Below are 72,089 nucleotides of genomic sequence, written 5' to 3' on the forward strand. Positions count from 1 at the left end.
AGGTTGAGACGAAGAGAGAGGAGAGAGAGAGAATTGATCTTGGAGGGAATGAGCTTTGGGAGATGGATTCTAGGATTTCGGTTTCATTATAATGCTAGGAGATATTACATAGATTGCTTAGTTTCTACCCTCTATGTCCATGCTCTTGCAGGAAGTTAAATTGGTCAATACCCCTAAGTATCGAATAGAGATGATTCTTGTGAAATCCTATAACAGTTAACCCCTGTCACGAAGACGCCTCGGTATATCACAAGAATACATGTCTAGTAAATAACAATAAGGATAAAGGTAGAGATTTGGTATGATTTCATACTTCCTTATGGAGGAATTGCCTTTCCTTTCAAAAGAATGCCCTAAACGTCAGTAAATGGGTTACCCTTGTCACTAGGGCCCCTCAGGTATACGATTTAGAGCATTCTTTATACGAGAGCAGCAATTTCTAAGGGATTGTTTCTCCTTTTGAGGGAACGTCCTAGACATCCGGAAAGGGTTACCCCTATCACTAGGGCACCTTGGTCAATACACTCTATGACATACCCTTTGCGTGATTAACAATCCTCCACATCAATCAACAAAGCATGCAAAGAAATATAAATTCATCAAGCATGAGCAAGGTATTAACAAGTCATTGAATAGAAATATGGCGAATCTACATAGTTCTACATCTCCATCACATTAGAAATACTTCCTAATCCCAGAAGAGGATATCTACTCCATTGTGAGGGAAGAATAACCCCAAAACATAAAATAAAGCATACTTACAACCCTTGATGTGAGAAGAAGGGGAGGAAGAGATGCTTGCCGAGGTTTCCGATGTCTTGGGGATGCCTCCTCGCTCTGGAGATGGACGGAACGTCAAGGGATGGTGGTGGATGAATCTCCAGGGTTTCCCCCAAAGGGGAGAATCCTTTCCCAAGGAGAGGAACGAAGTCCAGAACCAAAGATGCCCTCAAGAATAGGGTTCCTAACTCTTTTATAAGCTAGGGCACGGGTGGCGCACGACCCGTGTCACGACCATGCGAGATCTGCACTGCCAACTGCCTTCTCCCTTCGGGTTAAGTGGTACGGTCGTGTGAGATCTGCATGGTCGTGCCTTCTTTTGTCTCTGGCCGTGCTGCACGGCCGTGCCAATTGGCACGGTCGTGTGGATCTGGGGCTCAACTCTTGGGACACGACCGTGCAGGATTGCATGATCGTGCATTGCTTGGTTGCGGTCGTGGGGGGCACGGCCGTGCAGGTTTGCACGACCATGCAAAGATCCACCTTTGTTTGGCCGCACGTACGTGCAAGAGTTGCACGGTCGTGCCATGTTCTTCCTCTGTTTGGCCGCACGGCCGTGCAAGAGTTGCACGGATGTGCCATGTTCTTCCTCTGTTTGGCCACACGGCCATGCAAGGTTGCACGACCATGTTCTCTACCTCGTTCCAGTGTGTCGACAATCGCTGTTTTTGCTCAGAAAGTTGTCTCTGTCAACACAAAACCAAACAAAGAGCATATTTCCGAATAAAAGAGTATTTATGCTGAATATATGAGAAGAGAGGTGAACATGCATAGAATATACGTGAATAAAGTAAGTGAATGTGCGTCAAAATATGTATAAATGATCATAAGATCTACGCACATCACCTGTATAGGCAAGGAATTTAGATATTCCTTGAGTTCTTCCAATGCTCGGTCGCACTCGGCGTCCCACTGGAATTTTGTGGCTCGGCGAAATACCTTGAAGAATGGTAGGCTCCGATCGGACAACTTGGATATGAATCTCGATTGCGCCGTGATCCGACCGATCAACCGTTGAGCTTCCTTCAAGTTCCGAGGCGGCGGCATGTCTTGCAAAGGTTTGACCTTACTCGGGTTAGCTTCAATGCCCCTCTCAGTCACTATGTAGCCTAGGAAGCGGCTACTCTTTGCGCCAAACAAACACTTGCTCGGGTTCAACTTTATTCCATATGTCCTCAGCGTCCGGTAAGTCTCGTTGATATCTACGCATAGGTCAGCCGCTCGGAGGGATTTAATCAGTATGTCATCGACGTATACCTCCATATTATGGTCGATCTGCCATCGAACACCTTGTTCATCAACTTCTGATAAGTGGCTCCGGCGTTATTGAGCCCGAACGGCATAATGTTATAGCAGTATGTTTCATCAGTCGTAATGAAGCTGACCTTCTCTTGGTCCTCGCGGGCAAGCGACACTTGATGGTACCCTTTATATGCGTCAAGCATGCAGATCAGCTCGTAGCCCACCATCGAGTCCGCCATCTGGTCTATACTAGGCAGGGGATAGAAGTCCTTTGGGCACGCCTTGTTTAAATTGTGAAAGTCGATGCAAACCCGCCATTTGTTTCTCGGCTTGGAGACCAGTACGATGTTGATGAGCCATCTCGGGAATTGAACTTCTCGTAAATGGCTAACCTCCAGTAGCTTTTCTATCTCCGCTCAGATAATCAGGTTCTGCTCAGCGCTAAAATTCCTCTTTCTTTGTTTCACCGGCCGAGCGTCCGGTTGGACATGAAGCTTTTGCAGCGTCACACTCGGGGAGATACCGGGAAGCTCATGGGTCGACCAGGCGAATATGTCATGATTTTATTTAAGGCAGGCGACCAGCTCTGCCTTCTTCTCCTCCTTCAGGTTGGTGACGATGAAGGTTATTGCCTCCGCTCTGCTGGGGTGTATCTGAACCTCCTCCTTTTTCTTCGTATACTAGAGTGAGAGGCTTTTCAGTGACAGCGTTTACCTCTAGTCATGGAGTCTTTTGAGCGACTTTTGCCTCGATCTTAACCATCTCAACATAGCAGCGTCGAGCGACAGTTGGTCACCTTTGACCTCACCCACCTTATCGTCCACTGAGAACTTGATCTTTTGCAGTAAGTTGATACCACCGTCCGGAACTCGTTAAGGGCCGATCGACCCAAGATGACATTGTAAGTCGACGGTGCGTCCACCACTATGAAGTTGGTGGTCCGGGTCCTCCTCAACAACTCTTCTCCGAGCGAGATGGCCAACCTTGCTTAGTCGATCAGCAAAACTTCGTTGCCTGTGAATCCGTAAAGTGGGGTCGCCATGGGCAGCAGCTCACTTCAATCAATCTGCAGCTGATCGAATGTCTCTTGAAGATGATGTTCACCGAACTTCCCATGTCGACAAAAGTCCGGTGAATGGTGTAGTTGGCGATCACCGCTCGGATGATCAGAGTATCATCATGAGGGATCTATACTCCCTCCAAGTCTTTAGGACCGAAGTTGATCTTCGGTCTCTCGGCCCTTTCCCTGCCGCACCCAACAACGTGGATCTCGAGTCGTTGAGCATTTGATTTTCTAGCTCGGTTGGATTCATAGCCGATCGGCCCACCGACGATCATGTCAATTTCTCCTCGAGCGGCATTGCTTCTGTTTTCTTCCTCCCGGGCGGAAGACCTGTTTCGCTCTGTCGGGATCCTGGAGGGGTCAGCGTTATCCCTCTGCTATTGTTGATGGTGCCGCTCGGCCGACCTTCTTTCATCGTCTCGCCGCCCGATGGATCGGTGTCGATCTCGCCAATCAGGAGATGGGGAACGGTGGCGATATCCTCTGGGTGTCGGTCAGCTCACAATTGACGTTAGACCGCGGCAGTCTCGCATGTTGTGCGCCGCCGACTGATGAAAGGAACAAAACATTGACGTCCATACCTTGCCTCTTGACGCCTTGTGTCGAGCAACAGATACATGTTGCATAGTATGCATCCGGGCCTCCTGGTGTGGCCATGCTGCCTCCGCTTTTGGCCCCCTGGGCGGTTGGTGCCTGTTGGTCGGACACCGCTCGGGTGCTAATGTAGGCTCGGCTGACGCTTCCTTCTTCCTTGTCACTTGGGCTTCTTCCACATTTATGTACTCGTTAGCCTTTCTGAGCAGGTGGTCAAAGTCCTTAGCCAGCTTCTTGTTGACCGATCGGAAAAATTGTCCCTCGATGAGCCCTTGGGTGAAGGCGTTCATCATGGTCTCGGATGAGACCGATGGGATGTCCATGGCCACCTTATTGAAACATTGGATGTAGGCTCGGAGTATTTCCTTCGATCCTTACTTCGTGGAGAAGAGGCTGACGCTCGTCTTCTGATAGCGTCGCCTGCTGGCGAACTGATGTAAGAAGGTAGCCCGGAAGTCTTTGGAGTTGCGTATATATCCGTCTAGCAGTCTTCGGAACCATCTCTGCGCCGACTTGGAGAGGGTTGTGAATAAGACTCGACATTTCACCCCATCTGTGTACTGGTGAAGTGTGGTCGCATTGCCAAAATAATCCATATGATCGTCTGGATCAGTTAACCCGTTGTACTCTCCGATCGCCAATGGAGTACAATACCTCGGCAGGGGGTCTTGCAAGATTTCCTCGGAGAACTGTCGGTTGATCTGTTCGGGCGACGCGATGCCTCGGGGCGCCTTGCCTTTTTATGCGTCCCGAACGGGAGCGTCATCTGAGGATGATCCCCTCTCTTGGTTTGCTTGGGTTATCTATGAGGGGGTTTAGAATAAAGCACGATGGAAGGGGATTGGCACGGGCGGCGCTTCCTCTGGCGTGTCGATCGACCTTCTATTCTGTCCCCATACAGAGAGATGTTTCGCTCGGTCTTCATTCCCCGCTCGTCCAGCTGTCGATGTCGCGGTCTGCGGCGCTAGCCGATCCGCTAACACTTGTTGTTGTTGTTGTTACTCGATCATTTTTGACACTCGGGCTTGCATGAGCATGTCGAGCTCTTCTTGGGTGAGCGTCACGGTGGTTAGTCGTCCAGCGTCCTCCATCTTCTCGACTCGGATGCAAGCTGTGTTCCCACAGACGACTCCCAATATTATCCTGTCCAAAAGTCGATGAGATGGATGCTGGGGATGTGACGCTCTAACTAACCTCCTATGGACTTTGCTCCGACCTGCAACACAAGTGGTGTCAGTGCCAAGTCAGGGAAGGGGTCCTCGGCGATGACCCTTCGATGTTCAAGTCAGTCTCCGGCGAAGAAGAAGAAGAAGCAAAGAGCGGAGCAACAAGAAGACTGTAGCACAACAGTAAAATATCGCATACCTCCGCCGATGCTTGGACTCCTCTTTTCTCCTGTAGCGCACGTGCACACTTCCTAAGGTGGGCACGTGCCCCCAAGTTTTTCCTGAAAAGACTCATCAGTAAAGTGTCCCTGACATAATACCTTAATAGGCCAAGCATATATCTGAATTTACAGTGGAAGCTTCCGCCGCACGATCCTCTATCTGACCATGTCGTCTGTCAGCAACACTAGCTCCCAAAAGGATGTCAAAAGATAGCCTGCTGTGTCTGTTGTTAGGCCGAGTGGGATAGCCGTTCGACTAGAATTCCACTATCCCCGTGTTCTATTGCTGGACCGAGCGGGATAGCCGATCGGTCGGAGGTCCACTGTCCGCGTGCTCTATTGCTGGACCGAGTAGGATAGTCGCTCAGCCGGAAGTCTACCGTCCGCGTGCTCTATTGATGGGCCGAGCGAGATAGCCGCTCGGCTGGAAGTCCACTGTCCGCGTGCTCGGCTGATGTCGAATCTACTGCTAGGCCGACTAGAAGAGCCGCTCGACCCGATTTTTGCATACTTCTCCCTTGAGCGTCGGTTGTTTGAATGTTCCTCGTGTCGAGAGCGACGGTGGATCAAATCCTTCTCCCCAATCGTGTCGAAGGCGATGGTGGATCAAATCCTTCTCCCCGATCGGGGCATGCTTCGCCCGATCGGTCGATGCCCTATACGCGTTGACCGTCTTAATTTTGACCTCCATCGTGACAACAGGATAGGATCCCTCATCATCACCGCATCAATAATGATCCGATAGAAAGGATCATTAGGAAATTAATTTGGGATTTGATGGTCAAACCTAATTGATCGTGTAGAAAAAGCTTCAATCTATTATTTATTTAAGAAAAATAATAGGAAATATTTTAGATATTTTTTAAATTTACATATATTATATTTTCTTTATTTTTTATAAGTATATTAGTAGAATTTTGGGTTTTTACTTCGCCACTCATTACTTTGCCAATTAGAAATTATGAAGTAATATATAATAATAAACTTCGGTAATAACACCAGTGAAATAAAATATCATTATTTACTTCAGATTTTAAAAAACACGGGCTTCACTATTAATTTATAGTAATATTTTACTTTGATACAATAATTTTAATGAAGTAAAAAGTAAAAAAAAATTGTAATTTATATGTGTGAAGTAAAAGATGAATCGGTTCAACTTTCTTATATACAATATAATTCTCACTTCATATGTTACTTTATAATATACAATATAATTCTCATTACTTTATAATATACAATATAAAACTATAACACGTAAATGTGTTTTGCATCTCCCCATTACAACTCATCCCTTCAACGATTCGCCCGCCCTTCACTGCTCAAACCCTAGAGGCGACCGATTTGCATCTCCAGCCTTCCACCGCCGCCGGAAACTACTTGTCAACTTCTTAATTCAAAAGCTTAATATCAATCGATGTTTAAACTCAATCGCTCCAACCCTATAAACTTCTTCTTTGACCCACAAGTTTCCATGTCTATTGTCTCTTCAAAAATAATGTTTCCATTATGATGTTGTTTTCTAGTCTATGTTCCTTCATGAAAATTTGACCATACCTATTCTTTTTGTTACATGCTCATGCAATTTAGGTTTTTTTACTTATGTATTTGCTATTGGGCAATTGGTTGGTTAACCTTCTTCTTTCTAATTATCCTACACATCTGAAATGACTTGGAATGTAGTGTTAGATTTAAAACCCTTTTTATGTGTCTATTCATGGTAAATTGCTCTTGAGAAGCTCCTTATAGGGCACCAAACACACTAAAATCCAGTAAACCATGTGGTTATGAGATGAGCACCAAACACAAATCAACAATCTTATTGCAACATATGCAGCCATCAATCAGTTTGTCGTTAATCTATTTGTATCCCTTTGCTTTATAGTTATCAGTTTGATCATTAGAAAGATACTTTGATTGTAAACACCCAATGACAAAATACAAGGATGGACAAATTCACGTGTTTGTCATTTGTGAAGATTTATACCCATGAAAGGATGAAAACATATTTTGAAAGGAAATAAAAGCTTTGCTCTCTTCAAAACTAGGTAAGTCAATTATTGGTCAATCCACAAATGAGGTGGGAAGGGTAATCGGTTCTAGTGGAGGGTTGAATATGACTATTGGTGGCAATGTTTTAAAAGGCGATATAGAAGAGCTTGAAAATTAGTGTAATTCAGTATGCTTGTATTGCATTTGGTATTAGTGTTTATTAATAGAGTGAGTCTGCTCTTTCCTTATATTGCTAGCTTGCATGTGTGTTTTATTTTGTGCCATTAATATTCTTCCTATGGATATCTCTTCTTTTTATTTTGTTTGTTTGTTGAAAAAATAATGATTCACCCAATCACAACTCCTATCTTCTTCAACCTTGTCATTCTACTCTTGGTCTCGATTAACCTTAGAATGAATGAATTTGAGCAGGCAAGTCTTTGTCACTGACCTTGCAATCAATCACTCACAACTTGTCTTGATTAATTATTTACCGTTGCTATTATTCTCAATTTTTCACTGGCTAGACCAAGTGCCACAAAACCATCATCATACTGTACCATTCAATATGATCAATATTGACATGTTTTGACTATCTAATTTCAGTATCAATCTTAATTTTTACAATTATGATCCCAACTATTTGGCAATTTTAGGATGAATTGTGTCATTTGTATTGTTCAACTCTGGCTTTTATTTCTTGATCTGACAAATTCAGAATCCCAACTTTTATTTTTTGATCCCAACTATTTTTATGATCCCAACTTTTATTTGTATTGTTCAACTCTGGCCACAAAGTCAGAATTGACGTATTCAGAATTTGTATTGTTCAACTATCTAATTTCAGTATCAATCTTAATTTTTACAATTATGATCCCAACTATTTGGCAATTTTAGGATGAATTGTGTCATTTGTATTGTTCAACTCTGGCTTTTATTTCTTGATCTGACAAATTCAGAATCCCAACTTTTATTTTTTGATCCCAACTATTTTTATGATCCCAACTTTTATTTGTATTGTTCAACTCTGGCCACAAAGTCAGAATTGATCTGACAATTCTGTCTTTTATTTTTTGATTTGTCAATTTGACTAGCAACCAGCCCTTTGTATCTATGGCATTTGATCTGTCATTTGTATTGATCTGACAATTCTGACTTTTTCACTCTTGTATCTATGGTTTATTAGATTAAAATGGACTTAACCAGCCCTTTTTTAAGACAAAAAATGTATTAATCTTTATGGTAATTGACTAGCAACTTGTATCAATTCTGTCTTGTGTTTATGGTAATTGACCAACCCTTAAAAATGGACTTCCACCGTGATACCTACACTTGGTTTATGGTAATTGACCAGCAACTTATATTTATGGTGTCTTAGATAAAATATGAATTGTAGATTCCTCTCCATATGATTGAAATACAAGAAATGAAGGCCTATTTCTCACTTTCTATTAACGTAAGAGTTGGAATCTTAATTATAAGAACCCATTTTTTGGAAAAACATAAATTAGCCCTATATATAGTGATAAAAATTCTTTTTTTTTTGGTAATTAGTTTCAGCCAACCTCTATGTAAGATATAGGAGTTTAGGTCACCTCTACTTTGTATAACTTGAAGCAACACATAACACTCTTGTATTGTCATCCGACTGGACAACCCCCGCTGGCTAAAAGCTTCATTACAAATCATTATATGATTATTCTAACACTTGTACAATTTATGAATTAAGTATCATGATTGTTTATCCATTAGAGAAATGTTATGCAATGTAGGTTGACCATTTTATAGCTCTCTCTACAATGCAATTATGTATTTATAAATCTATATTGTTATTTACAATGCAATTATGAAACTATTGATTACTCTTTTGTTAACCAACACATATTATAAACAACTTAATACTATTAGAGACTAGTATGTTAATTTTAATAAATTTTTCTTCATACCACACACCAACCTCTTTGGTCTGTCTCTTCTTACTTGTATTAGATTTCACAAATTGAAGTTCCATGCATTTTACATTTTGAGTTGCGTGTAGTCTTTTTTAACTTTTATTTATTCACTTTAGTACTTTAATAATTGGTATTTGAAAAAAATCTTAATTATCATTTGAATACTCATATCAATATTTTAAATTATTGTAGAAGAATGTGCAACCACAATCATTTGCTCTATTGGATGTTCATGGTCATCAGGATAAGTACAAGGAAATTGAAAAAACATTACCGATGACATGCAAGTATATCTATTCATATGTTGTCAAATTGATGCCGGAAGATGAGAGTATACACATAGAATTTGATGAAGCTATGTTTGGATGTCCTAAAAGTGTATGGTTGCTAAGAGAAGATATCTTGTGCTTTATGGAGATGAAAGAGATAGGTGCTAGGCAAATTTTGGTTTACATGGGGTATGTTATGTCTTAAATACAATATTTGTTCAAATGCTATGCTTCGTTTGCAATATTTATTCACATACTTTTGTTTGGTTTACATGGGGTATATTTAGATTTGTCATTACTTTATCATTACCTTGCAATTATCTTGTAGTTACCTTTACAAATACTTGAAGAAAGAAAATAGAGCTGAGTATGTTTCATTTGTGGATCCTGGTCACATACCAACATGTGGTGTGGGCGAAGAAGGCAGTAAATTGTCACAACATATTGCTGAGCAGTTGAGAGCATCAAACAGAGATAGTATTTGTTTCATTCCATACAATACTACGTAAGATTTTAATTATTTATCAATTCCTACTACATACTAGTCAATGTTATATTTTCATTTGTCCAGGTACCATTGGATTCTGACTATAATTAATGAAGATAAGAATATGATATATTTATTGGACTCTTTGAGTAATAGGAATCAAGATCATGCTTGGCAAACTATTGTGACCAAGTAAGTAGTAGATTATGTTGATTGTGAATATATACATTAAATTCATTAGAGGTTGAAAAAATAACTTTCTATTTTTTACAATGTAGTGGGGTCAAGTTATATAATGCATCAAGGGGTATTTCAAAAGGACCTGGTTTTAAACAATTGACGGTATGTATTGTGACTATGTATTTAGACATCAGTTAATAATTCTTATTATTTGGATTATAACTTATTAATGACATTTTCAATTTAATTAGGGTAATCTAAAACAAAAAGATGGTGTTGAATGTGGATATTGTATAATGCGATACATGAAAGAGATAGTCTTGAATGAATATCTCCAATTGGAGATGAAGGTGAATATCTTCTTTATAAAATATCTTCTTTATGAAATATTGAATCATTTTACATTGACTCTTAAACTTCTGTTTATGTTTCAGTTTGCAACATCAAAAAATAAACAGTTTTACGATCAATCTCAGTATGATGAAGTCAGAAGTGAATGGAGCGAATTCGTCTACTTCTATATAAGTGCTTAAGTGTAGGCTGCGATATAAATTTTGGATTGTATTTAGAGATTTTTTGATACAAAAACTTTTAAGTTATGGTTATACGTGTCTTTTATGAATACACTTTTGGATTGTATGTGATACATATTTATGATATATTTGTTTAATTTTGATGGTGAAAAATATTGTGTGTATACTCTTTTGGCCAATTAAAATTATATTATAGTAAAATATTATCAATTACTTCAACGGTAAGAATAAATGATGGAGTAATACAACATAAAAGACTTCTATAAATTTAAATAGTGGTGTAGTTAAATAAACTATTTACTTCACTACTGATCAAATTTGGGAAGTAGTTTGTATCAATTACTTCGCTACATTTGAATTTTTTTGTTGTAGTAAAATATGCTCTATTACTTCTATACTATAATGAAGTAGTATGATAATAAATACTTCGACTAAGTCAAATTATGCAGAAGTAAAATAAAACATTTACTATACCAAAATTTAAAAAATGTGAAGTTGTATACATATTTTACTTCGTCAAATAACGTAACTTATGAAGTAATATAACGATTTTACTTCGGTATTTTTAAAGGTCTTGATGAAGTAATATAACTTTTTTACTTCAAAAACGGTTCGATTTTGAACCGGTGATAGACTTCGGTAATGTGTGGTGAAGTAAAAAATTTACCCTTTTACTTCACGTGCGTCTACTTCGGTAATTAATTACCTATTACTTCGGATAATATCCGAAGTCTATTAACAATTTTCCCATAGTGACGTAACTGGACTTAGTTTGGCACGTGGGTTGTGCTACACGACCTGAGTACTGACTTGTTTCATGGATCAAGCCGTGTTCACCCAATCCATCTATATCATAGGTTGTGAGCCCGACATGGCACAATTGTTACCACGTCTTACTCGGTGCAACCCAAGTTGCGCCATGTTAGGACGGGCTGAACACAAACCACTTTGATTGAGGTTATGATCGAGTTTTGATTTGATGCAGTTCTTAATTCGGCACAATTTGAATGATCTTGATCGACACAGTATAGGTTCGTCTGCTACTATAATATCCATAGTCGTGGGAGCTCTTGGAGTAGGCTTAACCATGGTTCGGAACCGACGATTCGACGATTCAGAATCGTCGATTCGACGGTTCCAGGCAGGTCGACCCTTAACCTTAACCGCCCAAGACGGTTATGGTTCATGGTTCGGAACTGCCGGTTCACGGTTCGTCACGGTTCAAGATTATTATGTTAAAAAAATAAAAAATTAAAAATTAAACATTACAAATTAAAATTTATTGGAAAAAAAGACTTGCACTTATTTAAGTTGCCTACGTATCCTCTTAGGGGAATCAAAACCCACGTAGTTCTTTTGCATTTTTATTCTTTTACATTTTCACTCACTTACATTTCCCGTTCCTGTCGTATTCGTTCCTTCAGTATCAAAATCTTCAACTTCGTCATCTGAAAGTTACATTCCTTGGATTCTTTTCTCCGCTCTGGTCCAATCGTCCAGTAATGCTTAGGCTTCCAATGAGTCGGGAGACAAAGTTTATCGTCATTCATCTAATATGTTGCCGTCGGCACTGAACGTCTATTCCACAACAACAGTTGACACTAGACAAGCTAAAATTTTTTTGGCGATCACAGAGACGACGAGAAAGCTTTGAGCCTTCTGTGATCACCACTTTAAGATATCAAAATTTTCGCTATCTGCTTTATTAAAATCAAAAGAAGTCGTAAAATAATTCTCAAGTTCCTGTGTGGAACTTGAGGATCCTCGTGGACGTTTTATCCGTTCTTTTAATAAAAGTTGTGTTTTTGTAAGTTTTAAATTACTACTAGTAGTTTGTTGTATTTCATAAATATTAATTTGTGTTTCATATTTTGCATAATATTGCTTATAAATATCATATAAATAATTTCTAATATTATATATAATATTAACTGGATTAGGAGAAGAAGAATTTTTAATTGGAATTAAAGCGTCGTAATATACAAGGAATAAAATAAAATTATTTTTCCCATTTAGTTTTCATAGCTAAGATGCAAGGAGATAAATATTCATTATTAATATGTTCATTTAAAACTAATACTATATTAGAAAAAAATTTTAAAACTAATTGAGCAGTGGGATAATAAACACCGGAAAGTTGTTTGGTTGCATCATTAAATACTTTTAAAATTTCACAAATACTATTACAAATATTTCATTGTTGTGAAAATAAATATATATTAGTATTAGTATTTTGTGCAAAAAAATGAACATAATAATTCTTTATATTCAAATGAATTTTGTAATAATTGGTATGTTGAATTCCAACATATTGGTACATCACGTGGAAATTTTTTAAGTCTCATTCCATTAGTTTTACAAAACCTACTATATTGTTTCATTATAGATGGATGAGACCATAAATAAGAAATTGCAATTCTAATTGGTTTAATAATTTTCTAAAATTTTTAAATCATCTTGAACACATAAATTTAAAACATGGCATACACAACAAATATGAAAAAATAAACCGTCAATAATAGGTTGACAAATAAATTTTAGATCATCTATACAAGCAGTATTGAAACTAACATTATCTAATGATATTGAAAATATTTTATGAGTTAAGCCATATTTTTCTAAAATTAAACATAATAATTGTGCGATGTTATGAGAATTATGTGATTCATCAAAAACTCTATAAGCTAACAATTTTTTTTAGAGGTTCCAAGAGTTATCGATCTAATGACAAGTCACACCCATATACGAATGTATTTGCCAATGATGACTTCAAATATCGGAATATAAAGAAACTTTATTATCTAATTTACTAAATTCATCAATTAAATTTTTTTTCCTTGCTTTACTAATTTTTTAATTGTACGAATAAGTGTAGTTCTAGGAACATGTTTAATACATGGATTAAGAGATTTTTTACAAAAATCTTCAAATATGCATTTAGATCCAAAACTAAAAGAAATATATTCTACGAATTTAGCTAACAATTCTCTTAATTTATTATCCGAATATAAAAATAAACTGAAATCGGTACTACCACTAGTTGAAGAAAATCTTGATAATTGTGTTTGAGAGCGGTCGAGTCCAAATTTTATCGGGTGCTTCGTTTCTATATGTCATCTCAATGACCCATAGCTGCTGCTGACTTGGAATTTGTAGGAAGCATTATAGTGCTTACATTTTGTACGCATTTCTCCCGATAGAAAAGTGACATTCTCAAAATGTTTAGTAAAAATATAAGACTTTAGAGGAGGAAGTTTCCGAACCTTAAAAGTAATTGCATCGGTACTTCCTTGTATTTCGGGTGCCGGATTTGGAAGATGCTCAATCTCATCATCGGTGGATTGAATGTTGGGGTCCTCCTCCTGCAAATTCATTATTTCCTTTCCCTTCCGAGCTCGAGATGACGCATCTCCGCGGTCTCCTTCTATTGTAATTGAAAATTGGAAACGAAAGCGTGTAAAGAATCAGCAGGGATCTCCTGGTCCGCAAATTGCGGACCAGGGGATGGTCCACTGATCTGGACCTTTGATTTGAATGGACTCCATCTTTAAATAAGTGGGGTTTATTTAAATGAAAGGTCCACATGTAGTGGACCATCCCCTGATCCGCAATTTGTGGACCAGGAGATCTGCTCCCGTAAAGAATACGAAATTGAGATTAAAAGTAGAGAAGATGTGTCTGAAAATAATGAAATAAGTTCTATATTTATAGAGTTTTGATAGTAACAGACACTAAATCATAGTCATTGATAAAAAAAATGATCAAATGATCCTAACCGTTGAAAAAAATACCCAAAAAAATTCCCACCCTCTCCCAACGGCTATGAACCGGCGGTTAACCGACGGTTCAAGTCGGTAAAAAAAAAATTAGAAAAAAATCAAATATTAAATCGGCGGTCCGTCGGTTTTGCACCAATGGAATCGGAACCGGCCCGGCAACTTGCCGGGCTAGTTCCGGTTCGACTCGACGATCCAGGTCAATGGGCAACCGGCCCGTTGACTCGGTTATGGGCCCGGGCCGAGTCCGAGCTAGACCCACCCCGGGATTGGGTCTATCTTAGAGAGCTTCCTCATTGCTACATTCCTGCAATATTAAAGATAAAAAATTTCACACATTTATCTATTATAAAAAAATCTCTCAACAAATTTTTTTTTTTTTTTTTAAGTCTCTTACATTTTTATTATAATTTCTTATCTATTTTACATTATATATATAAAAATTTTTTAATTAAAAACAACATGTTTTTTTAAAATAAAAAATTTAAAACAGCATGTTTTTTAAGTAGAAAAATAAAAAATATATATGATAAAAATTTTCAATAAAATAACATGTTTTTTTTTAAAAATTTTTAAAAAATATTTTAATAAAAAAAATTGAAGGACACGGAGCCACTCCTTGAGAAAAACGGAGGGGAGAGAGCTCCCCCTCTTTGCCACGTTGACATCCACTGTGGATGCCCTAAATAGTTTTTCTTCTGGATCAAATTCCTTGGCGGCGCGATGGCGGAGGAGGCTGCAACGAGTTCCATGGCAGGAGAGTTAGCGGTGCCGGAAGGCGCGAAAAAGATTCAGATATACTCCACGTCGTTGTCCTCTTCTTCAGCTAGACAAGTCACCCCCTTTTGGAAAGGTAAAACCCTGTTTTGGCTGCAAAACCATTATAGATAAAGCAGGCATCGCTGAGAAAGACGTTTCGTTGATCTCGCCAGATTGTTATAAGGTTGAGAATGTTCCTTGTAGCTATATTGCATTAGTTTTTTTTCCCTTGAATTCTGCAAAAGAGGGGTAGGCGTTGATCGTTTATCAAATCCCTTTACGAAAAGTTTCACATAGGGCTTTCTCCCATGAAACAATTGTTCTTTCATCCTCTTCATGTCAATGTGCCCTTTTGCCAAAACCAAAACACAGCTAAGCGTGGCAGCGGGGATAGGGTACTGACGAGTTCTCCACCGCCCATGCCCATATCCATACCCATACCCATACCCATACCCATACCCAGTGCCAGATTAAGCCATAGGAAACTAAGGCCAATGCTCAGGGTCGTCTCAACCATAATTAAGGCTCTAATATTAGTTTTTTAAAAATAGTTTTTTTTATATAAAATTTAGTTTTCTAGCTTTTAAGATGCAAAGTTACTAATTAAATTTTCATATTTAAGATTTGATAATGATTTTTTTAATTGATAATATTGTTATTTTTTTTGAGACATTGTTGAGCGTAAATAAGATTTTATTAATTTTAATTTTGAAAAACTTTTTTGAAACTATACTCACAGGTATTGTCAGTAGTATTCTATTCATGCATTATGAAAAAAATTATTTAATTTTATAAGGTTTAGTATCTCAAATGTAGTTTTTAATTATGATTTATTATTTCTTTTAAAACTTTTATTTTTGAAAATAAATTTAAACCATCAATATAAGATGATATGCCATTTAAATATTTTTCTTTCAGAAAATCATCACCAAACAATTTTAATTTTTTTACACCATATGAAAATTCCAAATTATTGTCATGTTTCCTAAACTATTCAAATCTATTTTGAAAGGAAGAAATGACATGATCATTAATATAATTGACATAATTAATTTTAAAAGATTCTTAAAATCTCACCTTATTAGTTTCATTCTCATCAAATTGTTTGCTTCTTCTAATTACACATTTTTTCATGAAATTTTGGTTCTACATTCATTTCATTTGCAATCTCTTTAGAAGAAATCATAGCCGATGTGAACCCATTTCTTTATAGTTAACAAAAGAAACAAGACCTTTTAACTAATCTAATGTAATAGCAATGTTCATATCTCTATAGTATAAACATTTATTAACAATATTAAATGCAAATAATATATCATACTAAATAATCATAATTAATAAAAATTCAAAATTTTCAATCTTATATGTTGTTAAATAGATTGCTTCTCCTTTTGTTTTAAGATCATCACCAGTTTCTGTAAGTTGATATAAAACATCTCTTATTTCTAGAGTTTGATATTTTGTTGCTTTAACACTTTCAAAACGACTTTCCCAATGTGTTTGTGACAATGAGTTAAGAGTTAAACTAGAAACATTCTATTTTTTTTTGTAGAAGAAGAAAATAATGAGTATATACATTGTGTTACACTAAAAAAATATTATAGCACTAGGACAAGAATTAGCTATATCACAAAGTACTAAATTAAAACTATGACAACCACATGACTTAGGTAGGGCCGGTTTAAGCCATATGCCCTAAGACCTATGCCTAGGGTCTCTATTTTATTAGAGCCCCAAAAAAATATGGTTGTCATAGTCTTAATTCTAGATATAAATTTAGATATAAATTCTACTAAATTGGAGGTTGTTAATGAGTTCTAGAGCTTTTTATACATTATGTGGTTGTCATAGTCTTAATTTAGCATTTGATGATATGACTAATTCTTGTCCTAGTGCTATAATATTTTTTGATGTAACACAACGTATACACTCGTTATTTTCTTCTTCTATGAAATGATAGAAAATTTTGCAAGACCATGTTTCTTAACTCTTAAGTCATTGCCATAAACACGTTGAGAAAGTCATCTTAAAAGTTTTAAAACAATAAAATATCAAGTTCCACAAATAAAAGATGTTTTATATCAACTTGCTGAAACTAGTGTTGATCCTAAAACAAAAAGTGAAGCAATTTCTATAGCAACATATTCAATTAAATTTTGTGAATTTTCATTAGGTATGTTATTTGATATGATATATTGTTTGGAGTTAATAAATTTTCACAATATAGTGATATGAATATTGTTATTGCATTAGATCAGTTAAAAGGTCTTGTTTTTTTTAATGACTATAGAGGAAATAAGTTCACATCTACTATGATTTCTGCTAAAGAGATTGCAAATAAAATGTGTAGAATCAAAATTTTATGAAAAATGTATAATTAAAAAAACAAATAATTTGACGAGAATGAAACTTTCAGTTGAAGAATCTTTTAAAATTAATTATTTCAATTGTATTATTGATCATGTCATTTTTCACTTCAAAGTAGGTTTGAATAATTTAAGATATATAAAGATAATTTTGATTTTTTGTCTGATATAGAAAAATTAAAAATTGTTAGGTAATGCTTTTCTAAAAGAAAAATGTTTGAATCCTGAAGGCTTTTTAAAACACAACATGTTATTTGATATTGATGATTTAGGTTTATTTTTGGAATTTAAAGTTTAAAAAAATAATAAATTCAAAATTAAATACAACACTTAGATACTAAATCTTATAAAACAATTAAATTCTTTTCCCAATGCATGGATAACTTATAAAATACTAATGACAATATTGGTTAGAATAGCTTCAGCAAAAAAAAGTTTTTTTAAATTGAAATTAATAAAATGTATTTACGCTCAACAATGACTCTTTATCAATTGAAAAAGATTTATTATCAAAGTTTGAATATAAAAATTTACTAATAATTTTGCATCTAAAAAAACCAGAAAACTAAATTTTATATAAAAAATATATTTTTTAAAAAATAATATTTATTATTTTTAAAAAAATATGGAGGTCTTAAATATTTTTTCGGCCTAGAGTCTCAAAAATGGTTGAGACGGCCCTATCCGTCCTATGGTTGGATCCTATTCCCATCATAGGACTCAACCTTTCTCTTAAATTAAAAATTAAAAAAGTCATAAAAATAAAAAATAAATTGGTTATCACTATAGATGAGGGATGATGGGGGTATTTTTTTAGTGTTTGAGGTTATTTTGTAACTTTAGATCAAAAGACCATAATGACTGTATTTTTTTTTATTATTTTAGGGAAAAAGGTCTTCTTTCCCCTTCTGAAAGAGGTATGGGTGGGAATTTTCAATTGGTTGTGTTTAGGTTTGTGGGTCACAGAGACTGCACCCAAGTTAGGCTTGGGCTCACCCCATTTTGACCCCACTAATGGAATGTGTTTGAACCTAACCCATTTGACACTACTCGTGGGTACCTGATAAGCCCAGATTGAGTGTCACGAATGGACTTCAAATTGATTTAGTATTGAAAACCCTCAACTCACAAAAAAAAAAAAAGGTAGATCCGCTACCTTAGCGGCCCCCCTAGTGCCGGCCCCACGGATATGGAGGGAGGTTCATGCAGGTACACAGGCCATAGGTGCATGGCGGGGTAAACCCCAGGTCGTCAGTTCCTGAGAATCTACCCCTGACCATTACGCCAGAGATACCATGCGCCCACCGTCTGCGCTACGCCCTGGGGGCAACCCTCAACTCACAAAAGAAATTATGAAGTACAGGTCCCAAGTCGAATCTCTTGAGGAAAACTAGTAAGTGGATGTTCGCCTTAGATTTAAAACTCTTTTGGGGTTTTCTGATTGAAAAGGGGGGGGGGTTGTTTTCGGTTCAACTTTTAAAATGAAGTAATGTAAATCTAATTGAGCTTAATCCTAACCTGGAATTAAATCCTACTCATGAAGAGAGATTACAACTAATTAAAGGAAACTAAAATTACGAAACCACAACAACTACAACTTGAAATCACAAGCTAAATCAGTGGAATACATGCAGAAATAAAACCCGTGGAATAAATGCAGAAATAAAACCCAATCTTCAACTTAACCAAGTAGCAAATATCATCTAACTTTAACACCTCCTTACCATCCCTAAACTAATGGCCCTCAAAAAGTAAATTGCAACTCCACAAAACAAACTTAATCTACTCAAGCTAAGCTGGAAATGACGTGAGCTATCCATGCAACTAGGCTTCCTAGAATTTAAGTAGCAAAACTTTTGTGCTGAAATTCAAAGTGCTGAAAACTCTTTCCTTAAACAGAATTATGCTAAACAAATGAGCAGTGACAAAATGGAACACTAAATTGCAGAAATTAAGCTATCTAAAACAAGATCAAGAGCCTAATCGCAGAATTGAAAACGTGTAACCATTAAATTGCAAAATCTTAAATGTTGAAACCAAAGCAGAGTTCCTAATTGCAATTAATGAAAGTGCAGAATTCGAAAACAGGAAGAAAATTGCAAGAGCCGAAACTTAAACACAATCTAACCAACTCAAATTTCAAAACTGAAAGAGTAAAACATCCCTAATCCCTAATTGCTCTTTCAACTTTCCTTCTCTTTGCCGTCACACAAAGAAGCTTAATGAAACCTCACTTCAACAATTGGAGAAGAAGATCTCAGCATCAAACTCAGCCCAGAGGTAGCTAAGCACTCCAGAGAAGACTCTCCGGTTAACTTTGCACAATCTGAAACTGTCACATGTGTAAATCAGGATTTCTGTGAGGCTGGAATCTCTGAATCTGGAAGCTGCTGCTTGATGGTCGAAATGAAGATGGAATGAGCTCGGAAAAGCCGGAGGAATGCTGCTGACGTACTCCGATGGAAGATGTACCCCCAGATCGGAGCAACGCCTCCAATCTGTGGCATAAACGGAGAAAACGCAGGATGAAGAAACACGCCGGAGGAACGCTGCCAACGTGCTACTGATGCTTGGACTTCGAATGCCGGATGCTAGAAACCTCATCGCCAATGAAGGAAGGTTGATTCGCAGATCTGAGATGAGGATGGGCCTTGCGTCGCGCAGAACAGCACGATGAACATGAGGCAAGCCACTGTTCACCGTGCCAAATTCTGGGTTTTATCCCCTTGGTTCAACTGGTTCACCACATGGCTGGTTCGGGTCAATCAATTCCCAACTCTCGAGATGACTGGACTTGGATTGAACCCAAGTAGAGATTTGATTACTTCACTTGGTTGCATGAACCCAATCTTCCCTCAAAATGACTTGGATCCTTGTGATCAATGTAGCCCACTGGTTACCTACAAAGCCAAATTATGTTTATGAGGCACAAACCATGAATTAAAAGAAATAAATGCATCTAATTCAAAACATTCCTCATTATGAAAAAATCATCTAACAAAACGATTTATCTCAACAATAAGCTCAAAAATCATCCAATAGCCACCACAATGATATGCCCAATAAGCTAGTTATCAGTACCCAAACAAATCCATATCACTTCAATACATTATAGTTTCTTCCTGCAACATTTAAAATAATTGCAAATAGACCTCCAAGAATCACTAAGTTAAACATCTAATCTTTCAAAAATAAAATATGCCTGAAAATATATAATTGAAACCAATATTGCATTCCTAATTTTTTGATTAACATAAATCATGTGAACTAGAGGAAAGATATACCAAAATACTATATTGTCTCTTCTTCCTCGCATGTGCAAAGACCCATATGCACCCGTAACAAGAAAGGAAATTATCATTGAGGCAATCTAAAGTCTAAACTGTACCTTGTATCTCACTTCATATACAACTCTTTGAACTCATTAATGCCTCCAAAGTAGTTAGATGAAGCTTACTTCCATGAAAACTTGCCAACACTCCCACCACTGCTACAGGCTGACTTAGTTGCAATTTTAGTTAGACATATAACAAGAAAGTCTTGAACAATAAGTTGTAAAGTAGGATACTTTGTACCATTTGTCCTCCGACTATGTAAAAACTTGAGTGCATGGTAAAACACCATTATCTAAGTAATTCTTCACTGCATATTTTACAATGACATTATTAGAGGAACTAAGGAATGAATTTGTGTTGTTGCTAATGAGAAGGATGACTTGCAATGCTAATAGATGAGGTTGAAGCCAGCTGAGAAACATGATACTTCAACTTAGATGCCCTAGATTGAGAAAAAACTGATGTGAAGACCCCCTTCATGTGAATTCAGATGAAGGGTACTTTCCTACCGCTGGATGAGAAGTGAAAACTGCACAATGTGTGCAGCTAGGATCAAATCACACTGTAGTCAACAGCTGGATCGCAGCCATTATACAATTTCACTCAAGGAGGTCTGCTCCCCAGCTTTATTTCTACATTGGTACTCATGCAAAAAAATATAACATGTTTCCTTAACTTTTTCTATCTCATAAAATGCATTGTCACCGTGAAGGGATGAAAGTATAACTTACCAGTTTTGTTATACTAGGGGTTAAAATAGCTGCCACAACTGAAATACCCTAGTTTTTCTCAAACTTCTCAACCATCTTTCTTATCATCCAAATGACAGCATTATCCTAGATCCTCAGGTCTCATCCTTGCAATAAGTTAATGTAACTATAATCCAGTCATCAAATCTTTGAGATGCTGCACTAGTATTATTTCTTCATCTTTATCATTGTCTAGTATCTTTATAGATTATTTAACAAGCTAGATATAGACAATATCTAAGCTAATGGGGAATGCTAGAGTTATTAAGTTATTATGAATATTTGAGTTACAATTATATGTTGTATAGGTATAGTTCCACGACTCCCACCTCATATAAGTTCCATGACTCCCACCTCATATATTTAGTAATTGCCAAGTGTTATTGAGTATCCATATTGTAATGTTTTGCTCTGAACAACACTAGACAATACTTTATCCTTCTTTTTTTAATCAGTATCTTACTTCTGAACTTTACCACCGCAATCTTGTTAACTTGGCCCTTCAATACAACTTTTGGAGAATCAAAACAAACAAACTTTTGAAAAAATAAAAATTCACTCCACAGCAAATGCAATCATATTCTTTGTTAGGTTTGCTGTTGTTGCAATTAGTTATTTAAAAGCTATTCATTGTGTTAGTCTTGCCTTCTCGTGTTTAATTGTCACCGCAGAGAAGTATGAGAAAGATGCTAAGAAATACTGGGATCTCTTCTACAAGCGCCACCAAGACAGGGTGAGTTCTCTCCTTTTAATTTTCATCGTCTCATTTTTATTTCATTTAAATTGTTCTCCATTGCAAGAACTAAACTTGTCATTTGTTTGATGATTTTTTGTGTTGTGCAGTTTTTCAAGGATCGACACTACTTGGATAAGGAATGGGGCGATCACTTTTTGGTTGTACAACTTTTTTATACAATGCTAAATCATTTTTTTCCCTTGAAAAATTGTTCTATACTGATTTGCTTCTTTACTTGATTATTCTTCTTCTAGGATAGAGAGGTTGGAAAACTTGTTGTATTGGAGGTAACCTTGAATCTCAGTGATGCAATGCTTTACTCAATGCTGTAGTGATAGTTCCAAATTATATTTATGATTGCTTTTATTCTTTCTTTATTTTATGATACTATGTCTTGAACTTCCACACTTTTTATGCTTATGTGTTCCCTCGTGTTCTTATCTAGGTTAAAGTACCATGTCAGAGTATTAGTTCTCGGTTAGAATCGTAAGATTTTATGCACTATTGTGCTGACACACATGCCAAAGCATGTCGAGATAAATTTGGACAAGTTTTACTTTTTTTTTTTTTGTAAATTTCTTTCTAATTAGCTTATTTTCTTTCAAGCATGGGAGTATGACAATGTTATACTCAAACTAAATTAATATTTTGAAGAAACAAGTTAAAAAATTTAAAATGTTTAACAAACATCACTAACTAATAGCATGCGTTCAAAATTACAAAATGAGTGTTGTGTTTCATATTTGTGTGAGATCAACCTATAACTAATGCTCTTGTTGGTTCCAATTCAACTATGTATTAATATTGTTGTTTATAATTAATTAATATTATAATATAATTATTAATTTAGTTTAATTAATATCAATATTAATCTATTTAGTTAATCTTTTAACTTATAATTAACAATGATTACATTATTTATAGATCTACAGTAATAATCAAAATCAATTAATGTTTAATTAAATTAGTATTCCAGCATATATATTAATTATATAAATAATTATATTTAGATTAATTTAGTTATAGGTGAATTAAAATTAAATTATATATAATTGTTAAGAAAAAATAAAATCTGGTAATTATGTTCCCACCAATCCATCATATTAACCGTGAATAAAAATTATAGTACTCATTAACAATTTAACCTATAATAATTAGAAATTAATTAAATTTGAAATAGAAATTGTCACTATTTGTTAATTAATTTACCTACTCCAATCCTTCAGAATTTCAGTGCTACCCCTTGTGATTTGAAGCCCTTGTTTTTCTCTTTTGTGATGCGAAGGCGAGGAACACTCAACACACTTGTAGCAACTTTGCCCCTCACAATCTTAATCATGCACTTTTACTTTTAGCACTAAGAATGCTTGTGCTGCCACACTAAAAGTTCAGTTGGTGGATGATATTTGGATGTGCTAGTCTAGGTGAACTGTACCCATCTATTAAGTCTTTACTACTCTACGCCTCTATTAACTATTCACCTTTGTGTTTGTTGGGAATATTTTTAATTAATTAGGGACTTATCGTAAATATCCAATTATAAATAGATAGGGTTTGAAATATGAGTCAGGGTTCAAATCCCCAGTTGGAAATGATAAAGGGCCATGTTGTCCTAAACATGATGACATGTGATGTTGAAAACATTGAGGAAGAAGGATCTGGCAACCCATGTCAATCCTTAGTAGAAGAATAAGAAGAGGAGGAGATCATGGTTTACCTGGGAGGACTAACCTCCTTGCTAGTGCTAGAGGTAGTCGCAGAAGCTTAGTATTACTTTGTGTCTTGCCTTGAATTGCTTGTTCCTGAGGTAGTCACAAAGATGTCGCTGCTCTTGTAGCATGAATCCTCACATTAAAAGAGTAAAAAACCATTGTGAAAGCTTGCCCTCACGTTTTGCTCATGAAATCTTACATCATTGGTGGAGTTGGACAACTCTTGATCGCATAGTATCTTACACCTCATTTCATGGATCGAAATTTCGAATTGTGCTAGGTGGCACGATCAAAATGTATTGTTCCAAAAGATTACCAAAAATTGATACTACTTGGCACAAATAACTGTGTCGATCATGTCGATAAGTATCATGTCATGCAAATACTCAACACCGCTTAGCATGCTACAACAAAGGTCAAGATGAATTATTTCTTTAGCTTGTGTGCATATAAGGTAATGTCAAAAGTGTATAATCTTGTCAAAAACGTATCATTTTAAATGGAGCACAAACTTTAAGTATATAGTTCTCTTCTTTTTTTGTTTCCCTTCATCTCCTTCCTCCTTACACCTTCAGTTTGTTATCAACATCATATATTGGAACATTAGTACCATACCAAAAGATTTTAAACTGAAACCTAGTATGTCGAGATTTTAAACCTTCCCTCTCATTTTGTGCTAATTGGTGGGAGATATAGTAGCTTTTCACCATTGCTGTCCAATATGGAATGATATTCAATACCACACATATTGATTTACATGTAAAATGATAATAAGGTAATAAATATATATACGTAGAGAAAACTAGATAAGGAATAACATCTTCCCACTTCATATTAGAGTATGCAATTTCTCTCATTCATTATCTTGCTCCTCAAACTTATCCCAATAGTGAGTATTCTCACATCTTTGTCTCTGCATAACCTGAGCAGCCTAACAACAAGTTCTGCTCCACCTGTTGCTGATTTGCCAGTCATGTGCATTTGGTTGGGGAATTTTCTTTGAGCATTTTTTGATTCTTAGAAAATAGACTTTAAAAAGTGAAACGAGTGATGAAATTTTTTTTTTCAATTTTGACAATTTATTATAGGTGAATGGTGTGATAGATATTTATTTTTTATGTTCAATCTTTACTTGCTTTATTTTATTTTCTGAAAAATGCAAACTGAAAATAGAAAATTTTCATCAACCATTTGCACAAGAGCTTTGATCTCCCACTTCTTCCACCTCGAATCATTATCCCCTAGAGGTTAGGGTAATGAGAAATGTGGTCTCCTCCAACTTGCAACTTGCGCTTTCATTTCCTTACGATTTTTTTGGCTCTGTGCTTCCTCCTAATTCTGTGCTTGGTCTAGCAGTTTCAGATTCCTTTATTTTTAGTCTCTTGTCTCCTGTGGGCAGCAGCATGCCAACATCAACTAAAGGGAGAGGACAATTAATTCTTTCCCTCTACTTTCTTCTCGGGCTCTTGAGCTCCATCCCGACCCTTAGTAGAGATCTAATCTACATCTCTCTTACTTGTTGGATTTGTCTCACTACAGCAACAATACTAGTAGAGATTTGATCTACATTTCTCTTTTGTCCTTTAGTTGTCTTAGTTGGCAGCACTCCAAGCTTCTCCTTCCTTCTAATGTTAAGCTTTGTCTGCCTCCTTCAGTAGCCACTCTACTTCCTTGCTATGACTACAAAACTCATTCCCATCCCTAGCCTCATCAATGCAAGTTTGTTCATTAGTTTCATTTTCTTTATATTTGCTCTTCTTGCTCAGTTAATCATCATCAATGGAGTTTCACAATCTATGATGTAATACTAGAGACAAGTGATGAGAGACATCCTTAATTAATGTAATGTTCCTATTGCTACATGAGTTCTAGATGCAAGAACTTGGGTGCATATCTGAGACATGCCCCTTTTCTTGAGCCTTGCACCAACATTTCATCCTATCAATGTAACCAGCAAATGGTTCACTCTCATCAGCAAAGGGCAATGGTCAAGTCACTCCTATATCTTTATATTCTTCTGTCCTTTATATTTCATAATTTTCTCTGAATTTATTATCCAGAGCAAACTCAGTCACTAAATTTCAGTTCAATACTCTTTAACTGCTAACTCTATTTCAGTTCAAGGTTCAAACTATAATGGTGATTAATACATGGCATGAATCTCAAGGATTGAATGAGTTGTGACCAAATTTGTCTTCTCAAGAATCTGACTCTTCTGCTCTCCAAATTCATTCCTTGTAATTGAATCTGCAGTTTGGTTTTATGCTAAACTGGATCCAAATATCTCGAACATACACAATAAGGTTGAATCAGAGTAACAAATAACCTGTTGAAATCAAGTAGATTTAAGCAAATCATTTGAGAGGATAAAAGCATAGCCTTCTCAAGTCTGCAACTGTTAAATGAAAAACACATTTGTTATGTAAGTTCTATACACCAAGCATGTTGCTGAGTGTACATTATTTCTGATATCATAAACTCTTATTTTGAGGGGACTTCTAAGAGTTGGTGCTTGTTAAAGTGCATTGCAGGATAGTTTTTTTAGTGTAGTAATGTTTGAGGTTTTTAATGTATTTATGCTTTGACTGAACCTATGCTTAGCATGAATTTGGCATGAGTTCAATACACTTGGTGTTCCACACAAAACTTGTTTTTTATAAAGTTGTCCTATGAATAAAATGAAATCTACTTTTATCTTTATCTCATCATTCCTGTATTTCTTTATTTCTTTTTCATCTAATTGTCATTGTTAATATGCACATTTGTGTAGCTTATTGTAGGTTGGTTGTGGAGCTGGGAACACAATTTTTCCCTTGGTTGCAACATATCCACATATATTTGTTCATGCCTGTGATTTTTCACCACGTGCTATTGAGTTGGTCAAGGTTTGTTTTCTTTTTTTATATCACTTAGACATGGTGTCTAGTTTCAGATTATTGAAATTCCTGCAGCCTGCTAAGAAGTAATACATTTCAAAATTGTTTTACCACTTATACTGCTACTACCATCGTTTAAAATCTAAATTCGTACCGAGTTTTCGGTCCCAAATCAGAACGATAAACGATCGCAGGCATCTCACCGCAACACATAGAGCCGCGCGCCTCTCTATAGCGACCCGTGGGGGTTTCCACATGCCCACGGGGTTGTGCGTCTTCAAAGTTTCCACTGTGGTGCCTCGGGGTCGGGGCACTTCCGTAACCCGCTTTGGTCGTCACGGGTAGAGGTGAGCAAAAATTTGATTAACCGAACAAACTGACCGAATTTTAAAATTCGGTTTGATTTATTCGGATTTTTTGTTTTTTTGTTTAACTCAGTTAATTCGGTTCGTATTCTATTTTAAATTTTCTTATTTGATTAAACCGAATTGATTGAATAACCGAATTTTTGGGCCAAACCGAATTTTTAGATTATTTTTTAGACCAAAACTGAATTTTTAGACTCTAATTAGAAAAATTGGGTTAATTTGGTTTTTGATTGAATTAATCGATATTTTATCGGTTCGATTTATTCGGTTATTTTTAAAAGTTAGGTTGGTTCGGTTAGTTCGAAAATAAATCGGTTTGGTTAATTCGGTTTCGTTTGATTTGGTTTTAACCGAATACTCACCCCTAGTCGCGGGGTCATTGCGTCTGCGACCCCACAAGGGCCGCCTGGCAGCCGCTGGGGGGTTGCCGCGGTTACCACTACTCCGCTGTGGCTCACGGTGTTAGCCGCGGTTCCGGTGTCAAGTGGTAGCTAGGTAGAAGGGTAAGTTTCTCTCATTTTATCTGCCACAAAATTCTATTTTAAACCTTGGCTACTACCACTATTAAGAGAGTTCTTTGGCTTACCTAGATGTAATATCCAGGTTTAGTGTCCTTTGTTTCTTGAGATGAATAATACGGGTATGGAATGTATTTTTTTTCTTTTATATTTAATGGTCTTATAGTTATTGTGGATCGATATAAGCCCACTAGATAACAGGAACATGTTTATGTAATAGTGGGTAGACGCATGCAAACTGGAAAATGCCCAAATTACCCAATCTGTACTGAGACCTGAAGAGGCTGCAAGTTCGGAGTTATTTCAGGTATCAGATTAAAAAAGATCTAATTTCATCCTTTGGATTAGTCTGTAGCCCAACTCGGACAAACATGGATAGAGTCAAATGATGTAAAAAGATCCATATAGCCTATCCTATTTAGTAGGATAAGGCTTGGTTGTTATTATAACAGTTGTGCTCGTGATCCTGGTATCCTTAACCCTATGCCTCTGTCCCACTTGGACCTCATCGATCATCCAGGTTGTTGTCTGGCTACGTCCTTTGACACACCATCCCCTTGCAAGTTAGATGCATTCAACTCGAGTTTCTTTTACTCCTCTACTTCAAGGTGGCATCGCCATCTTTTGCTCCTTGTCCTTGTTAACATGCTGTCCGAATTTAAGTCCTAATTCTGAGCAAGAGCTGAATCTGCTTCTATTGTTTCCTTGTTGCCACAATTACTTGTGAATTGCTTAACTGTTTTTTTAAAACAATTTTAACACTTGGCAATATAAGCTCCATCACTTGTTTTTATAATGATAGGATAACTTGACTAATAATAGTTTCTTTACAATAACTGACAAAGTGAATCATGAGGAAATAAACTTTTTTTTTTGCAAAAGAATCCTCTTATAAAATATGTTTATGTTTGAAGTAGAGGTGTCAAAAATGGACCGACCCGCCAACTCGACACAAGTCGATCTGAAAAATATTGGATTAAGTTTGGGGGTTTTCGGATTCGGGTTGACCTGAATTTAGGCTTTAGGGGTTAAATCAAATTTTATTTTAAAAATTAAGATGTTTTATGTATATAAATAGCAGAATATTAGTATAACAATGATGAAATATTGAGATAAAAGTGAAGCATTATAGTGAAATAACAAAAAAAAAGATTTTTTTTTGGGTTGGTCGGGTTATCCGGGTTCGGATTCGGGTTTAGGGTTTTCTAGTTGAGTTCTGGTTCAGGTCGAATTTGAGTTGGGTTTTTTTTAATAATATTCTTGCTTCAACCCAACCCGAACCCATCTGAATTGATATCCCTAGTTTGTAGCTCCATCACTTGTCTTAGTAACTTGGATAATGTATTCTTCCCGTGAGTAATCAATAACAAAGCGAATGATGAGGGCAATATAATTTTTCTAAAGCTTGTTGTAATTATATTGGTTCGTATAGTTGTTTAGCATTATGCACAATTGACATTCATATTCATTTTTCGTAAATGAAATCTCTAGTTTGCATCACGTCAGCCAAATAAACCATTACTTTACAATTGATTATTGCTGGTTATCAGGCCTATAAATGAATAGAATAATTGTGCGCTAGCTCAATATTTGATTTGGTAGAGCCCATTTATATTTGTGAAAAAATATAAAATAAACAAGTTTGTGCCACTCTCGGGTGTAATTTTCTCTCATTATGAGGCATACTCCACTCGGTGATAGTGTAATAAAGAGGAATCAAAAGTCATATGAATAGGATAACTAGGAAATTTAATGAATTTGTTGTATTCATATAAATATTTTATTTCTACAAGTACAAGAAAATTCTTCTGATAAAAACATTCTATAAACAAATAAAAAAATATAACATAATGAAAATCGAATAAGAATTAGTATGCCAAGATCTTTGAGTAACTCTATATACGAGCTAAAATCAAATACGTTCCCATAGGTTGGCACAATTGGTACAGTGGTTGCTCCAATAAGTCTTGGGGTCATCCCAACGGGTGCAAAATACCTTGCTGACTGTCTGATCTCCCTCATGCAAACAACCGTTGCGCTAGGACAAATGCCCTAGTGATTTATCCCCTTCCAGAGAGTGGGCCGTTTTGGAGGGGCCGCTAAGGTGACGACTTCATCTTTTGCTCCAATAAAACCAATTATGATATTAAAAGGGTGTTTGTGCTTACAAAATTGAAGGTCAAAGAAAGCCAACATTAAGTACTAATTAAGTGAATAATCTAGAAAAGATGTGCATGAATTTAGTCTTATTTAGGAGGTCAAAGAACTAAAGTATGTCATAATTTCATATTATAACTTTAAATTGTTCCTTAAGTGCTTAGATTATACATATATGAAGACATATAATTATATCTATAGTATTTTGATTGTTTATCAATATTTACAGTTACTACTATCACATAAATAATCACCACTATTTGTTACTAATTAAGATAATTATCATTTATTATTATTTTTAATCAACATGTGAAAGTAAAATGATGAAAAGATTGAGAGAAATGTTTTACATAGAATACAAGCAAGATGGTTGAAATGGAAGAGAGCGTCGGGTGTCTTATGTGATTGTAAAGAACTTTAAAACTTAAAAGGAAGTTCTACAAAACGGCGGTTATGCCTATTATATTTTATGACACTGAATATTAGACTATGACTCGAGCACATGAGAAAAAGATGAGAGTTGCAGAAATAAGGATGTTAAAGTGGATGTGCGGACGTACGAGGATGGACAAAATAAGAAATGAGAGTATTAGAGAGAAAGTCGAAATTGCATTTATTAAAGAAAAACTCCGAGAGACACGTTTAAGATGATACGAACATTTACTTACAGCCAATAAATGCTCCAGTTAGGTGATGTGAAAGATCAATACACACATCAAACATCGAAGAGAAAGACTAAAAAGATTTGGTTAGCAACAATAAAACAAAATAAAATTTATTTAAGTATAGATAATATAGTAGGAGAAAAAGTCCAATGACGTAAAAGGATCCAAGATCCATGTAGCTGACCTCATCTAGTAGGATTAAGGCTTAGTTGTTGGATTTAGTCATGTATAAATGACTTCAATGGTATATGTTAGAATAGAATATTTATAAGAGTATTTTTGACTTTTTTGTATATCTTCTTTCCTATATAAAGGCCTAACTCGTGGCTCCTAAGATATGAGATTTTAGGTTTTACTTTGAACATGGTATCAGAGCCAAGTTAAAACCCTAATTTCTTTCCTCTACCCCGCGTCGTCTTTCTGCCGCGCCGTCTTTCTGCCTCTCAAGTTCTCCAGCGGCGACGGTCTTTCTGCCGTGCGTCTTTCTGCCTCGCGAGTTCTCCAGCGGCGACGGGCCTTTCTCTTCCGCAAGTTCTCCAGCAGCGATAGCCCTCCAGCGGCGACGGGCTGTCGACCTTTCTCTGCCTCCTCCTTCGGCCGTTTCGGAGAAGGGGGAGTCGCGGGGGGAGAGGGTCCGGAAGGGGGCTGTTTCGTGGACGCCGAGCTCCGCCTCGTCTCCACAATATCTTCGTCGCTTCAGGGCGAAGAGATCAAGGATTGAGCACGAACCCCAATCCTTCTCCCGTCTCTGCGTTCGATTGCTCTGCGCTTCGACCTGATCCCTCGCGGGAGAGGAGCCTCTGCCGTTGTTGGTTTTTCTGTTGCACAGAACCTTCGCCTCTACCTCGCTCTGTCATCAGCAGCCAACAAGCCTGACGCCGGAAGAAGCACTTCCAGCAGAAGCATGCGCAGTGCGGTTCACAGTTCTATTCATGGCTACATCTGGCGCCCCAAAGCCAGATACCTCAATCTTTACCAACCATATTACTGCACCCCTTTCTTCCGAGCAGTTGGATGGTAAAAATTATATCTCCTGGGCATCTCACATTGAACTTTGGCTTGTTGGACAGGGGTATGAGACACATCTCACTCAAACTGAAGAAGATGTTCAAGTCGCCGATCGTCCTCTGTGGAAGAAGGTTGACGCTCAGTTGTGTTGTATTATCCGAGCCACCATCCATCCATCTCTTAGGGATGTCTTCCGTACTCACAAAACCTGTAAAGCTGTGTGGACACAGACTCAACAACTCTTTACAAACACCTCTCGGCGACTCTATCAAGTTTGTGAAGATCTCATGACCATCCTCAGTGCTCATCAGATTAAGGATTCAATGTCAACTTATCTGGGTTCAGTCTCTAGCCTTTTTTGTGAATTCAATGAACTGCTCCCACCTGCGGCCAATCCTGCTGAAGAGCTTGAAAATCGGAAGAAATTTTTTATGTCTCTGGCTTTATATGGTCTGCCCACAGATTATTCTCATGTCCGTGATTAGATCCTGGGCAGCCCCATAGAAGCTACCATGGACAATACCTGGGCGACTCTTCTCCGTGTCCTGGCCAAAGTCTTGACGATGCCTTCTTTCGTTCCTGCCGACTCGTCAGCTTTGGTCTCTCGATACAAAGGACCTCCACCTCGCAAGGGTGGCAAAGGACGCCCTTGGTGTGATCATTGTCATCGATCGGGTCACACGATTGATAACTGCTGGAGTCTACATTGTCGTCCTTCTCGGGCTGCTCAGATCGTTCATAGTTCTGTTGCTTCTTCGGCTTCCACTTCACAGTTAACAACTGATTCGACTCCAACACCTTCCTATACTGACTTTCTGAAATGGTTTGAGGATCGTTAGGCTTCTGGTTCCACTGCTACCATTGCAGACGTTGGTACTTCCTTTGCTGGCATATCTCATTTTTCGGGTCCTTGGGTTCTTGATTCTGGGGCCACCGATCATATCACTGGTAATAAATCCCTTTTTTCCTCTCTCACTACTTCTGGTAATTTACCAATGGTCACTATGGCCAATGGTTCCCAAACTCGATCCCAGGGTATGGACATTGTTCATCCTTCTTCATCTCTTTCCATTCATAATGTTCTTTGTGTTCCCGGAGCTCCTTTTAATTTATTGTCGATAAGTCAACTTACTCGATCTCTCGATTGTGTCATTTCTTTTACTAACAAGTCTGTTTCCTTACAGGACCGGAGTACGGGGAGGATGATTGGCTTCGGATGTGAATCTCATGGCCTATATCGGCTTCAACAACCATCTTTTGTTGGTTCGGCGGCGGCATCTCCACTTCTTATTCATGCTCAGTTGGGACATTCAGGTTTTAATAAGTTGAAACAGTTACATCCTAGTCTTTCTCATTTAGAGTCTTTGTCTTGTGAGTCGTGTCAATTAGGTAAGCATGTTCGTAGTTCTTTTTCTCCTCACATTGAGAGTCAGGCTATGTCTCCTTTTGCTTTGGTTCATTCTGATGTTTGGGGTCCGAGTCGTGTTTCTTCTATAATGGGGTCAAGGTATTTTGTTACTTTTATAGACGATTTTTCCCGTTATACATGGTTATATCTAATGAAAGATCGTTCAGAGTTGTTTTCTATTTTTGAATCCTTTTTCCAAGAAATAAAAACTCAATTTGGTACTTCCCTTCGAACTTTGCAAAGTGATAATGCACGCGAGTATTTATCTACTCAGTTTCGTACCTTCTTGACATCTCATGGTGTGTTGCATCGCACGTCTTGCCCTCATACCCCTCAACAGAATGGGGTTGCAGAACGCAAGAATCATCTCTTTGAGACCACTCGGACTCTTCTTCTCTATTCTCATGTCCCTCATCAGTTTTGGGGTGATGCTGTACTTACTGCGTGTTATCTTATCAATCGCATGCCTTTATCCACTCTCCAGGGTAAAATACCTCATCAGGTACTTTATCCACATCAGTCTCTTTATCCTTTCCCACCTCGGGTCTTTGGTTCTGTATGTTTTGCTCATGCTCTTGATCCCGGCATTGACAAACTCTCTCCTCGATCTCATAAGTGTGTCTTCCTTGGGTACCCACGGTCTCAGAAAGGGTACAAGTGTTATTTTCCTACTCTTCGTCGGTACATCTCTGCTGATGTCACATTCTTTGACTCAGTTTCTTTTTTTGGGCCTTTCGCTTCACAGGCCGAGGTTTCTCCCTCTCCACCTGCACTAGTAACTATCTTTTGTCCTCTGGAGGCGCCTCTATCACCTCCAGCCTCATCTCCTCCTTTACAGGTTTATCAACGTCGTCCTCGTTCTGCTTTGCCGCCGACCAACATTGACACTGTCGTGGGCACATCCTTGGAGCCAAGTCCTTCGCCGTTTCCTCCGGTCCCATCTCCTGACTCTGATGTTCCTATTGCACTTCGAAAGGGTATGTGTTCCACTCGTAATCCTTCTCCTCACTATGTTTCTTTGAGCTATCATCGTCTTTCTCCATCCTATTATTATTGTCTGTCTTCCTTGTCGTCTGTTTCTCTTCCAAAGACTGCAGGTGATGCCTTTGCCCATCCAGGATGGAAACAGGCTATGCTTGATGAAATGAGTGCCTTACAGAGCAGTGGGACTTGGAACCTCGTTCCTTTATCTCCTGGGAAGTCAGTGGTTGGTTGTCGATGGGTGTTTACAGTGAAAGTTGGTGTAGATGGCACGGTTGATCGGCTTAAGGCTCGTCTCGTTGCTAAAGGCTATACTTAGGTATTTAGATTGGATTATGGAGACACTTTTTCTCCTGTTGCCAAGATGTCTTCTGTGCGTCTTTTCCTGTCTATTGCTGCAATTTGCCATTGGCCCCTTCATCAATTGGACATAAAAAATGTATTCTTACATGGTGACCTGCTCGAGGAAGTCTACATGGAGCAACCTCCGTGTTTTGTTGCTCAGGGGGAGTCTTTTGGACTTATGTCGCTTGCGAAAATCTTTATATAGTCTCAAGCAGTCACCCAGAGCATGGTTCAGTAGATTTAGTACCGTAATTCAACAGTTTGGCATGACTCGAAGCGAGGCTGATCATTCTGTCTTTTATCGCCACTCATCTACTGGTTGTATCTATGTAGTGGTTTATGTTGATGATATTGTCATTACAAGTAATGATCATCTTGGGATTTCACAAATAAAATATCTTTTCAAACATTTCTAGACAAAGGATCTCGGCAAACTCAAATATTTTCTAGGGATAGAAGTGACACAGTCTAAAGATGGGATCATTATATCTCAAAGGAAGTATGCAATGGATATTCTGGAAGAAACAGGAATGTTAAATTCAAAGACAGTCGACAATCCCATGGATCCTAATGTCAAGCTCCTACCAAATCAAGGGGAGCCTCTTTCAGATCCTGAACGGTACAAACGATTAGTAGGGAAACAAAGCTACCTTACTGTCACTCGTCCGGATATCTCATTTGCAGTAAGTGTAGTAAGTCAGTTTCTCAACTCTCCGTGCAAAGAACATTGGGATGCCGTGACTCGCATTATTCGATATATCAAGGGTGCACCGGAAAAGGGTCTTCTATATGAAGACAAAGGATATACTCAAGTTGTGGGGTATTTTGATACAGATTGGGCAGGATCTCCCTCTGATAGAAGATCTACTTCTGGATTTTGTATATTTGTCGGAGGTAATTTTGTTTTTTGGAAAAGTAAAAAACAGAATGTTGTGGCAAGATCCAGTGCAGAGGCAGAATATCGAGCTATGACTATAGTCAGTCAAGAACTTATATGGTTAAAACAGTTGCTTCAGGAACTAAGGTTTGGAGAGGTTACACAGATGTCACTCATATGTGATAACCAACCAGGCCACTATGCATATTGCCTCAAATCCAGTCTTTCATGAGAGGACAAAACATATTGAAGTTGACTGTCACTTTGTCAGAGAGAAAGTCATATCTGGAGAAATATCTACTAGTTTTCTCAACTCACATGATCAACTAGCAGATATATTCACTAAGTCACTTAGAGGTCTCCGAATTGACTACATATGTAACAAGCTTGGTGCATATGATCTATATTCTCCAGCTTGAGGGGGAGTGTTAGAATAGAATATTTATAAGGGTATTTTTGACTTCTTTGTATATCTTCTTTCCTATATAAAGGCCTAATTCGTGGCTCCCAAGATACGAAATTTTAGGTTTTACTTTGAACAGTATAAATATCAATATGTATAAATGTCATTAATGATATGAGCATGGTAGATCAATTAAGAAGTAAATCACTAGAGTTAGTGTTCTAATAACGCCATTTGATATATGTGCTAAAAGCCCCCCCAGTGGTAGAATACAACAATATAGTGCATCAGTAAATACTGACCATGGGTGATCACTCGCTACCGCACCAGTACTGTGGGCAGTCAATTAGATACTTTGGTACGAGGTTAGATTCAAAGTTTTCACGTTTTAGTTTTTTACTTAATCTGTTTATCATAATTATTTTATTCTGAGTTCACATTTTTTTAGTTAGTTTGACCGACCAACTTAATTCAACTTTTTAAAAAATCATGCTCATTTAATTAGGTATCATGGTAAGGTTAACAGATAAGAGCAATCTAAAAATGAAAATACAAGTATCCACATTTAGAACATCAAATGACATGGAAGGTCAAACAATCTAACGACGCGTATAATTGAAGAGTAATTAGAATATCCAATCTAATTTTTAAAATAATCTTTCCCATCTTAATCCCCATATGGAACCTATGTGAACATGAAATAACATCAATTATTTATCCTATTTAATTATTTTTAAATCCATTTCACTAGTTTAAATATTATTTTAATCCTTTTTCAAAAATAATTATGCAATTTCACATAATCTATTTTATCTGAATATATAACAAGTCGAAGGATAGAATTTACCCACTTCGATATACAACAAAAAGTTTTGAGTGTCACTAGGTCACCGAGTTTCACTTGAACTCATATCTACAAACACAATAAGAAAATAACTCAAAACTCGAAATAATATCCCATAATGATAATAACATGGACATTATCTAAGACTCAAAAGTCAATGTATCAAATTTTGATCTCGCTATCTCAATATATTCCCATGTTCCATATGACAACTATTATTATCGAATAACAAATTTATTATTCTCTATTCAAAACTAGACACCCAACCTAAAATTGAAATAAATACAACAAGAATAAAATCTTATCCTACAAGGTCGGCAAATTTTAAATCTAATAACATAAAATATATACTTCACAACTTTCTTTCGTTGGTACAAGACGCTTGAGTCAATTAAACCTATATAACGAATCTATGCGCTTACTAGTTGGATTTTATCCAAACCTAATTGGACTTCAACTTGATGACCAAATTCTTATTTTAACAATTCAGTTTGTTTATTTTATCAGTATAAAATTTTAGAAAATTTTATTTTTTCATTTATAAAAATCAATATTTAACATCCTCCCACTAAAAGAGCTAAATTTAAGTACTTGAGGAAAATTACCCGGTATCTTCTGGTGATTTCATCTTCATGCTCCCAAGTTGCTTCAAGATTGGAGTGGTACTTTCATCCAACCTTTACGAGGTGAATGCATTTGTTTCATAGTCAATGTTTCTTGCACTTCAATTATATGAACTCAGAATTTTTCGTATGTCACATTAGGCTGGAGTGGTAGCGTGAGATCCTCTAGGATGACGTCAGTGTTGGAATATACTTCCGCAACATAAAAACATGGAAGACATTATACACTTGCTAAGGTTGGGGGTTACACAAGTCGATATACAACTCTACCAATCTGCTCTAGAATTTGAAAAGGTCAAATAAATTTGGGAGCAACATTCCTTTTAAATCAAATCTTTTAACTCTTTTTATTGGTGAAACACGGAGAAATACATGATCACGCACATGGTTCGCAAGAACGGTTGCGGCAGTCATCGCAGACTCTATCGTTCCAATTCCAATATCATTTCACGGAATTGTCATGGTGCGGATTTCTAATAAAAAATAGAGAATTAGAAAGAGAATTAAATAATTGTATAAATTACATTAGTAATAAAATATAAATACATGAAGCCTCAAAAAGTAATACATCAATATATAATTATCATACAATAATAACATTTTGAAAAAAATATAATGAAAATTATACCTTATCAAAGTTGATACCACGAAGAGTGATGGGGAGGAACCAATTCTTCATTATATGCTCATTGAGTATTATGTTGATTAAATTGATCTTCAACATACGAGTATCGATATAAATTAGCATAAAAACGTGTATATAGATATTCATTTGATTGAGTTGATGAAAAATTTTCAAAATTAGATGATTGACTTTGTAATAATGAGAACACATTAAGCAGTTAATGATGTGCTAACAATTCGAGGATGTGCCTAAAACACTAAATAAAATAATAAGAATAAATGATAGACAATCATATCCTAATTCTTCACATAAAAAATCACATTAGTTTTTTCTAACTGACAACTTGGTTACAATCATGCTTATATGTTTTTGAACCACATAAAAATAAATAATTCTTTATAACTTAGTAGATTAGACCAAAAAATTTGAAACCTACCTTAATCAAGATTGTTGGCCAAATATGTTGGAAATGATGATAAAAGAAATCAAACGAATGAGCTATGAACGTAAGCCAAAAATGAGTATGTTCAAATTTCAATATGTTTATGTATGATAGATCGGTAGTCTTGCATTATTTGCAAAATGTTGAAGAAAAGAAGACAATGATACGATGCACGTATCACATGTCTTTTTTCTTTGAATACAACCAAAACATTGAAAAAAATCAATGCAAAGTCAAATTTGCCTTAAATGCAAACAAAATAGTAAAAAAAAAATCCAAGGTCTGTTCCATGTCGTTCCGTTCCATGTCTTTTTTTTTTTGCCGTTATAATGTCCAAGAAGGTTGTGCCATAGCAACTAATGTTATTTATGGGAAATTTGACACCACATGAGGCGCTATCTTGCTTGAACGCCCGTTTTGGTAGTTCCACATTCGTTCCAATGAACCATCATCACACACCAACATCCTCCGTTTTGCAATGTTCTAAATGTCAACTGAGACGACCGCTTAAATGGCGCCTAGGTGGGAAGCAGGTATCAACCTTAGCGCCTTTGCCTTAGGCGGTGCTTTAGGCGGTCAAAGATGAGGTGAGATTTGTGGGCGTGCGAGGCAGCGCGTGAGGTGGTGCGCGAGGTGGTGGGACAACAAAATTTGAAAAACCCAACTCTCTTGCAAAACATAAATAACTCCACAACCCAAGTCACCCACAACTCACCTCTTTTCGCTTCGAATCACCGCTGCGGCTACTCCACTAGGTTAGCTTTTATATATTTCTAGTTATGGATTGAAATCTGAAGTTGTAGCTGTTTCGCCAGATACATTCGTTCCGCTCGTGGACCGACAGTGGCACGAGCATGCTTGTGGTGTTGGTGTGCCGCAATACGTTTGAACGCGTCGCCTAGGCCCAACAACCAGTCCAGATGCGTCACTTGGCTCGGCGACGAGTTCGGACGCGTCACCCAAGCCCGGTGATGGGCGCGAATGCGTTACCCGAACCCGACGACAGTTACTTTGGCTTGGTTGCGGTCTCGGCGATGTGTCACGTACTCATCGTGCGGTCAAGGAGACGCGTCAAACTCATTGTGCTTGCCAAAACAATGATAAGAGGGTCAAAGTTAGGTTTTTAACTTGGGGTTTAATTAAATAACTTTAGGTTAAATAACTCCTAGTTATGATTGAGATAGTTTAAATAGATTTAATTAAAGCCTAATAAAATTATCCCATTAATTTAAGATATATATATATATATATATATATAATTAATTAATGGGATAATTTTATTAGGCTTTAATTAAGTCTATTTAAATATTTAGATTAAAATTTTTATTTTTAGTTAATATATTTTATATTTAAAACAATATCAAACTAATATTGACATGATACGGTACCGAAATTGTATTATTAAAGATTAACGGTGGAAAATGAGAAATAACCGGAGGTGGAATTGAAGTGAAAGTCTAGTGATATTGTTTGGGATAATAGAGTGTTGTATTGCAAAGAAAAAAGTGATTGGATCGCATGTAAATCGTGTAAGAGGCTTGTTAAGATAGTAGTTTATCGGATGAAGCATTATATTATGGGTATTGTAGGACAAGTTGAAGCATGTCTTAAAGCATCCGATGAAGATAAAAAAGAGTAAGAGTTTATCTTGAAAATAGTAATAATAAGAAGCGAGAAAGGGTGGAAGAAGTAAAAGAAGAGAGGGCAGAAGTAAATATAGGTGTTCATATAGTGGACGATGATTGTCAAGTGGAGGAAGATTCTTCTAAAAGAAAGTCAAAGCACCTCGAGCTTATTGATAAGTGGATATCCGTAATCGATTCAACAAAGCAAGACAACATAACATAAATGATTCATTGAAGTTAAAGTTTACAATTGATGTGCATGAGTACCTTGCAAGATGGATTTATTAGGCATGAATTCCTTTTCATGCAATTTGCAATCAATGCTTTAGACAATTTATAGAGGCATTTGGCTCGGGTTACAAACTTTCAAGTCAATATCTTCTAAGAGAGCCATTTTTGAAATAAGAAGTTGAGAGGACCAAATTATCTCTAAAAATGCATGAAGAAAAATGTACGAAACATGGAAGTTTAATTATGACTGATGCATGGACGGATCGCAAGAGGAGAAGCATTATGAGTTTATGTGTTAATTGCAACTAGACACTTCATTCCTTGGTTCTATTGAAGATTCTATGGAGGCACACACGGGGTTTACATCTTCAAGTTTTTAGAAAAATACATAATTGAAATTGACCCTCAACATGCTGTTCAATTAGTGACGGACAATCCGACAAATAATGACGGCGACGAATTGTTGAAGGTTACACAACCTTAAATTTTTTGGACCTCTTGTGCGACTCATACAATCAACCTCATGCTTGAAGCACTTGGAAAGCTACCGAAATCTGGCAGAACGAATGAGAAAACAAAGGCCCTAACAATACCCAGGATGCTAGATTTGCTATTTTTAACCTTGGAAAGTCTCAAAGACAAGAACGATTAATTGAGACTTATGTTTACATCAAAGAAGTGGAGCAAAACAAAATTAAGGAGTAGCGTGAAAGGGAAAGCGACAGTAACAAGTATTTCTTTTTGGAATGGTGTTTCTTTGGCTTTGAATGTTTTCACCCCTTTAATCTTTTTATTGGGCCCACTTAAACAAGTCAAGGAAGAGATTAGAAAGACTTTCAACAAAGAAGAAAATGTCACCCCTATTTTGAAGATTATTGATGAGAAGTCTAAGGGTTGACTTGATAGTTTTTTGCATTATGCCGCTTATTTGTTGAATCCGATTTTTTACTTCAAAGATCCAAGGATATAAAATTACACATGTTATGAATGAGTTCTTGAATTGCGTTGAGGGAATTTTTCCTACCGACAAGGATATGCAATCCACCATTTCTAATGATGAATTGTTGAAGTATAAAAGTACATCCGAAAACTTTGGAAGAAAATGGCAATCGCGACATATGAGAAGGTGATTGTGTACCATGACTTTGATCTTGGTACATCTCTTTCTTTATATTTATTCACTAACACACGTCTCTTTTACCTATTTTTTGATTTATTATTTTCTGATTCTTTATATTTTTTAAGTTGGATGATGGTCTAATTATGGTGGTGACACGTCAAATTTTAAAAAAAATGACAATGAGATTTCTCTCTGAGATTTGCTTCTATCCTCAAGCTAGTAAAGTTCAAGGTTGGCTTGTTGATGTTGGTGATGAAGATGAGGTCGAGCCGGGTTCGGGATTTATTTGGAAAATGGTGGCGATGCCTCGGGAGCGTATGAAGTGCTACAACCAAGGAGTGCAAGGAACATCCTCATTATAGAACTTGATGAGGATTTAGATATATCGGAGGAGAATGACGATGTTGATTTTGAGTCCAATGATGAAAAAATTATGGATGTAGTTGATGGTGCATGTGTAAATGATTTAGAAGATTAGTTATGTTTAGTCTAATCTTTGTCTACATGTAATTTTAAACTTAGATTTTTGGTAAAAGTAATAATATTACTTTTTTAGTATTAATATGGTGATAAATTTTTATTAATTATTTTGTTGGTTGTATTTATATATTCATTTGTACTTTATATAAATTATATTGTATTAAGCTTATTGATACATAAATATCATAAAGATAAATAATTATTTATAATATTATGTATAAAAATAGTAAAAAAATTTCAACCGCTACTGCATTTACAACACTACTTTTTGTTTGTTGACTTTGAGCAGTCAACAATCTTTGTCTAATAATTCATACTAGTTCAGAATTTGGTTGAATACTCTATCAGCTCAAGAGTTGATGCTCTCCAACCTCCTCCCATGAGGTAGGAGAAATACATGCTCTATCATAGTGTCTTAAATGATGGTATTTGGATAGTAGACCAATAACTATTATTATATGCAAACTTTATCAAATGTACGCGATCCTCCTAACTATAAGTGAAATCTAATGTACATATCTTATTGGAGATCCTACAAAGCCTAGATGCTCTCTAACTTAGTTTGAGAGTGAAAAAGAAGTGCTAAAGTGAAGTTCAATACCCAATGCCTTTTGAAAACTGCAAGAATCATAAAGTGAAAGGCGGGTCTCGATCGGAAATGATACCAAGGGGAATACCATAGAGTCCGGTGATCTCTTTGCAATATAACTCTGCTAGATGGTCTAAAGAGTCTGTCTTACAGATTGGTAGGAAATAAGTTGATTTGGTCAATTGATCGATGATCACCCAAATCGAATCATTTCTCCCCGAATCCTCACTAATTTTGTGGCAGAGTCCATAATAATATGCTCTCATTTCTATTTGGCACTACGATCTTGTAAAATAACCTTGGTATATTGGTCTCTTTGATTGCACAGGCTCTATTTGTTGAGTGAATTAAGGAAAATTAGATGGGAGATCGATATCTCAGATTTATAGCTAGTGAGTTAGAGTTAGACCCGAAATTAGAATTTTCTCGTGATGTGGATGATCCATTCATGAACATTTGCACGAATTCAACATTGGCGGACAACCTAACGCAACCCCTCACCCTTTCTCATTAGAGCTTGGGATCGGCTATGGCGGGCTTAAGATAGGATATGATGAGTTATTTGAAACTAAGAACTTTAAATATTCAAGATCATTTTTATAAAATAATAGAGGGATTGAGAGAGATATCTTACCTATAATACAAGTACGATAATTGAAATGGAGAACATTAGGTGTTCTATGTGATCGTAAAGTTAAATGAAAGTTATATAAAGCGGTTGTTAGATCTGCTATGTTATATGGAGCTGAATGTTGGACTATGATTCAAACACATGAGTAGAAGATGAGAGTTGCATAGATGAGGATGTTAATGTGGATGTGTGGATATACATGATGAACAGATTAAGAAATGAGAACACTAGAGAGAAAATTGGAGTTTTATCTATTAAGGGAAAACTCGAGAGATACTTTTAAGATGGTACAAACATGTACTTGGACGACCAATAAATTCTCTAGTTAGGTGATGTGAAACTATGACAAATATGCACATCAAATGAGGAAGACTAAAAAAAACTTGATTAATAATAATAAAATAATATAGAATTTATTTAAATATAGGGGATAGAGTCCAATGGCATAGAAGAATTCATATAAGCCGATTCTATCTAATAGGATAAGACTTGGTCGTGGATTAATCTCTTTGGTTTTGGTTATGAGGCAGGTTGTGCGTTTCTAAGATACACCCGATTAAGAAAAATCTCCTTTGAGAAGCACATTAATCGAAATTTACAGTCCATAGTCCATTCTGGTGGTAATCGAATGTATCGAAATTTGAAGTGGTCTTATTGGTTTAAGGGTATGAAAAGAGATATTGCAGAATTGCTTAACTTGATATTTAGTTTGCCAACAAATTAAGGTAGAATACTAAAAACAAGTCGGTTTATTTCAAAAGATCGCATTGCCAGAATAGAAATAGGAGCACATACCAATGATTGAAATATCGTTCCGTGCTAGGTGGCACATACGATTTTTACCGTTTCAACAAGGGAACAAAATCGTCACAACAAGCGCGATAATTTCACATGCATCACACAGGAGGAATCAAGCGTGATAGAAGGAATTGCGACAGACGCGTCAAATCAATTTCTTCTGTCAATCGATTAATAAAAAACCCGTTATATAATGTAGGGGAGGTTGCGACAAAGGTAATCGGCTAGCAATCAGTAGGAGGTAGCGACGAGACGACAACGAGGCGACCACTCTCCGAATAGGTATGATTTCAATATGAGCATAAAGTGAGCGAAGGCGTCGCGGAGATGTCATGGGATGCCTCCGGCGCCTCTGGAAGCATCGCAGGACCAAGGTGTCCTGGAGGTGCCTCTGACCCCTCTTCGCAAAGGCCCAAGATGCCCCGGACGCCTCTGACCACGCTTTGCACAAGCAAAATTTTGAGAATCTTTACGAGCATTGAAGAAGAATATTGATGGAGAATTGATGTCTTGAGGTCCGATCTCGAGGTTCTTTTATATGCCTTGATCGATAGACCAATAAACCTCTTTCGATCGACTGGACTTGGTCATACCTGATCTCCATGGTCAAGTTCAGCGTGATTTGAATCAAGCGACGTGATCTCGTCGTGATCATGTTTATCGGTCAACCAGAACCTTTTTGGTCGACAGAACCAAGCCATGTCACCGATTCGAGTCCGAACCTAGTCAACTGAACCCATTTAAACCCAATCGGTTTTTCAATCTATCAAACCCATTCGGTCTATCGAATTGATTTTTCAATCTACCGAACCAACTGTTCATTGACCGGATTGGTACGGTCCAGTTCGACCTTGGTCAAGTCCGATTCACTTTGGATTTCTTTCAGCTTCATCCGGTTTTGTTTGTCTGTTTTTTGTTTTGCTTTCAATTCTAGGTTCTTGCAAAACACAAGCAAACATATAAGTCTAATCTTGTAAGCTTACCTGACTTACTAGGCTTATCTTTTGCTTAGAATTTACTCATCTAAGACTTCTCACCACCTAGGGCTTACTCTCCCAAGATTTTTCTTTGTCAAGCTTCTGATCATCCTTGACCTGCTTGAACTTGTCACTTGTCAGACATTCGGTCATCCTCGACCTGCTTGGACTTGCCACTTGCTACTTGCCACTTGCCAGACATCCGTTCATAGGTGACTTTCATAGGTGACCGCCCCTTGTAAAACATTCGATCATCCTTGACCTGCTTGGACTTTTGTTAGTCATCCGGTCAATCTTAACTCGACTAGAGTTTTTTTTAAACTCACTTTCAAACATATAGTCCTATTTAGATCAACTCTTGATCAAAATTTGACGAGACATTGGCATATTGTCAAATATTAAAACCTTGGATGTTGATTGCACCAACTTGTAAAGTCTCTAAACTTAAAGGATGATTTACAATATGGCGATTAGATCTCATATGTTCTATGAAGTTGAATATTGGGATATAAAACTAGTATATGGGCGGGATAAGAAATAAGAACATTAGAGAAAAATCGGTGACAAAGGAAATCTCAAAGAAACAGATTTAAGAAGATATAGACATGTACTTAGGTGACCAATAAATTTTCCAGTTAGACAATGTGAGATCATGACAAATACACATGGTTATCAAGGAAGAGGGAGACTAAAGATGACTAAGCAACGAAAATAGGATAAAATTTATTTAAATATAGATGATTATACAGTAGAAAATTATGCTTAATGACGTAAGAGGATCCATATAGTCAGCCCCACTTAGTGGGATAAAAGCTTAGTAGTTGTTGTTGTATTATTTTTTAGTTGTTACATGCATTTCAATTCACTTAGATACACACCAAATAGTACTTTGTTTCTGAAGATGTGCACCACTTGTGTGTGGATCTGCAGAGTGTAAAGCATTAGAATATGATGTCTAGGAAAGAGATTGTACATTTTATTCTTAGAAAAGATGAGTGCAGAAGATTTCTATAAACAAAAGACAAAATGGTTGGTATCACAGTATTATTTTCCTAAAACATGATCTAGCCAAGTATAGAGAGAATATATTGCTGGAATATGTTATGATTGGACTGGAATATGTCATGCATGGAATTCACAGATGTTATTATGATAATATTATGGTGCTATACGTTTAGTCCAAGGTTATTTTTACATATTTATTCTTAAACAATAAATTTTGCATTGTAGAGCCACAAGGACTTCTCAGGCGATCACATCAATGCATTTGTTTGTGACCTTACAATACATAATCTCAGTGAGATAATAGCACCTGCTTCAGTGGACATTGTAACCATGGTAAGTGAATATTGGCTCTAAAGGCTTTTGTATAATAATTCTTTGGAGATGCTACTCTCTTTCTTTTGTTGTTAATATTCAAATTTGTTTATCTTTCCTTAAGATTTCTGATTTAGGATTCCTCTAGCAGCCAAACTTCTGACACCTTAAATAGATTTTTGTGCTTTCTGCAGTTTCTCCTGAAAAGATGCCTTTGGTGTTAGACAATCTCAGGAGGGTTCTTAAAGTAAGTTTTTTTTTCTGAGTTGGTCATGTTGAAAGAACAAAGATTATTCCATCACAGTCCTTGATCACCTCTAACTTCCTGCATCACTTATTTGCAGCCAAATGGCCTTGTACTCTTCCGTGATTATGCAACTGGTGATCTTGCACAGGTAAGTCAATGTTAATACTTAACTATAGTATGTGCATTCATTTTTTTAAAAGAAAAATTGTTGTGGATTATACTATTTAGCATTTATAAGCACTTTTTTCACATTAAAGAAAATTATGAAAACATATTTGAGGAAATTATTTAGGTCAATCTAGATAGCCTAGGATGGAACCCATCACATTATTGCTCGACATAAAAACTGACTGGAAAATATTTTCCAAGATATTTTAAAGATCTATTGTTTAATAAAATACAAAGTATATTCTTAAGTATGGAAAACCATATCCAGTTAGAAATTTACACAAACCTTCTTCTATTGTTTCATAAATGGAATTAGGTTAGCTCCCACGGGCCGGCGATACTGAGCTATTTGGGAAGAGCAATATCATCTTTTGCTTCAATAAATGGAATTAGGTTTATGAAAGACATATTGTTACTCTTTACTTAAATAGAGAAAGCCTATTATAAAGCCATAAAGATTAAATACCACGTCAAGCATAGGAAGTCTTTCATGTAGCTCCAGATTGTAAATACTACCATGAGCATGAAATTTCACAAACAAAAAGCATGCAACACAAGTGGAAAAAAAAGAAAATATTCAAAAGTTGAACCGACTTCAAGACAACCTGCAACATCTCTACCCCACTTAAAATCAACGAACCCTTGACTAAATTGTCTAACTTAACTCCACCAAGTTTTATGATGGCTTAGTTTCTTTAAGAGGCTTCTCTAACCTAAAGGCAACCAAGATCAGTATCTCCTCTAGTGATCCTTTTGAGGATCACTAGATTTGAACTTAGAAGAATTTCTTTACGACTTACCCTAAGAACATGATATTTGTGAGCAAGCTCAATACTCATAAGCTTGAGCACTAATGAATTTGACTTGCTAACCTTCATAAAATTCGTGAATAATTCATGAATAGTTTTTTTTTGTTAACTTGTATAAAGATAGATTATGCTCTTATTTTTAATTTTATAGTCAAATACATAAAACATTATAATGCAAATCTTATAAATTTTTTAATTTCATATTATTTATAATATGTTAAAATTGTGAGATTTGCATATTTTAACTAAATACAGTAATATCTTGTGTTGAACTTTCTAAAAAGCTCGAGCTTGATTATGGATTTGAACTTTTAAAATTTTTAATAAACAAGTTTAAACTAGTTCTTCAAGACAAATTAGCAAACTTAAATGCTGATTTTGGCTTGGCTTATTTACAATCCTACCTTGTAAAGGCCTCAATAAGAATGTCTTACGCTTCACACTGCCTGACTGGAAGAGTAAATTGAACAAAATAAGCATAATGAAATAAGAATGTAAAACAACTTTACAATTAATTAACTTGTTGATCCTTTCATTGATTTATATCCTTTTGTAATCTATATAAGATTATTATAGAGCATATGATAATATAATAAATTATTCTCGTGCATTCATTTCACTCAATTTGTTTTGTAGAAAAGGACCTTGCCCACTTTATTGAGTTGTATTGTACTAAAATTTAATTTTAATGCTTGGTTATTTGACTTGTCAACTTATTTAAATAATAGTTTGATTTCCAAACTAGAGGATTTGCTATCTCATCGGGGACATTTGAGCCTCTACGTTTTCTGATGTTGACTATTCTTTCAGTCTTTATGTCTATGGTCTCATCACTAATACTTGAATTTCAAACACTAGGATAACAATGGATTTGCAAAGAGAGTTCTTGGAAATCATAATGTTTATTTTCTTATTATAAGGCACGACCAAAACTTAGTTGCTCAAGAATGAAGAAATCGATGAAATACAATTATTCCTAACTCATTGAAAGGGATGATCAAACAGAAGGGTGATGCTTTAAAAACCTTTCTTGAAGGTTAAAACTAATGCTTTTACAACAATTTCTTTTCCATTCAAAAGAATGTCCAATTTGAAGCATAAATTGTAGATGTTGACAACTCATCTTGAGGTGACTTCTTCTTGGTAGAAGGGAGAACGACGCAATTCAACTTAGAAAATTTTAAATTGGAAATTTTATAGGTTTTAGAAGTTGGGGCTTTATTTTGGTTGTCATAGAAATTATGTGATTTTAATTATTATTTTGGAGAATAAGTTATTTGTAGAATAGGTCCACGTTTGGTTAAATTATTTTAGAAATCAAATAATTTTTACTGTGATTTTGAGGAGAATTATTCATGATGATTGGAGTCTTTAAGAGATATCCCGATCCCTCTTGTTTTCTTATCTTCCAGTTACGGAATTTGTTTAATCCTCTTTCTGAATTTTGATTCTTCATGTGAGATTGTGTATCTCAGTGCTGCATCACATGCTTGAATGGTGTAACAGTCTGTTGTTTCTTCATCAGGGAATGACTGGAGAAGTTTTTTCTTTTTTGATTTTTTAAGTTATGTAATCAATAAGCCAACCCCACCTAGTGGGAAAAGGCTTGGTTGTTGTTGTAAGTTATGTAATCAATACTATCGTACAGGAAAGGCTGATTTCCAAGGAGCAGGAGATCAGCGAGAACTTTTTTGTCAGAGGTGATGGAACAGTGAGTTGTACAATTCAATTTTTACATCTACTTGACAGTCTCGATTTCTTTTTTATTACTAACACTATTTACAACAGCGTGCTTATTATTTTACCAACAAGTTCCTGGTAAGCCTGTTCCAGCAGAGTGGGTTCAATGTGGTCAATGTTCGTATCTGCAATAAGCAAGTGATGAACCGTTCACAGGAACTAGTAATGAATAGGTAGGGATTAGAGTCTATTTTGCTATGCATCAAGAAGGAATATTTCTGTGGTTATTGTATTCAAGTTCTTTTGTGCATCATTAAATTGTGATAATGTTTGTTCTTAAAGCTATATGCCTCTGCACCAGTGGTAGTTTTTTATTGAAGTTGGATGATCTTAATGGTTATTTGTCTAATGAGTTTCATGAGATGTCCATTCAGGATACATGTTCAATAGTGATTTTCTATAGAAATCTTGTTCAAGCGTTGCAATGATAGAAACAAATATTTTTTACCATGATACCGTGTTCTAGTTTATATTCATTAATCTTTGGCTGCATGACCTATTAATTAGATGAGGAATTAACCATTAACTCCATTTATCTTTGTCTTTTGATCATGTGCAACTTTTTGTTTTTTATTTTCTATCTCCCTCTCTTTTGGAGTAACTATTAGTTTGGTATTAGTTTGGCGGATTATATAATCGTCTACTGATTTATTTTTCTACAAATTTCAATCACATCCGTTTAAAAGTTTTTTTCCTAGTGGGTTTCTTTAATTTCATATTAATTCAATGTTTTTACTTCTTGGAAGACTAGTCCCATTTAGAATAATACTGTTACTGCTTATCTTCAGTCTGTTTTAATTGCACAACTTTGTGATCCTTGTACCAGGAGATGGATTCAAGCTGTCTTCTCCAATAAACCTACTGAACAAAACAATGAACCCATCATTCATAATTATTCTAACAATTATGGCGATGCTGAGGTTGACATATCTGGCAGTGTCGCTGATCTGTTTTGTTTGTCATCATCTGCTGATGAGGTAATTCTCAACACTCTGGTGGACTTGGAAACTAGTGAAACCTAATTTCACGAGCCAGCAAAGTCTTTTTACAAATAACTGTATACCTTTTACCACTTGGTGAAACTATTTCAATGCAAGAAACAGGTTATCAAGATTGAAGTTAAAGGCTGCAGCTTCAGGATAAAAGCACTGACGAAAGAATACCAACATACTTGCAAATCCACGGGGCTCATGTTGTGGGAATCAGCTCGTCTAATGTGCAACATAATTGCAGAAAACCCTTCAATTATTGTAGGAAAGAGGATGCTGGAATTGGGTTGCGGTTCTGCTGGTATCTGCTCAATGATTGCTGCTCAGCATGCAGAAGTGGTAGTTTCTACCGATGGGGATACAGAAGCTCTTAGTCTCCTAAGAGAGAACATTTCCACAAACTTGCCGAAGAATTTGCTTAATAAAATTGTTATTAATAGATTGATCTGGGGGAACATGGAGGATGTTCAAGCCATCAAGGATTTTGGTTGCTATGACAGAGGTTTCGATATAATAATAGGAACTGATGTAACTTACAGTTATGGTGCTATTTCACCTCTGTTCGAGACTGCAAGAGAGCTGATATGTAGCCAGGAAAATGATAATCACAAACCAGCTCTTGTCCTATGCCACATTGAGAGAAGAATCAATGAAGACTCAATAGTTTCTACTGCATCAACCTTTGGTTTTAAGCTTGTTGATAGGTGGGTGAATGGCATCCATTCAAGTGATGGTATCATAAGATCTTGGTTCTCGGAAGGTGATAATTACATGAGCTTTTTCAGAAACACGCCCTTGACTATCTTGTATTTTCATTCCTGAGAGACAATTTTGACTGCTTTATGAATCATTCATTAAATGGTGAGTTTTTAGGATACAAGTCATTTCATTTTCATTGATATCAATTTTTTATTGTTTTGATATGTAATCTATTTTCACAATAGCAGGCTCTCTAATTGTCATGATGGTAGTACAAGTTGAGACGAGACAACACGAAGCAAAGTCCGTTTGGTTTTAATGAAAAATGTTGACTGAAGAGAAGATTCAAGCCCATGATTTTATGAGGGAGATCAGGTTCATATTGTTATTTTGTCATTGTTTATTTCTTTATTCTCAATGTTACGTGATGGAAATGACTAAATTTGATTGGCATATTTTCCCCTGATAAAATCTTCTAATGATTTGAATTGGACTTATAAAATTATTCAGGCCTATAAATAAATTGGCCCAACAGATATTCCAACTCTGAACAAAGCATGATATCCACTATGAGTTTTGCAATACCATATCATAGTTTTGTGATACCACATCTTTCTGAAATTTGTTTTTTTTAATCATTCAAAAACCTGAGGTTAATCCATTATTTTAACCAGCCATGCTATTACAAAACTGAACTGTAGTTCCCTTCAGTTCGCCATGCCATGTGTGTGCCTGCTCCACACTCTGCATCACCTTCATATGTGCTGCCAATCATGACGGTGTGGAGCGAAAGCATGTAGAGCAAATGTGTGAAGGCTAGAATTATGATGAACGCCTCTAGAAGTCTGAGCTAACACCTTCGTGTGTTCCCGGAAATTGTTTTGCATGAAGAATTTGGTTACATATGTATACCGCATGGAATAAATGGAGATAGGAGAAACTAAAGAATAATGTGTAGATTTTTGAGGATGGTTCATGGGATCAAATGAATCTATCGCAATTGACTAGCTCAGTTGGATGCATGCTCGATGAGTTTGAACCAAGGATGTGGATCAGATGATACCAAGGGTGCCGGAGAGGAGCATAACTATAAAGTTCCTTGTTCTAATAGTGTTGACTTCAACTCAAAGAACATAGTTTCAACTCACTTTCATGTCTATCACTACCTAATTCCATATGGAGGCAGTGTGCATACTACAATACATTTCTCATGTTTAATGGATGAAACCATCTTGAGAACCTTCTCAAGGACAAAGTTGGTAATTACACAGCTCACAACACCCAAGTTATTGAAGCTCGTGCGTTGAGGGACAAACTCAACAAAATCTTTCTACAATAGTCTGGTGCATTGTCATCAATGAGCTTGTAAAACTTGTGCTAAAGAGGTTGTTATAATGGGCACCTCTTAGTATAGGTGCCCATAATAACACCAAGATTAACATAGAAGGAAGAAAACGACTTGTGTAGGTGTCGGGAAAAAGAGGCAAATTTGGATAAATTCAATACTATAATCGGAACTGAAATTCCCTATTGTATATCATTCTACTTCTTTTCCTCTTCTTCTCTACGACTCTCATTTTCTTATGAGCTTCCTATTCGCAATCCCTCAAAAAAAAAAAAACAAAGGCATTGTTTCATCGAGAGTTATATTGGTATCTTGTGAATTGAAGCATATAGTAAGTTTTGGATAGAAAAAATGGAAATAGAGTTTTTATTCCTAAAATTATATTTTGTGTATAGTTGTGCAGGAGCACTTAGAATTCTAGATTCATTGATATATAGGGATAGATAAGAGGATTCAAATAGACTCGATCATGGTTCGGAATCGACGGTTCCAAGAATGTCGATCCTTAATCGTCCAAGGTGATTACGGTTCATGGTTCTCAATGGTTAAAAATTATTATTATTTATTTAAAAAATAGTTTTAAATTTATAAATTTATAAAAATTAAAAAGATAAAAAAGGTACTTAAATTTATTTAAGTTATCTATGTATCCCTTTAGGATAGAGAGGAATCAAAGCCCACGTAATTTGCTAAACTTTTTACCCTTATTGTCTTACGAAGTGACATCACTCATTTTCATTTTTCGTTTCCATAGTATAGTTCCTTCGGTACAAAGTCTTCTATCTCGTTATCTTAAAGTTACATTCTTTGTATTTTTTGCAGCTCATTTAATCATCAAGTAATACTTGTGCTTCCAAACAGTCAGGAGACAAAGTAAATCGTCTTTCATCAAATATATTAGTTTTAAAACTAAGCATCTATTCTATAGCAAGCATCTGTTGATACCACCGTAGTTTTTTTTTTTTTTATGATGGAGAGGTTGAGTTTTATGCGACTACCACTGTAGAATATTGATATATGGCTCACTATATCTTTCACCAAAATATAAAAAAAAAAATCATAAAATAACTCTCAAGTTTCTATTTAGAACTTGAGGATCCTCGAACATTTCGTTTGATCTTTAATAAAAGTTATGCTTTTGTTATTTTTAAATTACTATTGCTATTGCTATTTTATATTTTGGATATATTAGTTTTTAATTCATATTTTATATTAGATCTTTATAAATATTATATAAATTATTTCTAGTATTTTTGTATAATATTAGCAAGATTGGGAGAGGAAAAATATTTAAATGGAATTAAATCATAATACCGAACTAGTATTTCATGCAAAATCTTTAATTTAAGTTTATGGTCTAAGCAAATGCAACTAAATAAATATAAAAAATATGATAAAAATATTTTTCTTTTCATTACTAATACAAAATGAGATAAAAAAATCATTTGTAACATATTTATTATTTAAAATTAAAGTTATACTACAAAACTTCATCATAAGTAAATGAGAAGTAGGAAAATTATTATCATTTAATATTTTTAAAATTTCATAAATATACATTCAATTTGGTGTAAAAATAAATATATGTTAGTATTTTTATCATTTTGTGTTAAAAAAATATAATAATTTTTTATATTGAAATGAATCTTATAATAATTGATACGTTGAATTTCAATGTGTTGGTAGATCACGTGTAAATTTTTTGTCTTATTTCATTAATTTTATAAAGTCCACCCCATTATTTGATTATATTAGGATGTGACCATAAATAAAATACTCTGAGTCTATGGTACGATGGTAAAAAATGAGACGGACTCCTTAGGCAACGAGGGCTTAAATCTCATCGAGGCCATATCACATCTAGGCAGTTTAAAAAACTTGTGACATTGGGTCGTCCGCTAAGACCCATTCATACTTCTCGATTTATCTTGATAGTTGGTGGGAAACGTCCCTGGGCTAGGCCGGTCACCTCTAGGATTAGTCGAATCGTAAGAGCGAGATACTTGGATTACAAAAAAAAAAAAAAAAATAGTATACAACCATAAATAAGAAATAGCAATTTTAATTGATTTAATTTATTTTTCTAAATTTTTTTAATTCATCTTGAACACATAAATTTAAAACATTACATGTAGTGAATATGAAAAAATAAATCACTAATAGTAGATTGACAAATAACTTCATCAATACTTACAACATTAAAATGAACATTATCAAATGATATTGAAAATATTTTAGAAGTTAATCTATATTTTTATAAAATTAAACATAATAATTGAGAGATATTGTGAGCAATGTGTGTTTCATTAACAACTCAATATGTTAATAAATGTTTTTGAATTGTCCAGGAGTTATCGATATAATGACAATTCACATCCATATATGAATGAGTTTATCAATCGTCACTCTAAATATCAGAAACATAAATAAATTTTATTATTTAATTTATTAATTTCTTTAATTAAATTTGGTAAGTGTAGTTCAGGAACAAGTTTAACAGATGGGTTAAGTGATTCTCAATAAAAATCTTGAAATGTGCTTTTTGATCAAAACTAAAAGAAAGATATTTGATAGAAATAAATTTAGCTAATAATTCTCTTAATTTATTATTAGAATATTTAAATAAACATGAATCAGTACCTCCACTAGTTGATGTAAATATGGACGATTACATTTAAGAATATGACTCCAAATTTCGTTAGACACTTCGTTTCAACGTGTCACTTCAATAACCCACAATCGTCGCTTGATTGGAATTTATAGATTTTGTAATATTTATATTTTGCACGTAATTCTCCCGGCGGGAAAATATTTTTTTTCAAAATATTTAGTAAAAATAAACGATTTTAAAGATGTATTTCGAATCCTAGGAGTTTTGATACTTGTGTCTTGAACATTGGAAGTTACACTAATGAACTCCGGATTTTTGATATCCAACTGGCATAAAATCTGATTTTTCTGCCAATGTTGTAGGGGATTTTCCCCAATTATACCCTGATCCTTTAGTTTTCGTAAGAGAGGCTTAAACTTTTGTTCAAATGATAGGTTTCTTTTTTTGACTGATATATGAACCATCTCCTTTATTTGAATGTATTCTTCCTCTTCTGATTCCAGTTCTTCAATAGCTGTATTCACAGAGGGTCATGTATTGATAGTTGTTAGATTCTTGTAAAAGGTTACCGTGTTTCCTTCAATCTTTAGTCCTCCATGCATAGCTCTTATGAAGTTGCATCCAATGGTGAATTGAATATTGTCTCCCAGAGTCATAGGGAAACTATAGGTGTAGGGGATTCTAAAAATATTGTCACCAATCATCATACGACCATTCTTTAGCTTCATCTTTGCTGTTTGTTGAGAATTTACCCGACTGAAACTTACTATAAATGTATTTTGTTATAATGACTCTTTTGGAACTGATCTTTGATTAACATAGCAGGTGGTAGCCCCTGTGTCCAATATTGCTTTCAACTTGAATCTTGGAATCCCTGGAATATCCATTTCAACCGTTAGGTTATACAACATGTTTTTTACTAACGTTGGGCTTGGATTTGAAGCTACCGCTTCTTCTATTAACATATGAGCGGCCTCCTCATCTTCTTCCTCAAAATCTTGGAAATCTTTTTGTAATTCTTTTTCCAGTCGCAATGCTTCAAACTGGGACTTAAAATACTTGACTTCCTCCTGCAGTCTTTTCATTTCTTCCTTACGCCATATAATATAATTACGCTATTCATGTATTAGATTGTTAGGATTGAATGGTGTAGCAAGAGCAGGAGTTACTGATACCTCCTTATCAAAGTAGTAGGGTCCGCAGAGATTGCAAACCGTAAGGAAACAATCTGGGCAATGTATTCACGCCCTTTGCACAGTTGCTCATTTACAGCAGGTGCACATGTGAGACTGAGGAGCAAATATCCTCTCATTGTACTTCCATTGATGAAGGCAGTTAGATTGCCCTTCTGTTAGCCGAATTTGTTGCCTATATCCTCCATCCTCTAGGCCAAACATATATATAGAATTTATTTGGAGAGTTTGAAGAGATTGTTGTACCTCATATAAGCTGTCTTCTCCTTCAGATAAGCTGAAGATTGCATCACTCTGAGCCTCCCCTTCTTGTACTGATAGTATATCACAATCTTCTGGAAGGTCTAGTTATTCAAAAATTGCAACTCTCTTTACGTCTCTTTTTTCATTAGGTCAGTCTCTGGCAAAATGCCCTTCTTGTCCGCATAAGTAACATTTACATTTTTTATTTCGTAGTAAATATTTTCTCTTTTCAATTCTTGCATGAGAACTATGGGGTTTACCTTTATAGGTTTTTGATTGCCACACCCCCATTTTCTTAGCTCCAGACTTCTGGTAATAGCTAGGGATAGGAATCTGACTACAGAATGACAGATCTTTTAATGACCTTTTAAATGCAGCATCTTTACACTCTTGTTCCAAGAATTTATGGGCGAAGATGATTCTTGGGAATACTCCCACTGTAAGACCAGGATGCTTTGCTTCAAAAGCTGCCTTAATTCTATTTCCAAGGTCTCCTGGCATTTTAAGCCAAAATTTTTCCGACAATTCTGGTCCTGCATATAGCCTTCCGGTCTTAGCTGCTAACCTCATATAGTCATTAATATACTGGATTATATTTTTTACATTGTCGCAAGATAACTTCTTAAGATCTCTATAAGCGGAGTTCTGTATTTCAGTTGACCCTTGCGTAGGATCTTCTGCAGAGAATACCCTTCTCATTTGAGATAATATATTCTGAGTTCATTCTCTGCCTTCGCTGATAGTTATAAGGGCATCATATTCTGCTGCATAAGTCATCCGCCATTGTATCCAGGTTATCTTCTCAATTTCTCCTAAAAAGTTTTCAATAAACTCTACCTTTTCTTTTATGTTTGAAAATGACTGTGATGCCACAAAGTTCTTTGTAATAGACTCCCATCTATAGAAAGCATCATCAAATAGATTTATCTGCTCAGGGATTACAAATAATGCACCGCTTTGCTGTTGAGCAGAAGGAAGGGTCCATAACTCATTATTCATTCCTCCCTTAAATTTTGTTTTTGGTGGTTGCTGCTCGTAAATTGGTTGAAAAGTAGGAGGGTTTCTTGTTGTATTATCTGCTGGGGGATATCCTGGAGGTCCCATTGCTGTGTCCGTGGGGGGCGATATGGGGATATCATAGTACTGGTAGAGTAGATTTGTTTAGTAGCTGGTGTTACTTCTTTTACCAATCTTCTTAGACAGGGATACTCCATTTCAGCATTGGCGGCGATTAATTCCACAATTTCTTCACATTTTGATGGGATTAATTCAACAAATTGTTCTTGTTTCCCACCACCTTCGCTTGCAAAAAGGGTTGGTCCATTCATTGTCAGAAGAAGTATCCCATTGCGGCTGCTGCTGGGTAGTAATTGTGGATAAGTATTGTATATAGTCCAGACAAGAATGCTCAGATTCCTCATAATCAAGAGTAGGGTCCATGGATCGTGGTACAGAGGCCTCTGGGCTTGTATCCACTACATGGTTTTGCTCAAAATTATTTTGGACTGAGTTATTCTGAACGAGGACTGCTGCTGATTCCCTTGGTAACAGGAGGGAAAATATGTCTTGAGTTATGAAATACCTGGGATCCTACGAAGTAGAGGCTTGATTTTGGGTAGGTATATTAATAGGAAGATCAGTTGACCTGAATCCGTTGCTGCCTCGTTCTATATGACTAAGATGAGGTACTTCATATACTTCTGGAACAACTATTTTCTCAAGTATTACCTGTGCAATCTTTTGCTGTTGAGAAATATAAACTGGGAGGTTAGTTCTATTAAATAAGAGAATTTGTACTTCACCTTGGTAGTCGGAGTCAATAACACCGGCTCCTACTTCTATTCCAGTTTTCCATGCCATGCTTGAACGAGACGCTAGCCTTCCATAATATCCATAGGGAATTTCAATTCTTAGCCAAGTATGAATTAAGTCTCGACCATATGGTTCAATGATTGCTGCATGACTGGCTGATATATCTAGGCCAACAGATCCTTCGGTTTGCCTTGTGGGCGTAACTGCACATGGAGAGATTTTGTTAACTAGAATATGAGGTTCTGTTGTTGAGGAATACCTTTCACTTGGTGTATCTTCTATTTGTTTTGGGTTATTGAATTCCTCATCATCCCAACCAGATGGAGGGGGAAGTTCTAAATCAAAAGGAATCTTCGGGATATCATAATTGACATAATAATCAAACTTTCCGCTTGGTTGCCCCAGAGTATTCCATCTTCCCGTTTTATATTTTGAACTCTACTTTCCCTTATAGACCTCATCATTTTCTTCATAATATTCTTCTGCCTTTCCATCATAGTTCATAAAGACTCCGGGTTGAGTTTCTATAAGAACCGCCAAAATCTCATATACTTCATCTTTATTATTGTAATTTGGCGCTTCTGATGGTTGTGCAACCGTATAATTGCTGAAACTTAATGAGATTCGTCCGTCCATCATTGTTTGGCTATTCACTTCCGCAGGTTGCATTGGTATAGAGATCTGGGTTGGGTTTATGACCCAATTTAGTTCCTGCAGGTTTCTTGTGGAAAATCTTCTTCCAGGAAGAGCATTTACCCCATAAGAGGTCAGATAATCCACCACTCCCCGCACCTCATAAACAAACCCAACATTAGGTGTATTAGAAAGTCTACCAACCATTCCCCTGGTGACTAGCAGGTTGGCTTCACTATTCTGCCAGGCTTTGTATCCTCGTGCAAGGATAGAGATCTGAATATTGCGGTAAAAGTCTCCAATAGTCATCATGACTTCCGGAATAACATAAATCATCTGGCTTCCACGCGTGAGGTCAACTTTCATTGTTGTCAGAATAGCTTGGTCTCCTTGCCATCGGTTATCTATGAAGACAATTAGTGCCATTGTGCCTTCATATTGCCTATGCAGTATTTGAATTCATACCTGAAAAACTCCCAGGTGGATGTACTGCATGCGGCTTCTTTGAAGCTGGACAAAGATTTCTTCTTGAATAAAATTTCTATCAACTTGGTGATTATCAGTCACCAATATTGCTTCTTCAGATCTATGCACATAAACTCTGTGATGTGCATCATCCCTTCTAGAGTGATATAGTACTTCTGCTGGTACTATAGCGGCTCGTTCTTGCATTGAAAGTTGTAACTGAACTTCTTTCTATGGGATCAGTGGCAGAAATAGCTTCACGATATGAAATTGTATTTCTTGAAGTAACAAAAGTGCTCATAAAACTTATCAGAACTTACAAGGACTCTTGTTCCTTGGGCGAGGGCAGTTCCTTCCCAGAGAATCTCATACAGATGTGCCATTGGTTTTCTTAGGCCTTCCTTGCCGTCTATACCAAGTTACGATATGTCCTTTTGCTTCTCAGGGTTGCATAATACCAACAGGCTTAAGTAACAAGAGTATGACAAGCTCTGATACCAAATGGGTTTTGATGCGCACACAAACACGGAAGGTTTTTGGAAATTGATAAGTTAAAAGCACACTAGGAAAACAAACTGATCCCTCAAGTAAGGGTTTTTGGAAATTGATAAGTTAAAAGTACACTAGGAAAACAAACTGATCCCTCAAGTAAGATTCGAGTGAACGCTCGATGCCCTTGCAAGAGGCTGAGCTTCCTTTCTTACAGCAAACGTCGAGTGCTTTGTGGGCCCCATCGCCACGTTTGCGGATAAGAAGATAGGAAGTAATCATATCTACTTTTCTAAAGTAGTGCATTATTGATTACACTCCTCTATTACAGAGTTACATCTATCACATCTACTTTTCTAAAAGTAATGTATTATTGACACGCAAATCTTTCTTTTGGGTCCATCACACTGCTGCCTTTAGATTTTGAAGTTGCTCATCCTTGTCACGCAATCTTGGAGAAGATATGCAACATGTGATAGTTGTTTGTCGCATTGCTCTACTGCAGAATATCAGTCATTCCACCAGTTATCCTTCCCTCGACATTTGTTACATTCCTGTTTCTTAAGGGAATGGATAAGTCTGAGTTGCTTTAAGGCATTGATGGCTCGGGCGGCTGTCCTTTGTTCAATAGTGTGTAAATCTTCTGAGATCTGGTGGAATTCGTCAAGTGGGACTGGTTTCCCATGCCTTGTGTCAAGCTTGCACTGGTATTGCTCAGCGAAGCTAAGAGGGTTTGCATCATCTTGTTCAATAGCTCCTGAGCATGAGGATATGGCTAGTTCCTGACTTCTTTGATGGCTGGTGTCAATAAGGCTAGTTGGCCTAAATGCTGCTCCAGCCATTCTGAAAATATTAACACAGAAATTAAACGAGATAAAGAGTCAGCTACCTGATTATTTTTCCCGTCTATATATAGTTCATCGATTAAATATCCACGAAATCCACATTCGGAGTGACTATTTGCTTATCCTTCTAAGATCAAGATGAACTTCTTTTCATATAGAATTGGAGAATTGAAATTACAAGTGATCAAGATTTTGGAATTCATGAGGTAGTCATTGATCAAAAAAATAATTAAATAAAATTGAACTGACAATTTGAATCAAACTGCCGGCTCATGATTAATTTGGGATTGGAACCATAACCGACCCAGCCCTAGACAGGCTGGTTATGGTTCCGGCCTGTTAATGGGTAATCGACATGTTGACCAGATTATAGATCCGTCCATGGAGGTTTAGATCCAAGTATCTAGCATTTTTAGAGTTGATTTTGCCAGATATATCTCAATAGGCTAATAAGTAGTCAGTACAATATTGTTTTTATTATCATTTCATGGTTTTTTATTTGTTTTGTATCTTAAAAAAATATTTCTTGATGCTTACGCGAACTATCTTTGCCACGCCAACACAAAAAGTCACATGAAAATAAATCTAATGATGTACAATATGAAATAGTAAAATTTCCTAAAAGAATCACTCAGTGGTTGTTCATCATTAAGTTGTATTTGCCCCCATTATTTAGAGTTAATTATATGAAAAATAGTTCAAACATTGAACTTTATACTATATCTATGATTAGCAATATCTATACCTTATATCAGGTAGAGTTTTCTTAATGATCTCTTTATTCTCACATTTTTCAACTATTATCAATTCAACTTGTATATTTAGAAAGAGAGACATACTTTTGTCACCAAGTATTCTGTTTAGAGAAAAAAAAAGTGGGGAAGGTGAAGGTAGAAGAAATTGATTGTAGACAAACTTAGTGTGCTACAATCTTTAGTTCATATGTCATCAAGGTTCCATAGGTTCCCCCAGGATTCACCGTCGGTCGATCCCTCACTCGAGTATCCATTGATCGCATCGCCTTGAACTTGAATCACATATGGTATGCAGCACATGAGTGCCATCATCTCTTGCAAGTCTTCGGCCGATTCAATTTCCTTATCTCGCTCCATCAATAGCTCATGTGTATCTTGCCGTTCCAAGTTTCCTTGATCTTGTTGGTGCTCCTCCTCCTGCACTCTACCTTTTTTCTGTCGTTGGTGAATCAAGAATCTCTCTCTCGCCTCCTCGAGGTTCTTGGAGGGCTTTGTCTTCTTGAAATGAGTCCTCCAGTAATTCTTGATCTCGTTGTCGGTCCTTCCGGGGAGGTTTCGAGCGATGGTGGACCATCTACAATTGCGGACAAAAAAGGTTTCAAATTCATCAAAAAAGACAGTGGTTCTCAAGTCTAAGGTCCCAGCTGATTATCATACATCACAGACAATAAGTTAATCAAGTTTTATCCACATATCCATTTGATTCCTCTACTTAAAAAAAAAGCATAATTTATTCTTAAATTAGCTAGCAGAATGTCAACAAAGAGATTGTTTTGTTGGCCAAAACACACACACAAATCACATTTAAATTAATCACAAGAATTAGATAATTGAAAGCCTAAAACAAGTTAACCATTAAGAACTCCCAAAGGAAATCTGATGTATATTAATTAATCTATAAGGCATATATAATTTACTATCTTTTCCTATGCATACCTATTTCCCCACAAAGCATGCAGCTCCTGGATGGTCCTCTCCTCTTGAGGGGTGATATTACCTCTCTTCAGGTCTGGCCTCAAGTAGTTCACCCATCTCAGTCTGCAGCTCTTCCCACTTCTCTTCAACCCTATATATCGACAACTTTTATATATATAGAGAGAGCGCGACAAAAACTAGTGAGGAAAAACTATAACTATATATATTCAATTACCTGTTAACTTGGAGACACAGTTCCATTTGCCTTGGCCGTGGTGGTTGACATGCTCAATGAGGAGCTTGTCCTCTTGAGCAGTCCATGGCCCCTTCCTCCACTCCTCGTCCTCCCAAGAGATGTACTGAGCTTCAGTGTTGGCCATACTGATCCCCTCTCCTGCCTCTTCCACTTTGCTTGGGAATTAACTAGTTTGCAGGCAGGCAGGTTTTGAGATGCCTCACAGGGGGCTGGCTATACACTTGATCATGCATTTATATATAACCTACTTGATACCATGATGCCATGTTCTCCTCCCTAAACATCGGCTACTTAAAACCTTAATTTCGAACAATATTGGGATAACTATCAAATCATTTAGTGGATCTATTTATTATTAATTTCCAGTGAATATAACTCATTCTAGTTTGTCACCTAGTCCCGCAGATTCGATCACCACGATCGTCATCCGATCGGACTACTAACCATATCATTAAGGTTAAATAAACCTTTGTTTAAGCCGAAAGATGAAACGAAGATTGAAAGAAATTCACTGTAGATTTTCACTGTGTGTATTTTCGTCTTTCAAGTAAACAGAGTCTCGAGTCTTTGCACCACATGCATCCACGTATATGTATAATTCTGTAGAACTTCAAGTGAGGGTGATGATAATTAATGAGAGTGATTACGATATAAAATTAAGAAAAAAGCAAGCTCGTGATTAAGAAGAACGGTGTGTAATTGGTGTGGGTGGCTCGATGGAAGCCGTAGCCCCATCTAATGCCTGCCTGCCACATACCCACATCAACGTAATTAGTGTTTAATACGATTCCTAATTAATCATAATTAAATCGATGAATCTAGATAATGAAATATGCTAAATTGAGCAAGGATGGAATAAATTACGAGATTTGTGTGCTGCGTTTAGATGCGGGGACGAACTAGACACGTCTCGCCAGATTTAATTCCTGGTTACATGGAGTTGCATGATTGGTAGGTTTAAAGAAGTATCAAAGTGACGAAAGGTGGATATTATAAGATATTGAGGGGAATGATTGTTATTAGTTTTTGACACGAAACGATCCGATCATATCTTTGGGAGAACACATAAAGTGCTCTTAGTGGCGGTCTTAATCTTGCTTTCTTTTTCGTTATCAATTGTGATTAAAATAGTGATTTATCAAAGTGTCATTCAAATCGATCGAAAACGTTTCCTTACCAGAGAGATTTCAGGGTGAGTGATTCGGGTGCATGCGTTTTAAGCTTCATTGGATCGTATATCATTTGAAGTATTCGATTTCAGTTTTCTTTCAACCGCACAAATTTAGATAGGGTTTAAGATTTAAAATGGATCAGAATTTTGGGTTTAGGATTTAGTGGAGGGAGGTCAGTTGATTGATTTAGAAGGGTTTAAGTCTACTAATTAATTAAACTGCAAATTTATTCATTTTATTTAAATTTAAGTGAATATTTTATAATAATTTATTTTATGTAATAAAGAATATAAAGTGTTTGTGAAATTAAGTGTGTCTAAGACTCCAACCATTTAAAGATGACTAGTTTTTTTATCCCACGGTCGCAAAAGATGACTTTGTTTATCTCAGTGTTCCCGTCAATTCGTTTAGCTTTTTTTGTCTCATGATGGAAAAAAGATGAATACGCTCACCCCCAACGCCCCCGTCAATCCGTCCCAAGGTCAACACGAAGGAGGTAAATCAAGGACGACTATTAGCCTTTGGAATAGTGACTAACATATAAAGGAGATATTTAGTAGCTTTTTTGTCTCATGGCACATGGTGTAGTGGTAAGAGAGACATAAGGATGATTCCTATATAATGAGGATTCAAATTTTATATTTGATATTTAATATTTTTTTGTAGAGTTTGAACCACTGATGATATTAGAGTGTCATGTTAAGATCTATCTGTGTTTCTTAAATTTATAATTAGTAGTCTACTAATTAATTAAACTACAAATTTATTCATTTTATTTAAATTTAAGTAAATAATTTATAATAATTTATTTTATGTAATAAAGAATACAAAAGTGAAATTAAGTGTTCCCAAGACTCCAAGCAGTTAAAGATAACTAGTTTTTTTTACCCCATGGGATAAAAGGTGATTCATTCGCCTCTAGCGTCTCCGTTAGTCTGTCTCAGGACCAATACGAAGGAGGTAAATCACGATAACTGGAGAAGCTAGTGCGCAGTCGGAAGAAATACACAGGGACCAAGGAATTACGTCCTGACTATCCCGAGGTTCGAACCCATGTTTTCAAGTGGCAAGCTTCTACATACTAATCACTCCAGCTAAGCCCGTGGGGGCAGCTTTTTTTTACCCCACGTGGTAAAAGACGAAATCGCTCGTCCCCAGCGCCCTTGCCGCACCTGACCCCATGCCATCACAAGGGAGGTAAATCGCGACAGCCGAGAGGACAAGTGGTGGTGGGATGAGTTACATAGGGTCTAAAGATTTATACCCCGATAGTCCTGTGATTCAATCTCGTAACCTTATATGATAAGTATGCCACCACTTACAGTGGTAAGAGAGAGATAAGGATGGTTATGAGGGTTTAAATTTCATATTTGATATTTCTAGTAGAGTTTGGACTAATAATAATATTGGAGTGTAATGGTCGACCTGTGAAATTGGATAGTCCATCTCCAAAATTAATTAGACCGAAAGCCCGGACACACACACTAAACAAAAAATAATGGCTAGCTTCTTTCCTTGGTGCTGAGATTGCCCTACGTGTGCTTTGTGATGTGTTTCCTGCCTAACGTGGAAGGAACCACAGCAATGATTGTAAGATTATTTATTTCTGCAACTTGTTCTGTTCTATTGAGGCATGTATTTTCTAGTCATTTCGATGCTTTGGTTTAAAAAAAAAGGTATTCACCTGCCAAATTCATTTTGTTCCATGATCAGTTGTGAAGTGTGTATTTTTCTGCCCACTCAGTTTTAGCATTTGATATATACTCCGAGAAGTAAACACATGTATTCCGACTGAATCATCAATAAATACGATATATCTTATCTACAAATTTGATTAGAAAATCCAACGGTGCTTAACTCAAATAGCTCGGATGATAGAAGTGACAGAACAATGATGTGACTGAGGGGCACATCAATTGTGCAATCTTGTTTATGTAAGTGCTGTAGAAGGAAAAGGTTAATAGCCATAAACTTTTTAAAATATATATAAGAATTTGGCTAGTCTTATAAAATAGAGTAGCATAAAAAGTTAGGGCAATAAAGTAAAAAATAATATCAATGTCGACTTGTTAGGTGAGTCACTACATGAAATCCTACGATAAAATCTCTCGCTCATGAGATGAATCTTACGAAAAAATAAATAGATTACGGGAGAAAAACAATGCTAAATGAAATAAAAAATCAATATAATTTTAAGCTCTTGGAATTCGATGAGAGTGACTACGAGAATAAAGACAATTGAGTATTGAAGTATTGTATGCCGAGACCCTTTTGCACCCTTATTCACAATAGATGAAACTATTGAAATGGCTAGTGTTTGAACCATGTGTTTATTTTGTTAATAATCTATTGTTGGATATTGGGACTTTAAATGGACCAAAATGATTTAGAGGAAGGAAGCCATCAATTGTTGAAAGTCGTAATTGATTTCAAAATTGAAATCTACGATTCGCGTAGATAGATTTAGACTATTAATTTGCTCAAAACCGATTAAGGGTGAATGAGAAATTAATGTTTAAAGTCAGCCCAAAATAACATTTATTATTCATTAATAAATTGCATGGGAGAATAGTCCCACATCGAAAATTCTCGATGTGTATTCTCTACTTATTAATGAAGATGTGTTAATGGAGTTAACACAAAAATAAAAGGACAGGTGACCCCTTAGCCCAGGGCGAGCAGGTGCTCGCACCTGTGAGCCCGCCACCCGCCACGTGCGCACGTGCGCAATGGACGCTTTGTAGGCGCACTTTGCACTTACGCATCGTCGCGAGGAGGCAGGAGCTAATTTATGCCCAGGGCGAGCAGGTGCTGGCACCTGTGAGCCCGCCACGTGCGCAACGGGCGCATTGAGGAGCAAAATGCTCCAGGTGACATTGCAGTGCTTAGGAATGGATGGCTACCGTTGATCAACGTTGATCAAATAGGTATGATGGATCGCTTGTGATGCGATCTAGAGCGTTAAATCGCAAAGAGTAACGATCTGACGGCCTGGGATGAGACTTGATCTGAAGCATCGAATCAATGGATCCAGATCCGATGGCCGATGACAACGGGATCTGAGGGTCACAACTCCTCAGATCTGATGGATGAGATTGAAGTGGGCTTGGTGAAGGGTTACAACCCTTCAGAATAGATGATCTAGATCGATCCAGCCCAAGGAACACATCCACTCACCCAAAGGACACTCAACCTCTTCTTTCAGTATAAATAGAACCCTCCAGATGATGGAATACTCACTCAATCCTCTCTTCTCTTCCTCAAGCATTCATCTCATCTTGTGCATACAAGAGTCCAAGAAGTCTACTAAAAGGTTCGCTGGTCTCGGAAGTCGGAGTGCTACGATTCCGAGACGTTCGTCGTTGTATCTTAGGAACGAATTGCAACAATCCGTTAAGCACCGTAGCGGAGCAATATCGTTTACGGAGATAGTGTTGAACACTATCCTCGACGATCAGTTTGCATACTCCAGAAGCTACCCGGGGTTCAACAGTCGTAAACGATATTCCCTGCAAACTGATATGGCTACCAACGACATTCCGACGGCCGTTCCGACCGTCGTTCCGACCGTCATTCCGACCGTCGTTCCGACAAAAGCCGGAGAAATTCACCGGAACCGACTTCAAAAGATGGCAGCAGAAGATGTTGTTTTATCTAACAACGCTAAACCTTGTACGGTTTTTCCACGAAGACACGCCAGCCGCTACGGAAGGTAGTAAGGCTGCTAGCAATGCGTGGTCTCATGGAGATTTTCTGTGCCGCAATTATATACTCAACGCCTTGGACAACACGTTATATAACGTATATTGTTCTCTGGAGACGGCAAAATCTTTGTGGGAATCCCTTGAGAAGAAATACAAGACCGAAAATGCTGGATTGAAGAAATTCATCGTCGGTCGATTTCTGGATTTCAAGATGGTGGACTCAAAAAGCGTCTCATCTCAAGTCCAAGATATGCAATTAATACTGCATGATCTGGACGCCGAAGGCATGAAGCTGAACGAGACATTCGCAGTTGTTGCGGTAATTGAGAAGCTCCCTCCGTCATGGAAGGATTTCAAGAATTACCTAAAGCACAAGCAAAAGGAGATAGGGCTGCAAGACCTGATCCTGAGGCTACGAATAGAGGAGGATAATCGAAAGTTATCCGACTCCAGAGGAACCAAGCGGACTATAGACGAAATGTCCAACCTGGTCGAGCCGAACGCTAAAAAGCTGAAGCAGTTCAAAAAGAAGGCTCAAGCAAAGAAGTTCAAAGGCTCCTGCTACAACTGTGGAAAGGCAGGACACCTATCCAAGGACTGCAGACGCCCAAAGAAGCCAACCAAGGGGCCAAAGGATGTTGCGAATCATGTCGCAACCTCTCTTGAGGACTTGGATCTCACTGCGGTTGTATTTGAAGCCAACTTGGTGGATACCAACCCGAAGCAGTGGTTCATTGATACTGGAGCAACTCGTCATATCTGTTCCGATAAAGCGATGTTCTCCAAGTATACTCCAATAAATGGCAGGAAGCTCTATATGGGTAATTCCACGACGTCGCCAATTGTTGGACTCGGAAAGGTTGTTCTGAAGATGACGTCCGGAAAGGAGCTAACACTCATTGATGTACTCCATGTTCCCGACATCAGTAAGAACCTAGTTTCTGGAGCGGCATTGGTCAAGGCCGGATTTAGGCTAGTGTTCCAGTCAGACAACTTTGTACTTACGAAGAATGGTGTCTTCGTAGGAAAGGGGTACCTAGAAAAGGGTCTATTCAAAATGGTTATAATGCTTGTACTCCGAAATTTTGATGGTAATAAAATAAATGCTTCCAGCTATGTTGTTGAGTGTTTTAATTTATGGCATGATCGACTTGGACATGTGAATAATAATACTCTCAAACGTCTCGTCAAATTAAATTTATTACCAAACGTCAATATTGACGGAACACACAAATGTGAAGTGTGCGTGGAAGCGAAAATGACGAAACTACCTTTTCATTCGGTGGAAAGGACAACAACTCCTCTAGAGTTAATACATAGTGATCTATGTGACTTGAAATTTGTGCAAACTAGAGGAGGTAAAAAATATTTTATTACTTTTATCGATGACTGCACAAAGTTCTGTTATGTCTTTCTTTTAAGAAGTAAAGACGAAGCCCTAGAGGCGTTCAAAACCTATAAAACAGAAGTTGAAAACCAACTTGACAAACGAATTAAAATAATTCGAAGCGATAGAGGTGGAGAATATGGTGCACCGTTTGATGAATTTTGTACAGAATCTGGCATTATCCATCAAACAACGGCGCCTTACTCACCTCCATCAAACGGTGTTTCCGAACGTAAAAATCGGACACTAAAAGAAATGATGAATGCCTTGTTGATAAATTCAGGCTTACCTCAAAACTTGTGGGGGGAAGCAATATTATCGGCAAATCACATTCTCAACAGAATCCCTCATAAGAAAAATGATAAAACTCCATATGAACTATGGAAAGGCCGCGAGCCATCGTACAAATACCTGAAAGTGTGGGGGTGCTTGGCAAAGGTCGAAGTACCTAAACCAAAGCAAGTAAAGATCGGACCTAAAACGTTCGATGCGATATTTGTCGGATATGCCCATAATAGTAGTGCATATCGTTTCCTAGTTCACAAATCAGACATTCCTGATATACATGTGGGAACAACCATAGAATCTCGGAATGCGATATTCTTTGAAAACGTATTCCCAAATAAAAAGGGAAACGTTGAAAGTGATAACAACGGAAGTTCAAACAAAATGACGTTACCGAACTTAGCTGTTATAAAAGGACTATTGACGATCAAAGTGAAGAGCCACATCGTAGCAAACGGGCTAGAGTTGAGAAATCGTTCGGGCCAGATTTCATGACTTTCATGTCAGAAATGGAACCAAGAACATTAAGTGAAGCTCTCTCTAGACCCGATGCTCCAATGTGGAAAGAAGTTGTCAATAGTGAAATTGAGTCTATCATGAATAATCATACTTGGGAATTAGTAGACCTTCCTTCTGGTAATAAACCATTAGGTTGTAAGTGGATACTAAAACGTAAGTATAAAGCTGATGGATCAATTGACAAGTATAAGGCCAGACTTGTAGCCAAGGGGTACAAGCAAGAGGAAGGCCTTAATTACTTCGATACATACTCACCGGTGACAAGGATTACGTCCATACGAGTGCTAATAGCCATTGCAGCACTGTATGACCTTGAAATACATCAAATGGATGTTAAGACTGCGTTCTTAAATGGTGAGTTGGAAGAAGAAATTTATATGGAGCAACCCGAAGGGTTCATGGCTCCTGGAAATGAGAAAAAGGTGTGTCGACTTGTTAAGTCGTTGTACGGACTTAAGCAAGCGCCTAAACAATGGCACGAAAAATTTGACAAAGTAATGCTGTCAAACGAATTCAGAATAAATGAATGTGACAAATGTATTTATGTCAAAAACACACCTGAAGGCTATGTAATTGTCTGTCTATACGTAGACGACATGCTAATAATGGGCAGTAATCATGATGTAATCATGACTACAAAGAAAATGTTGACCAAAAATTTTGATATGAAAGATATGGGTCAAGCAGATGTTATATTGGGAATTAAAATTCTCAGGACATCAGAAGGGATAGTTTTAACACAATCCCATTATGTAGAATCTGTATTGAAAAAATTCAATGCGTACGATCTCTCTACAGTGAAAACACCTATGGATCTAAGTCAACACTTAGCGAAAAACCATGGTGAGACCATATCACAGTTGGAATATTCTCGGATAATAGGCAGTTTGATGTATCTCACAAACTGCACACGTCCAGATATTGCCTGTATGGTCAACAAACTGAGTCGTTTTACGAGTAATCCAAACGACACCCATTGGAAAGCATTGATGCGAGTTCTCAGATATTTAAAATATACTATGAACTATGGATTACATTATGGAAAATATCCCACTGTGTTGGAAGGATATTGTGATGCTAATTGGATATCAGATACAAAAGACTCCAAATCCACTAGTGGATATGTATTCATGATCGGTGGGGGAGTAGTATCTTGGAAATCCACTAAGCAGACTTGCATTGCTCGGTCAACTATGGAATCCGAGTTTATAGCACTAGACAAAGCAGCTGAGGAAGCTGAATGGCTGCGGAATTTCTTGGAAGATATTCCTAGCTGGGTGAAACCTGTGCCTGCCATACTAATCCACTGTGATAGTCAATCGGCGATTGGAAGGGCACAGAGTAATATGTATAATGGGAAGTCACGACATATACGTCGTAGACATAATACCATTAGGCAGTTGATCTCGAATGGAGTGATTGCAATCGACTATGTTAAGTCCAAAGATAATTTGGCAGATCCTCTAACGAAGGGGTTGAGTCGAGATCAAGTATACTACTCATCAAGAGGAATGGGATTAAAAATCTACAACTAAAAATGACTGTAGCGGTAACCCAACCTTGTTGACTGGAGATCCCAAGATCTTGGTTCAATGGGACAACGAAGTTACAGAAGTTGTGGTCCAGCACATTAGATAGTTTATCTCTATCCCAATCCTAGGATGAATTTGTGCTGTCCTACCTCATGCAGTGAGGTTAAGCTTATGCTTTTAGTGACTTCTATACCTGATAAGGTGGAGTATGGTAGGATACTCTTGATAGAAGTGTCACCTATGTGAGTGTGAAGACAGGCCGCTTCAATGAAACACTCATGAATCCAAGATGGTATCCATGGCCGAAACGGAACCAACCATGAGAACCTAAAGTAGGTGAGATAGATCTCTGTGTGAGTGTTATTGTCTAAGTATACACCAACAGCTGAGCAGTTCAAGACATCACGTTCACTGTGCAGCCTAGTATACTCGATAGCATTTCACTACGGAAGGTTCAAAGCCACAAGCTACCTCTCCCAATGCAGTGACTTATCGATTGGACTCTTGTAAAATGTCAGCATGCATACACACATTGCATTAATTTCCATTCATGTGGGGGATTGTTGGATATTGGGGCCTTAAATGGACCAAAACGATTTAGAGGAAGGAAGCCATCAATTGTTGAAAGTCGTAATTGACTTCAAAATTGAAATCTACGATTCGCGTAGATAGATTTAGACTATTAATTTGCTCAAAACCGATTAAGGGTGAATGAGAAATTAATGTTTAAAGTCAGCCCAAAATAACATTTATTATTCATTAATAAATTGCATGGGAGAATAGTCCCACATCGGAAATTCTCGATGTGTATTCTCTACTTATTAATGAAGATGTGTTAATGGAGTTAACACAAAAATAAAAGGACAGGTGACCCCTTAGCCCAGGGCGAGCAGGTGCTCGCACCTGTGAGCCCGCCACCCGCCACGTGCGCACGTGCGCAATGGGCGTTTTGTAGGCGCACTTTGCACTTACGCATCGTCGCGAGGAGCATTGAGGAGCTTAAATTTATGCTCCAGGTGACATTGCAGTGCCTACGTGGCACTCGGGTGACGTGTCAGGCTCGTACCTGACGTGGCAGTACCTACGCGACATCCTCGTGGGCAAAGGGAGATGACTGGACAGTTGACTTAGGGAATGGATGGCTACCGTTGATCAACGTTGATCAAATAGGTATGATGGATCGCTTGTGATGCGATCTAGAGCGTTAGATCGCAAAGAGTAACGATCTGACGGCCTGGGATGAGACTTGATCTGAAGCATCGAATCAATGGATCCAGATCCGATGGCCGATGACAATAGGCGGATCTGAGGGTCACAACTCCTCAGATCTGATGGATGAGATTGAAGTGGGCTTGGTGAAGTGTAAAATACCGAAAATAGGCGAATATTAATAAGGGAATTTTCTGATATTTTTGGAAAATTTTCGGGAATTTTTCGGAGCTCGTATGGACAAATT

General features: G+C 36.8%; 2 protein-coding genes across 6 annotated transcripts; one reads left to right on the plus strand and one right to left on the minus strand.

Annotated features, from left to right (window-relative positions):
• The first annotated feature begins 14,889 nt into the window (after positions 1-14,889).
• On the plus strand, positions 14,890-50,956 carry LOC121985839. 5 transcript variants are annotated; one of them, XM_042539530.1, is made up of 13 exons: positions 14,890-15,108; positions 22,136-22,197; positions 22,308-22,358; positions 22,455-22,487; positions 26,693-26,797; positions 45,734-45,841; positions 45,996-46,067; positions 46,165-46,215; positions 48,693-48,755; positions 48,833-48,957; positions 49,611-49,761; positions 49,882-50,634; positions 50,718-50,956. In XM_042539530.1, exons 1-12 carry the CDS (start codon positions 14,979-14,981, stop codon positions 50,593-50,595), a joined length of 1,665 nt encoding a protein of 554 aa, XP_042395464.1. In that variant the 5' UTR covers positions 14,890-14,978; the 3' UTR covers positions 50,596-50,634; positions 50,718-50,956. The 5 variants fall into 5 exon arrangements, 3 of the variants coding, with proteins under 3 accessions (XP_042395464.1, XP_042395456.1, XP_042395470.1); XM_042539522.1 differs by having other exon boundaries at positions 14,891-15,108; positions 50,721-50,956; XM_042539536.1 differs by having other exon boundaries at positions 14,896-15,108; positions 49,888-50,634; positions 50,721-50,956.
• Positions 50,957-60,887: 9,931 nt separating this feature from the next.
• On the minus strand, positions 60,888-62,309 carry LOC122012010 (myb-related protein 340-like). The gene is made up of 3 exons (XM_042568490.1): positions 62,014-62,309; positions 61,800-61,929; positions 60,888-61,437 (listed from the first exon to the last, which is right to left on the minus strand). The coding sequence occupies exons 1-3, from the start codon at positions 62,156-62,158 to the stop codon at positions 61,047-61,049; spliced, it is 666 nt and encodes a 221-aa protein (XP_042424424.1). The 5' UTR covers positions 62,159-62,309; the 3' UTR covers positions 60,888-61,046.
• Between the last annotated feature and the right edge of the window lie 9,780 nt (positions 62,310-72,089).

The sequence above is a fragment of the Zingiber officinale genome, chromosome 1B (assembly GCF_018446385.1).
Source record: "Zingiber officinale cultivar Zhangliang chromosome 1B, Zo_v1.1, whole genome shotgun sequence".
NCBI classification, from domain to species: domain Eukaryota; kingdom Viridiplantae; phylum Streptophyta; class Magnoliopsida; order Zingiberales; family Zingiberaceae; genus Zingiber; species Zingiber officinale.

Coding starts and splice junctions, on each gene's coding strand:
- LOC121985839 (XM_042539530.1), top strand. CDS start 14,979: ATGGCGGAGGAGGCTGCAACGAGTTCCATGGCAGGAGAGTTAGCGGTG. Junction 22,198..22,307: donor ACAAGCGCCACCAAGACAGG/GTGAGTTCTCTC, acceptor TGTGTTGTGCAG/TTTTTCAAGGATCGACACTA. Junction 46,068..46,164: donor ATCTCAGGAGGGTTCTTAAA/GTAAGTTTTTTT, acceptor ACTTATTTGCAG/CCAAATGGCCTTGTACTCTT.
- LOC122012010 (XM_042568490.1), bottom strand. CDS start 62,158: ATGGCCAACACTGAAGCTCAGTACATCTCTTGGGAGGACGAGGAGTGG. Junction 61,930..62,013: donor CTGTGTCTCCAAGTTAACAG/GTAATTGAATAT, acceptor GTCGATATATAG/GGTTGAAGAGAAGTGGGAAG. Junction 61,438..61,799: donor CATGCTTTGTGGGGAAATAG/GTATGCATAGGA, acceptor CCGCAATTGTAG/ATGGTCCACCATCGCTCGAA.